The sequence below is a fragment of the Blennius ocellaris genome, assembly GCF_963422515.1.
Source record: "Blennius ocellaris genome assembly, chromosome: 14".
NCBI lineage: Eukaryota > Metazoa > Chordata > Actinopteri > Blenniiformes > Blenniidae > Blennius > Blennius ocellaris.
In genome coordinates this window covers 12,729,409-12,796,205 of record NC_137663.1, presented here as the reverse complement: position 1 = coordinate 12,796,205, position 66,797 = coordinate 12,729,409, and the positions used below count along the sequence as shown (strand labels likewise).

Sequence of the window (66,797 nt, the reverse complement as noted above, 5' to 3'; positions counted from 1 at the left end):
TAAAGGTTCCTCAATTTCCCCCTTCGCCTAGTGTCGGAATAAAGCGAGGCACTGTTTGACACATATTAAAACAGAAATAATGGTGATGATCTCATCCCGATGACATTTATGTTCACTGCACAGCAGAATGCAATTTAAATAGATTACCACTTTGGCACACCTTCTTTGAATTTGTTTCATCATTGACCATCTGGAAGGGAAATAGTTAAGACTGGCAAACAAGCAGAGGGACGGCACAGAGCCAGAGTCAGTTAGAGAGGCGTGCCATCCCCAAGGGGAGTCCAACTGCCAAGCACTAAGACAGCCTTGCTCGCTCTTAAACACACACACGCACACGCACACGCGCACACACACACACAAAGGAGATTGTTTTTGCGCCTGCATTAACTGACAACCACAGCCAACCAATCAAAGTCAACCAGCAGGTTAACTAAGTGTTTTCAAGAATGTGCGGGCAATGAATCAGGAGGAGGCTGGGGAGGGTCACATTACCACAATAATCATAACAAAACACACGTTCAAGAGAAGATTTACCTGTTTTTCTTTCCTTGGACCAATCCACTCAATCTTTTTTCACGAGTAGGTCAAACACTGACAACCATAGTCTTCATCTAACCCATGTTCTCTGCGTCTATTCTTCCCTCTGACAATTTGTACCTCACTCAGTCATGCAAATTATTCTCTTGATCATTCTGGAATTTATTTACACACAGCAAAAACATTAGATTATGTTTTTGTTGGGATTTTTTTTTTTTTTGTGCACAAATGAGTCTCGTCAGTGCCCTAAACACAGTTTCTCTCGTTAAAATACACCATTATCATTGGAGGGTCATTCCTATTCTTCTTGTTCTACAAAAATAAGACCTTTCATTCATCAAACTGTCTTTGACGGCACTTTATCCAGCTGAGTGCTGGAGCTGATCCCAGCAGGCAGGATACACCCCGAACAAGTATGAGTCACGAAGCAGATAATATACATAAATCGGACCGAACATACAATAAATCACCACAAGCACCACTTTCTACTCATTTTAAAATCAAGACATGCCTTGGTGGACTGGGACAAGTTAACACGCCCAAACAGACAATTTTACACAAAGGTCACAGCCTGTTTGTTGCCTCGGATGTTGGGCAAACAGCAACAATGTCATCCAAGGTCTCAGCGCCTAGCCAGCCACATTTTTTCTCTTCATTTTAGTCCATGTACTTTCTCGTCTTAACCCATCAGTCACCGTCTTGTCAGGCCTGACGGTGTGCTTGTTTTTGTCTTTCTTCGTGTGTCCCAGAAGCTGAATTGTGTCGCTGTTGGAGGATATTTGAAGCCTGGGCTGAGAGAAGGGTGACAAAGTGGTGCCACTCAGTCGCACATTCAGTCTTGAAATTAAAAAAAAGAAAGAAAATAATGTTCCACACAGACATAAATAATCTTGGTTGAAGGAAGACACAACAAATGTGACACAATCACATATAGCCTTTAATAATGTGATTATCCTCTCTATGCCCTCAACATATGTTTTGCAATCAATTGTCTGATGGTGTCATAGTTGTTATTATTATCAAGAACACATAAGAGAAATTAAATCTTTTCATTGTCATATGAAAAATGCACTGACATTTCAAACACTTCTCTCATTTTCATCATGTATTACAACAGGTTGGTTTTTTTTTTTATTTAAAAGGGATGTATCTATTTTACATACCCATTAATCCACACTGGAGTTGCATAGACCGCTGAGGCCTATCCCTGCTGACATCGTGTGAAATGTCTACAAAGTACAACACAGCAAGGTGGACAACACCCATATATACACTCGGTGACTCCTGTTTTCTATTTAAGAGTTAAGTGGCAACAAAACATACAGTACATCTTTTATGGACTATGGGAGTCTTAGTAGTCTAAGTCTTAGACAAATCCTTGGCAGGTATAGGGAGAGCATGAAAGATCTTGGCCCGGATTTAATTTCATATCTTCTTGCAGTGAGCAATAGTGTAAACCACCGTACCATCAGGCCATACATATGCAAATATTTTCCTGGTGCATGTGGATACTATTCTCAAATGCTGTGACTGTAAAGGTAGCACAACTGAAATTTGAAACACTCAAGTAGAACACAATTCCTCAAAACTGTACTTCAGTACAATATTCAAGTACTATTACTACCTGGTCTTTTGAACTCATTCTACATCTATTGATGCATTCCTAAGACTGGTTTTACAGCCACAGCAACTGATGTTTATTTTCACTGCATGCTTGTACTGGCGTCCTACTGACTCGTCACTTCCTTTCACTTGTATTTGCAGTGATTAGTTCCCCTCCTATCGTCCTATTGCAGTACTCAGGCAGGTTTTGTTCTTTAAGAATAGGATCTGGTTCAGCATAGAAATACACTGCGTTAAAAGACCTTGGTCTATCTGAAGCCGTGTGGTCATCATTAGCTGCTCAGTGCTGATCACACAAATCCCTTTAAAATCAAAACAATAAAGCATAAGTGATGGGGAAAGTAGTATCAGGTACAATTAAAATGTTATTTATAATGACATTATTTAGGTTTTGTTTGTCGGACATTGCCTGCCACCCTGAACAAGATAGATGGTTGGATGGATGGATGGATGAATGTGTGACAATGCATGTCAACAAAAACAATACCAACAAGAGCTGCTGTGACCTGCTGTATCGGCCATTGCAGTGGCGTACCCGTCAAATGTCCTTCACTTTTTGTTTTTTCTTGTCAACATCCAGCCTGAACAATGGCTCTGCAATGGTGCCCCCTTGAGCCGATAACAGAAACTGCTTCTACAGTTAATGACCTCTCTGCCTGGAGTCCTGCTCTCTTTATTGTTTCTTGTGTTTGTCGACACTATTGCTTTTTCTGTAATAAAACATACATGGGTATTTCCTCCCTGACTGCAGCTGAGGCTCAGAATAGATAAAACACTGGCTGAATTATTTCAGTATCTGGGATTCTCCAAAACAGGGATGAAAACACATTACCATGACCAATTCATTCACAGATATCTATAGAAGTGTACATGTAAACACGCAGTTTGGTTTGCCCATCGGCCTTTCTATATATGTCTTACGCAATGCCGTCTCTGGGGTGTGTAATGTGCATAGTAATGCATCGAAAAATAGCCTCAGAGCTCTAACGAATCTAACAGGAGCAAAACAACACTCCCTGAATAATTAGCACATCATAAAACAAACATGCACCAGACAAATAAATGGATCCTCGACTGCATCCTTCATTATAGCAACGCAGAACAACCAAGGCATGAAGAATCTGGACTGTGCTGCTACCGTAAAGGCAATTTTCAGTACAAAGAGCAGGCTCATAAAACAAGCACTCATCTCTATGGCAAAAGGCACCCGAGGCAGTGAGACAGGGAGTGTGATTGTGAGGGATGTGAGCATGTGCATAGGTACTGATGTCTCTGTATTAGAGAACTTGCGTGTTTCTGGCAGTAGCACCCTGTTATGCAAGGCAGTGGGAGTGAGGTGCCGAGTGGTATCTATGGAAACAATGATAGCGAGGGAAGACGGATAGCCGGCTGAGGTTCACCGGTCGAGAATGTAGGAGGTCAAAGACAGTTTGTGGTGCTTGTACAGCAACGTGTTTACAGTAAACTGACTGATCACTGTTCACTGACACAATTGTGATAGAAACTACCTAACAATAGTTTCCCACTTCCTGCCACTCAACTCCATATGGACTGCTTTTCTTTCTATACGAATTGTGTGTAGGATTAAAATCCTTTCCATGTTAATTCTGTCTCAGACTTTCTTTAGAAGAGTGCTGATGTAAATGTTTGATTTGCAAAGAAAATTAAATAAAAAAAGAGTTATGAGGCACCGTTGCAAAGAAAATGTCCAGCTGGTGTTCTTGGAGAGATTGCATGTTCTCCCCGTCTGTTGTTAACTGTTTATCTCTCTGTACTTGCAATGTGATGGACTGACGGCCTGTGCAGTGTGTACTGCCTTTGTCCTTATTCAGCTCGAATCACCTTCAGCATCAAACAGCCCTGAATCAGACCAAGGGGTACATAAGATGGCTGGGTAGATCACCAATGACAGACATGGTTAGGGTGAGGCGTAAAAAAGGGTCTGAACAGCTGGGACACTTTGGATTTGGAAATATTTTCACTTAAAAGGATTAGATTAGATGTACTAACCCCCCCACAATCTGCTAAAAACATGGAAGCTTGGGGTCTTATCAAATTAGACTTCACTTATATAGTGCATTTTGCCACTTTAGAGTTTCTGATCGGTCTCAACCATTAATATACACAATTAAGCATGGTGTGTCTAATGCTTATGCATTAAGTACATTTTGTTTGTCAAATCTATTGCATATAAATATAGTGTGCATATAAATTGTGTAAAAGCAAAGGAGCTACAGCAGACCAGTTGTCCGTTCATAGCTTTCCAATACAATTCCATGTACTTAATGCACATGTGATTAGAAAAGCGCATTACATCTAATCCTGAAGAAGAAGAAGAAAAAAAAAATCAACATAGGCCCACTATTTAAGCTAAATGCCCTCGTCTTGAGTCAACTCTGGTTCCAGTAAGTCTGCATATGCTTCATAGGCTGGTATAGATGCTTCAAAACAGAGAAAAAATGAGGCCAGTGACAAGGATTTGTGAATTGGGGGACATAAACGAAGGAGTCAGGGGAGAAGCACAGCGCAGTGACACACATGACAAGCTGTCTGTGTGTGTTACTTGTAGCGTAAGTCCAGACACAGAACAATAGAGTTAACTGGGTCGCCGTTGCTGAATGGCTGTGCCAAACAGCTGGAAAGATGAAGAGAGGGAGTGAGATTGAGTCATGTGTAAGGAGGGGCAAGAAGGGAAGGGATACAGGACTGGATATAAAATTCAAGCATGAACACAGAAGGGTGGGAAGCGAACTGAGCAAAGGAGAGAACCCCCACAGGAAATAAATACTTGCTCTTGCAACAAAATATCAATGAAATAATAATAAATAAAATAAAAAAACACGTTGGAATTACTATGTACTGCTTTGCCAGATGACAAGTAGTAAATGAGGTTCATAGGGTACTGCTGTTTTTCAGACTGGATATGTAAATAATACATGATTTCTCTCACCAAACAGGCGACTTGAGCATCTCAGCTGCAGAATAATAAAGTGCACTTCTACTCGGGCAGGATCGTGCACGCCACTGGACTATATCCTATTTAAACCTCACCATATAAAGGTTGTCTTTTAACCCACAGCCCATGGCCATGTCATAGAACTATTTGAACGAGGGATGATAGATTTTGTGAAAGACACAGAGAGGAAACTACACATGGAGACGTGCAGTTAAGTTACACTTCGAGACGTGATATTTTACACATGCCCCCCTCCTCAAAAGCGCATATATCGGGTAAATGAATAGCACATGAATGTAAGTCACCCAGCTGGCAGCTCACGAGCTTGTCTAGCATGCTCCCTCGCACCGCCATCACTCAGCGTGTATTTACAATCAGCGTCAACATAAAGACTGTTGCTGAGCCTCAACCTGCCTCATTGTTCGCCGTGCTGCCGAGGAAACGGGTGGAAAGCGTGTTTGGCCACACATTTTTCCTCCTTCTTCCGTGTGCCGGGAGCCCCACCATTATAACCAGCTAACTGGGTGGCTAACCAGCCAGTCTCAGCCTGTGTGGTAGTTACGATGTTAAATCCAGACGGGGCTCGGTGGTCTTTGTAGTCAACAACGGAATCAACCCAACGCCACCGCGCACGGCAATGGCGCGGCTTTCGACGGGACCGTACCTTCTCTACGTCGACCTCGCTGACCCCGCGATCATTTCCCGGCGCAAATTGTTTCAATTGTGTGATTTGTGGGCTTGTTTTTATCAATCCGCCGCCTCGTCTCTCTCCTCCAGGAGTCGTGCCGCCCCGGCTGACAGCAATACTGCTCGGGATGACAGGGCCCCGCCCCTAGCAACCAATCAGGTGTCGTGAAGCTGGAGACTGAGGCAAGGCTCGTCTCCTATTGGCCAAAAGGTCTGTCCGTCAACCTGTCGCTATGGGCGCACCTTGGTCCAAGGGCAGGACACCTGCTGGTGAAGGATGCTGAGCACCGCAGGTGCGACCAAACTCTAACAAACCCCCTTTTTTCTTCAACAGTCACGTGCACGACAAACAAATATATAGGTAACCTTGCTAAAGCTCGTGTTAGGTGTATGGAATTGGACACGTGGATAATGATCAAACCTAACCTGATCATTGATAAGTATAAAAGCTATGTGTGTGTGTGTGTGTGTGTGTGTGTGTGTGTGTGTGTGTGTGTGTGTGTGTGTGCGTGCGTGTGCGTGTGCGTGTGCGTGTGCGTGTGCGTGTGTGTGTGTCATCCTGACACAGTCCTGCAGGCGAACGTATTGCAGCCTGTCAGTCACTTCGACAACCATCCAGGTGAGAGAGTGAACCATTATGTACAGCAGCTTTACTGCAAAACGTTGTCCGGGTGAAGCGAGACAGTCCTAACAAACATTTTTAGCAAAATAGTTACACGTTTAAGCCTCAACCCTGAAGTACAGGTACACCTGTTAGTGGGTCAGATGTATAGAGCAGTAAGTCAACATGTTGGCTTTAGATAGACTGTACTTACAAAGGAACAAAAACTGAGCATGCACAAGAATTAAAGCATGTTTCACAGGAAACAAATTGCGATTGTCAGAAAACATAAGCACTTATCAGCAATCTCGAGTGTCCACTTTACATGTTTTTGGACAATGGGAGGAACTTTGAAACATTATTTCTTTTTTTTTAATTTACAAGAACAAAGTAAGACAATCACTACTAATGGCACTGTACAAGTAAAACATGGCATGTATTTTTGTTAGCATGCAGAAAATCCAGACTTTAATAATAGCAAACAGATTTACGTCAACAAAATGATAAAACATTAAAATGTCACTGTTCTATACAGTGGTACCATTCATGCAAGACAATCGGAATATCAAAGTTTGCATTAATATTTCATAGAAGTGGATGTAAGAAAGATAAAAGCAGAAGCATTTCACTTCTCTGAGTCTACTGGGTTGAACTATCTTTAGAAGAGAACTGATGACACTGCATATTTTATTTCTGGTATTCGCCAAGTCGAGCTGTGCACAGTGCTGTTTCATCATCGATCAAAACCAAAGGGAGGGACTAAATCTTTGTCCGGGTCTTTATTATTTCACTTAACTTTGGATGCACAACCTACCAATACCTACAGTGCAGGTATTGGTAGGTTGTGCATCCAAGGGTTAATTAATTCACATTGTTTTATTTTATCCAACCCATAACAGCCATAGTAGTATTTCTATACCTCTGCTCCATCTTCATGATTCTTATAATCAAACATGTTCAGTAGAATTCAACTGCTCACTCGTATATCACTCTTATACATAAACATGCTATACTATACTATACTATACTATACTGGACTCAAACAATATTTGTGTGTGTGGAATGAGCTTTCCCAGCAAAATCACACAAATTACTTTAACCACAAGTACTCAATTCCTACTGTGAGAGGGACTTAAAATGATTTATCTTTCTTGGGTAGTTTTAAACATTTAGTTTTACTCCTTACTATGATAAATCCAAAATTTGTATTTTTCAAAATTCCTCACCTCTCTCTTTCTTCTTGGATATTTCAAAATCAGTCTGGTGGGAACCTATACGCCCCGGGATACATGAGAGAAATGTGTTTTAACCAAACTATTTAAATGGATATTTCAATGGTCCAGGAAATTGGGATTGAGTCCAAACTTCACAGCACATTTTGGTTTTTGTTTAATGAACTCCTTCACTGCTGACATAGGTAGAAGTGTCAAATACTGGAGTTTCTTGGGTTACAGAGAGGATTACACGTCTGGAGTTCAACATGAGTGACTTATTTAGAGAAACAACCAAGAAATAATTCATGATTGACTTGTTTATTACAGCATGAGGTGATTCCATCAATTCTCATAATAAACTTTTGATTTATTTATTTTATTGTAGCCGGGACTCATTAGATTCAGTTGTTTCAGTTGACTAACCCTAACCTAAATACAATACTGTTAGCTAACAAAGTAGACTAATCTGATCACACATTTGATCACTAATTTGATCACACATCATAATCTGTCAATGAAAAATAAGTTCATAAATGGAGATAATACATACATGTACGTTGCTGGATAAAAATGACCTCCAGGGTGGTGAGACTGCTGACATCAGATGTTTAAGTGGGACGGTATTGACAGTCAAAGTTGCATCAGATGTGTGAGATGACATCAGATGTGTAAGTGGGACAGTCAGAATTGCTAAGAATTAAAGTTTCATAGAAGATTCCATAGGAACTGCTTGGGGTCATTTTTTACCCCACTTGTGGAAGAGTGGGGTAGTGATACAAAAACTGCAATTTCTTGTCACAAACATGTTTTATGAGGAATAGCTGGAATATGAATATATTACAACTTTTCATTTTAAAGATGTCGAAGAATAACAACCTGTGGGGTCATTTTTGACCCCACGTGTGCATCTAAGGGTTAAAAAGCCATCTTTAGAGGGTGACCTCTTTATTTACAGTCAATGTGAACAACTAATAAACACAAATGTCACCAACTTGACTTAAACACATTGATATACAGTACATGTTGTACACAGAGAGTGCTCTTCTGTACCAAGGTTTTAACAATAACAGACATATGTACATTTATACAGTTGAACAGAAATGAAACTCCTAATTTGACTGGGGGACTCCATGAAGGACAAAATATTCAATCATTAAAAACTTTTTTCCTTCCCTTTCACTCTACAACCTTCACTGAATTCAAACAACTGGATAGGATGAGTCATGAACTGAAGCCAAAATCACTCAATATACCAGACCAACACACTCTACAAAACCTGAAATCATTTTCCATGACTCCGACATTTAACATGAGAAATAGTTCACCCTCACCCATTCATCAAATTAAAGTTTTTTTTCCTCATAATATGTCATTTAACAATGATTTACATGCAGCATCCGAGTTTCTTTTTAAGAAAAATTAATATCTAGACAAGAGCAAAACAGTTTACAGAAAGAGAGTAAAGTAAAGGTTAAGGATTTTTTTTAGTTGTTGTTGGATGACAATTAAGTTCATCCAAAAAGGCACTTTCCATCCACACCAGATTGTATGTCTTGTAAAAATAATGCATGTCCGACTGTGGGAAGAATCTAATAAACATATTTTAATACTGTAAATTGTATTAAGTTAAGTTTAAGTTAAGTGTATGACTAAAAGAGGATGTTTGCATTTTGATCAGGAATGTGTTATTAAACCTGGAGAATAATATTACAAATATATGGAAGTGTGTTGCATTCACTAATTGAAAATTTTTTTTTTTTCAAAAAACAAGACGAGCCAATTTCTTTCTGAATTATATCCTTTTCAAATGTTACCAGCAGCTTGTTTACGTAGAGTAGCAGACTGTTGCTGATCCAGTTCAGGCTGTCTGTGGTTCCTCACCAATTAGAAAAGGGGGTTACCAGTTGCTAAAGTAAAGGTCAGATATGACACCAAAAAACATTTTCTATGTTTTGTGGAAAATGTTTATATTTAGGATAAACTGAAAATGTCTATTCTTTTCTATTCCACACAAATGGGTGCCCATTTTGTGCACATTCAATAAAAGGACAGCATTGATTTATATTTTGTCCAATAATTATAATTCCAATTCAACAAAAAAAAAAAAATAATTAAGTGCTTCAGGTTAAACAGTTTGGGACTGAAACTGTTTATCCTCCATCATGGTTCTCAGTTTATCATCTGTTCAGAGTGACTTATGAGAGAGTCACCGTTCAGTCTTCTTGTGAAGCCCTTTGTGGTCATCTTCAGGGTGTCGTCGCCCATCATCATGTCTCAATGCGTATTTTTACTTTTCAGGAAGTTCACCTGTACAAACATAAAGTGCATGGCATGCAACTGTAGCTCACGTGGCATATGGGATCCGGCACCCTTCATCGGGTTTAGTGGTTTGGACCCGACTTGCTTATGACTTGTTGAAGCAAGACACTTGACTGAAGTGCGTCAAGGTCTTGTCTTACATGTTTACAAAAGCAAGATGATCCAGTCCAGGGATTGTTGCTTTCCCGCCCACTTGTCTCGGTTTAACATGTTCATGCACTCACCATGATGAGAGTGAAAAGAGCAACAAGGGAGAGGACCACGACTCATTATGTACACGATGTACATAGTTTGCCAGTTACAAAACAATTTCTCAGGCATAGCGAGGGTCTGCACTGATCAGTGATGTCTGTTGGAGGTAGGCTGGCGGCTGGTAACAAGCAGCCCGCGACGTCTCCATGAAGATTGTGGAGGAAGTGAGGCTTTTGCTGTCTTTTTTCAAGGTGTGTCTTCGTTGCCAGCGGCACAGTAAACCTTCCACCTGCTCCCTGAAGAAGCTGGTGGTCAGGGTGTACAGGATGGGGTTCAACGCACTGTTGATGGGGAGGATGAAGATGACAACCCAGCTGGATATCGTACCTGGAGGAGCAAGAACAGGTTAAACAGTTGCCATTTTAAACATCTTGTATGTGATATTCCAATATATTCAACACAAATTAATGAGATGATTTAATATTAAACAATAGTTTAAATGTGATTGTGGAAACAATAAGTTAATAATCTCAAGATAGTATATTTGAATGACTTACCAGGGATCTCCACCTCCAACAGTGAGAGGATTTTAACAAGAAATATGGGGATCCAGCAGAGGGCGTCAGAGAACACTATGAAGAAAAACCTGTTGGCCACAGCGACATCTCTGTGCAGTCTGCTTCTCAGGTCTGTGGCATTGATGCCAGTTTTGTAAATGGAGTAGAACATGCTGGAGTAGCAGAGGACGATCACCAGGAATGCCACCAGGTTAAGACCTGAAGAACAACACAATGCCAATCACACAACATGAACGCAGCGATGGAGGAGACAATATCCTTTAGAGGCATCAATTCACCTCATCACTGAACAATAATATGCTGACATAATGAATTTCTGAATGCTGTGACACCGATATGCCAGCATTAGCGTTTGAGTGGCCCGTGACATGAGTGGACAACTGAACCAATTTCCAAAATGTTACCATCTGGGTAATTTTTTTTTAATGTATCACAAGCCAAAACCACAAAATATTTGTTTTTTAATCATGCATTATATGTGTAACCTTGATCGCATGTTAGAGTAGAAGCAAACCCACATAAAAGTGGAATAAGTGACAATAGTTTACACTTCTCTTAAATAATCCAATAGATTCTGATTAAAAGCAGCTCACTATCAGTGATGTAAATGCTGGTAACATTTCAGACAGCCAATTATGAATTAATTACTGGCTTCCTGTCTCTCTTAAGAGAGCGCAGAGTAATGCAAACCCAGACATTACACATGCCGATGAAAAACAGACGGTGGCTATCTTTTACACATTGTAAATCTAAAATTCTGAGTGATTTCCTATCCTGTTTGTTCACGTGTGCTGTGTAACAGTAAAAGATTGTACACATTTTAGCTCATGAAAATAGGGCAATAGAATACAAAATAAATCTGCACTCACTTGTATATGAAATACATCAAACTCGGCAAATGCCACTCTTCCATTATCTACTTTTCATTTTGTACATATAAAGTTTTGAATATATAAAAAAGCAAGATTTTAGGGGAAATAAAAAATCGTTTTCTCTTCAATTTACCCAGAAAAATCCCTGTGGTGTATCCTTTGGCTGTAGGTTTTTCTTGCCTGTCAGAATGCAGTGGAAAGCAAACTCCATTACGTCCATAGTAGTTCCCAAAGACCTCTTCATTCATTAGAGGTACAATTGCAATAATGAACCCCAGCAGCCAGATAGAAGCTAGCACCACCTTTCAAAAAGACAGAAACCATTAGGGAATTGGAAACAACTCTTCAAACCTGATTAAAAAAAAAGAAAAGGAAAGATCAAGTGAAACTATGACTCAATGAATATCAATTAGCTTGCATGAATTTAACATGAAACGATAACACAAGCTTCATTCGTTCAGCATCTACCTCTATCTCCATTATCTGATAAAAAGCTGGCAAAGCTTTCTCAGAACACACATAAAATAAAATTGCTTGAAAATGATTTGGCCTTGATGCAATCTCTTCAGTAATCCAAGAAGGAACAAAGATTTTGTTGAACAAATATATACCAGAACACAAAACGAAATGGCCATTGCATCTAAATTCACATCTCTGAAAACAGCAGTACAGAGTTCACAAGGCACATTACCAGGTTTCAAGGGTGAGTTTCATGTCAAGTGGAATCGGAATTGATTTTAGTCACCCACAAATGAAGCCCACATTGCAACTCCTCTGTGACCTCATGCGAGAAGCATTTTCCAAACATTTAAAAGGCCTCCAGGTTGTACTTCACCCTATAGTGTAATCTGTTTTGCAGTAATTACGAAATGTTCCTCAAGCAAAATGCCAACAAGTGTCAACGGAGTGGTACTGAATGATTAATTTAATGGTATTACAGTGGTGAGCAGAGTATTTTCACATTATAATGTTAAATAATCAAATGTAAAACTCAGAAATTGTCATTTAGGACACACTTTTTTTTGTTGTTGAAATAGTTTGGGGGAAAATTTTGGTTTTCTATTATTCAAGGTCTCACAATCAGATTCTGTTGTTATGCCAAGTTGTGACGGCTGAAATCTGAAAGAGCTGGTGTGCAGACTGAACTTTGAACGTGGTGATCACACCAGAGGGATGAGGATGCAGCCCTGCTCGACATTGTAGTTAACAAGTTTAAAGGTTGTGGAAGTTGTCAGAGAGCAATAGCAACTGGGAGAAAAATCAATGAGGTTGGAGAGCTGTGTAAAGAATCAGCCGAGGACAATGGAGACTGCATACAAGACTGCGTGTAACTAGGAAACATCTGAGCTCAGCAGTTGCTCTGCTTAGCCTTTGCACCTGAGCACTTAAGGCCACCAGTGTATCTTTGCATGCACCCGTACGTTCATGTCATTTTTCATCATTCCAAATTGTTAACAGCCTTTTACGTCATCGTCTTTCATTATATTTACTTCACAAAATAAAATGTGTCTTTATAGCAACAAGATCATCCATCAATCTCATTTATTGCTTCTTCAATTTTGTCAGCAAAGTCTTTTTTTTTTTTTTTTTTTTTTTTAATATGGGCCTCGTAAAAGGTTGTTTTATTTCTTCATTAGCAAGTGTGACTCACCCCTGTCTGCAGTTTGCCTGGTCGCAGATTGCTGAAGGGGAAGACAATGACCAGAAACTTCTCCAGAGTTAGGTAAGTCAGTAGGAGGACAGATACCTGGGGGGGAAGATTCAATGTAATTACAAGAACAGGTTGTTTTTGAGCTGAGAAAAAAAAGCAAAAAAATAAACATTAATTAAAAGAACACATTGCCAAGCAAACCCCCAAAAAATCTAATCTCTTTCCCTTCCTGACAGGCCTTAGTTATTATCTACATATATTTAAAAAAAAATATGATCAATAGGTGCAATTACAGCGGCTTGAAGCTTGCATCAAATAAACAGTCACATAAACAAACTGTTCTATAGTTGTTTGTTACAATAATGATCTGTATCAATGCAGTCTCAAAGGGGGATTAATTAGGGAGATGTATTGAAGCGCTACTATAAAAACCATCTGCAGTTTATTAAATGTACATTCATATCAACTAAACAGACAGTGTGCGTCCTTGAAATCTGATCCCTACACTCAGTGCAGCCCTTTCTTATAAATCCTCAGCCAAGTCAATGTTTTTAAAACACTTTTAAAGCCTTCATTGTTGAGATTTATGTTTTCACTCAAGTGGTATCACAAACAAAAAAAACAAAACAGTGATGGAGTCAGGTATCCTGTAACATCTATTTATAATGGTGTAAGGGTTCTCAGCCAGGAAAATCTTTACATTTCATTATATAAAGTCTTTCTGAACTGGAGAGTGAAAATTATAGTATATACCATAAACTCACATTTTAGTTGAACTCATAAAGTGCATCCCTAGTAGATGTCCTCACATATAAGCCTGTATTTTGTCCCTTGCAAACACATGGTCGTTTATTATCATGCAATTTATATAAGGTATTAAATGAGAGAAATAAAAAGTAAAATTTCGCTATTGGTTTATTGAAAATCAAAAGTGAAACTAAACTATGGGTCAAAAAAGCAAACAGTTAGGGACATTACACTCATACTGTTAAAACAATGTTAAAGTAAAACAAACAAACAAAAACACAGGAGCAGACATAAAGCCTGACATGGGATCTGAAGATATAAAAACAACAAGAAGCACCATTTGTACATTTTTGAATCCAGACCTCAAAGATATTACCAATGCAAAAGTGTTGGGAAAATGTTCTCAAAATGAGAAAAAATCCTACATATTTACATTTGCGATATAAAATGGAAAATATTCTTTATAACTGGCAGGTGTTGAATATAGCTTTCTCCCATGGTTGTGTTGGTAAGGCACATTGCTGCATATCATGCAATTTAAACAAGGCCTGAGGTCAAAGTTAGTGTTTACTTGCAATTTGCACAGTACCAAACATCAAATACAGATGGTCTACAACATTTCTGCTTGTTTTTTGGATACCCAGTTTGTTTCCTCAAAAAACAACAACAGAGGATTTATGTCTTGAAGGATCGTTGCATGCAGATGTTTACAGGAAGTCATCTTTTTAGTTTATTAAATGCCTGCAGCAGGTGGTTGTTGTAATTACCCAAAGTGGGACAGTGCACATATACACACGTCGGCAGAGGTACCTTCATTATTTAACAATGTATCTGTGACCTGAGGAGAGGATTTGGCAGGAGATGATATCATTCACTTCACAACCAAAAACCTGGCTGATGCTCAGTTTATAAATAACACCTCTGATAGTATTGCGCTCTATCACAGCTGTAGCTTTGATTTTTTAGCAAATCTCTCCTTTCATATTAAGAATGCACCAATATATATGCAATTACCATTTGTTTCTTGTAACAAATGAAAGACAACTGGTTTATTTGATGCACAGAACATGATGACGATAAATTAAGTTTACATGGACATTTACAAGTACTTTACCAATCCATCTTGAACTGTTGAGAAAATAAATGATTTAATCTGTGAGTTTAAGACAGATAAAGTTTGAATCAATCTGGGAAATATAAGTAGAACCTGGGACTTTATGTCTGTGTGTCTCAATGCGAATATCTTCTTGCATGATTACATTTTCAGATACCTCAGAGGAGAGCATGGCCAAAAATCCAATGGTGCGACACTCCACGCTCTCCATCCACAGCAGAGCATTGCGATTGTATTGACCCCGAAATTTCACATCGAACACTCCCACGAAAAACAAGTACACCCCCATGAGGCAGTCCGCACCTGGATGAGAAGAAACAGACGAGTCCATTAACACAGAGATTTGACCTGTGCAAATGAGTTAAATGAGTCCATCTGTCAGCTGTTGGCATTTCAAGTCTTATTGAGATACACGAACCAGAACGCTCTCTTTAGTTTGGAGCTGACAGAGGGAAACATATGCACACGTGGAGGCACATTTGTGTTTGGATGTTGCTGTGTGTACATGGGTGGACAAGGAAAAAGGGTCAGGAGTCCGTTTCCAAAACTTGTTTCTCATTTCCCTGTAGACAAAACACAAAACTCCCAATTCTTTCAAACATTCGAGTGACAGTGAGGTTTGTAAAAAATTCAAGAAAGGTTGAGTGAGGGAATAAAGCCAGGGCATTTGTACAAAATCCCGAGAGGAATCAAGAACTGGCACAGAGAAGAGCCAGTGAGTAAGAGTGGTGGAGTGTATTGTGATTAAAGCTGCAACCAGGAAGAACTGGTCTAATGTAATACGTATTATAATCTTCGGTGAAACTGAATTTGGGGTTTTCATTAGCTGTAAGCAATAACCCACAAGATTTAAAAACAGTAAACTCCTGAAATTCATCTCCTTGTGTGGAATTGATCTGAGATACATGAAGTTTCCCTTTTCCAACTGAATCACTGAAACAGTGAGTTCAATGTGGACCGCAGCATGTGCACTCACAGCAGAGGATTTTGATGCAGGCGGCATGAAGGTTGTTCTCGGCACGTATGAGAGACCTCATACCGATCACAAAGAGGTTCCCAAAGCAGGTAATGAAGGCCATGACCCACACAGACACACGCAGCACAATATTAGCCAGCAGGTCCTCGAAAGACGAGATGCCATCAGTGTTGGGCTTACAGGACCTGACATGAGGAGCATAAGAACAGTACTGGAACTTCTTGAAGTAGCTGTTTGGATGAGAAGAACAGAGAGATGAAACATGGCAGATAATATATTAAAGATACTCTTGTATGAGGATTATTTGCACGAAGCCGTACATACATGTGGGAGAGGTTCTTCATGGGCAGAAACATCTTCGTTTGTATGTCTGGAATCTCGATGCCCTCAAGCGCCCTATGGAAATAAACACGAATCACCTGTGAATGTGAGCAGTTTGTTCCTGGGTGTTTATCAAAAAGTGAAGATTTCTGCATGATAGAGATATTCTCGAAAGTCCTCAGAAAATCACAGGATCGCTGATTAAGACTCGACAACTTAGAATTCATTCAGGCTTGCATGTAAGCCAACAGTGATGCTCTCAGGTGTGGACTACACTTGTGAGAGTACGTGCACACTTACAGAGACTGGAGATGAGTCAGGTGGTTGAAGTGACTCGGGTGAATACGGAATAGGGGATTGTTGGAGATGTTTCTGCAAAACGAAATAGATGTGAGCAGAGATCAGTGAGGCCTGTTGGGATTAAGGGGACACGTGTTTAAATGCCAGAAAATCTGAACGTCTTTGTCTTTTTTACTTTAACAATAATACTTTAGAGTGATAGCTGAATCTGGACAAACTCAGACAAACTTGCAAATATAAGAGTCTCGACTGTTCAATCTGTCTTCAAATGCTACAAGCATTACTGAATGGCCACTGTGAGCCTCCCAGTTGTGTCAGGATTACTTGAATGGGGAAAACTATCTGGAGCTGATGTCAGCTGATGTGGAAATATTCAACACATAAATCTGCTGGACACTTGACATAAACTGGTTAATTACCCTCTCGAGATTTCCATAACTCTTTTTCTTCTGGCTGCAGTAAAATGGTTGTGCAAGATACTGAAAATGTGTCATTTATGAGCTACGAGTTGCTTGTTACAAAAATATGTCTAATGCTAATTTCTTCAATTAAAGAACGATACATCACTTGGGAAAACAATTGCCACTTTATTGTTTACTTTTGGCTTAATAATGGGTTATTGATTACTACAGATGCACCAGTGATATATATATATATATATATATCGAGAGAGAGAGAAACAATGTGAAGCTTTTATAGGTGCATAGCAGCAATACCCTGGTGCTGCTGTGACATTTTAGCTGGACTATCAGGACTGTGTGGGTCAGCCTAATGACTTGATCATCAATTTAATCCACCCAAGTCCACCCTTATCTGGATGTTTAAAAAAACCAAAAAAAAAACCACCCACATGGTGGCAGTTCTTTTTCAATGGTGAGTGAACATATTCAGGGCTGGTAGAGCATCACAGGTTCAGTAGATACACGCGGATGTTGTTTAAAGTTCGACCTCTTTCATGATGCCATCAGAAGGACGGAGGAAGTTTAGGACTCATGGCACTCTACCTCAAAATAAACAGCAGTTAAGTGAAAGAATAACAGATCATAGCAAGTACAACAGTGAGGCAGACGCTTCTCAGGCCTCCAACTGTTTTAATATGCAATAAAAGTAACAAGTACATTTGAAGTTTGCTGTGCAGTTAAGCAGTAGAGGTAGTAGAACTCTGTAGATCATATAGTATATCACATTTATTGGAGCAATGTCCAAACATACGAGCCAAGTACTATCTCTAAGATAGTCACAAAACTATTTGTTAGGATTTTTGTCAACCTGCAAAGCTGTTGTTTTGATTAAAATATTACCACTAAGACAAAAATACTTCCATTGTTACACTTGGAAAGAACCTGACGGCAGCAGTGGGAGTGGGGACAATATTTTCAACCCTGTGAATAGGAGCTTCTTTATCCCTGCAGGAGTTGAACACGACTCTGCTTAAGTTTTTTTTTCCACCTCAGATGTGCTGCAAAGTTTTGACAAAGCTGCGTGATTCATGGTAACAGAGAAAGTATAGACTAATAGCAGATTATTTCATCCCCGCAATTTGTTTCCCAGAAGTGTTGAGTGATGCGTTTCGATGGAGGCACAATAAAATCAAAATTTATACTGTCCATTAATGAGCCTGACATATCATCACTTACTCCTGTGAAATTACACAGTAGACTGAAGAGGACAACATTAAATAAACACTGAATCCATCAGCTGCTCTTTACTCTTCCCTGAAACATGAACAGACCACACAAACGCACAATGACAGACTGCATGGAGAACTTGTAGTCAAGCCAGTTGCACATTTAAATAAAACTAATGTGTCACGCTTGATTTGAAATGGAGCGAGGACTCAAAATCTGTGATGAAACGGCACAGCTCGTCAATGTCTGTAAATCTAATTTTCATAGAGGACTAACAACTTTGGCGATCATTAACCTCATAATTGCACCACAGATGAGGCAGCACTCTGACTGAGAGTATTATTGCTTTCACAGCTATATCTTCACCATTTATATTCTTTGATTTTATTGTATTTTTAAGTGACAAGCTCATACTCCTCTAACAAATATTTTTATTACATTGTATCTGAAAGTTATAGATATCATTAAGTTCCATTCTGTGCAGAGTTTACAAACTTTTCTTCTAAACCTACCTGGTTTCCATTGGCAAATTATTTTCAGCAGCACTTGCTTACATTCAGGCGCCTAATCCACTTCAGATTCAACCACAAACAAACAAACAAAATGCCTTCCTCTCCACTGAGAGGCACAATGCGATTTGGTGATCACCGACTGTGTCCCAACTCGTAATATTCTCAATTTCATCGTATTTTCCTATTAGTATCCTCACATCATGCAGCTCACTTTTCATCATGGCTGAAATGGGGCTGAATCGGTTACTCACAGTTTAAGTAGGGATTTCGAGAGGCTACTCAAGGCGTTTTTTGGCAGCTCCTTGATCCTGTTGCTCGACAGATTGCTGACAAGGATAAGAGGTGAAAAAAAAAACACACAAGCACAACAAAGATGTTAAAGAGGATGACCGATAAGTCAGAAGCTGTTAAACATATACATGAACACACACAGAAAGAAGCGGACTCAGGGGACTTTATAATCAAAGTGTAATGCTCATAATAGATCTGCTGCTCCTTTAAAAAAAAAAAATCAATCAAAATTGATTCAGGCTGTAAAGTTTAAAATCACTACTTCTTCATCTCTGGAGGATTTAAAGATTTGCACACAGACATTTGATTCTCCACGAAAACCAGTGAAGAATCTCAGTTGCTTTCAAATGATTCTATAAGTGAGCCGAGTGAGAATGGTCGAAACAAACTCCTACTCACAGTTCAGCCAACTTCCACAGAGACTGAAAGGTGTTCTCGGGTACTGTTTTGATCTGGTTGTCCATTAGCAATCTGCAGAGAACAAAGATCTACAGTCAGAAATCATGCAGGGTGGTAAAATGTGACGAGAATCTCAATTACTGCATTACCTGATCACAAGAAACCTTTTAAAACTGATTCAGTACCGACTTGACAGGTCTGAATAAAAATATAATAGTTTTTCGCAGAATAGAAAAGTCCAGTAGTCTTTCTTTGTATCTCGTCAGATTCACAGTAAAAAGCCCACTGGTGCTGCACAGCACCATTGGAGTCGACGACAGATGAATCACTCGCACATCATAAAATAACAGGGAAATAATCACTGCTCATTTTCTCCCTAGCTGGAGGTTAAACTGTGACCTTCTTGTCAAAACGGCTCCTCCAGTGTCCTGTTGACGGATACGTTTGTCAGCCAAATTGATAAGAAGCTCTTGTCAACATGACACAGAAACATGGCGAGGGTGAACTATGATTGATACGCTACACAAACTTCACACGATGAGAAATAACGGAATTTCGGAATTTCAAATAACGGATACATTTGCAATAGAAAATATATCTAAACCGTCATGTTCCATCCTCAATCAGTCAAGGAGACAAATCATATCTGTTTGGGATACATAAAAAACAGACAGGGATATTTAACAAGTGAAAGCGTGGCTGAATTCATAACCATATCTGGCTCAAACTATCTTCTGTTTGCTTCTGGACAAAGACTAAAATCAGAGTTTGTCGAGGTAATATCTCAAAATCAAATATCCCTTGACATGACAAATAGTTGAGATTCCACCAGATAACTTCAATCATTTGCTTTTCAAGCAAAATTGCCACTTTGTAAATGGACCTTATACAGAGTCATAAACATTCTCCTAAAAAAAAAAAAGACGCCTGTGTTCATCACACATTAGGAGGTGAACTCTTGGTGCCACCTAAGAAGACCTTCTGTTTATCCTTTCTGGAGCGATCATGTTTTCCTCTGTCTGATGACTGTAATTTCATTATAATGCATCGTGTTTTTCATTTGAGCGACTCAGGGATGTCACAACTGCCGCTTTAGAAGCTTTGTTTCCATCTGCCTCAAACAGTTTGTATCCCTATTTATGAGCACATCTCAGCTTACGTCTCTTTCTTTCAATATTTTATTTTGCATTTTAAAACCCTGAATGCACGTCTGAGTGCTTATCATGGACTAAAAGTAATGTTTCGGAACTCAACAAATCCCAGGCATGTTGTGTTGTTTTACTGCTTAATTGACTTGTCTCATTTTAGTTTTAATGCTCCAGTACTGAAGAATTTACAGTTTTAACAGACATTCAGTCTCCGAGTCTCCCACTTTTTGCCTGACAACTTTTAATGTTCCTGAGAAGTTTTTATATCTTGGCGAGTCAGCCCCAATTCTACACTCCCGGGAACAATAATAATATATTCTATTATTTCATAAAATTTTAGATTTGCTTTAAAAACTAAAATGTAAAGTAATCTACCATTAGTTCGTGTATTAGGTTTTTAATCTGAACTCATTTGGAGGAACTGTACAGGCAGTCTGCTGTGTCCTTGTTTGACCTATGTCATCAAGACATTATGAAACATGTTGATGAAATTCAAAACTAAAATAACGTATTATAAACAATCATCTTTCTGTTTGTGCAAAGGAGAGCAAATGAGACAGAAAAACTAGTGGTGGTGTCTTCTCCATCTCGATCTTTGATAAAACACAGCTCTGTCATGAGCACCTTTACACTCGGTGAACATTGATAACGTTTAAAAAAAACAAACCCAAGAAACACCCCATGTAATCTCTCTCCACACTATCGGCCCGACATCAGACTCAAACGTGGCCTCATGATGATTACTCATGTTCTCTTCTGGCTGGATTTGTGCTTGTTTTGTGTGAATTCCCAGTCATTTTGCTAAAAAGAGCATGTAAAGTCAGTTGTGTTGACTGTAATGTGTAATGTCTTCAGGAGTGCAGGTTTCATTTGTTAGTCTTGGACAATCGAAACTGCATGATGGAGCAGACTTGGTGAAAGGTGAAAGGATCGACTCTTATTTAAAACGCGACAACATCCAAACCAGATTGTGTCTGGAATCTTGAAGATTCACGGTTTATGGACTCACCATGGTCATTTCACGGGGCGACTGTGGCTCAGGTGGTAGAGTGGTCGTCTTTCGGAGTGAGAGGTCGGAGGTTCGATCCCAGTCTACACTGGTCTATGTGTCGAAGTGTCCTTGGGCAAGACACTGAACCCTAAATTGCTCCCAGTGGTCGACGAGCGCCTTGCATGGCAGCTCTGTCCCATTGGTGTGTGAATGTGAGCGTGAATGGGTGAATGACTGATATGTAAAGCGCTTTGGGACTGCACTCAGTGTGGTTAGAAGGCGCTATATAAATCTAGACCATTTACCATTTACCATTTCTTAATAGGAGTACTTGTGTTTAAAAAGTAGACTTATTGACGAAACAATGATGAAAGTGTTTTCAAAGTGTTGAACATACTGTAAGTACTCGGGAAGTCTAACGTGACTAAGGTCCTAAATGTGTATTATTCTTTTCCACCGAAGGAAATCTACCTAATTTGTATCTTATCTTAAGGCAAATCTAAAAACAGAAAGGAAACACTGCTTTTGAGTAATGAAAGTTGTTTTTATTTGTTGGACCGTTTTGCAGTCTTATTGTATTTTAAAGTGGGATACTCACAGAACTTCAAGTTTACTGCATGTCTCCAGGATTGAGTAGTTCAGAGTTTGAATCTTGTTTCCCTCAAGATCCCTGAAAGAACAGTGGAAGAAAATAAACCCATTACAGGGAACATGAAAGATGTACTTAAGGAAACTCAAAAACATCCCTCATTCATACATACACTGTGTCCATTCATCTATCCAATCGTTCATCAACATTCTTAAGACAATTTCCAATCAGAAATTAACCAAATGCTCTTATCTTTGAGTTGTGGGGAACAGGCTGGATGACCAGGTGAAAATTCATGCATTCAGCAACATGCATATTGAACACATCCGTCTTCACATGTTTGGACACTTTACATCCTGAAGAGTGAGTCGATCCGATATTTCAAAACTACTCTTAAATCTTTATTAAAAACAAGCTACGCGAGTTTAAGTGGATGGAGGACATGGACACACACTATTATGAGGTCAATACAAATGTAAAAACTAAACTAAAGCAGAGGACACTCCTCAGTGTGTCTCCCAAAGACACACACACACACACACACACACACACACACACACACACACACACACACACACACACACACACACACACACACACACACACACACACACACACACACACACACACACACACACACACACACACACACACACACACACACACACACACACACACACACACACACACACACACACACACACACACACACACACACACACACACGCTGTCAGAGCAGAACTCACAGCCAGTCCAAGGAAGGCATGTGCTCACAAAAGCTGGGATGAGGCAGCTGCTGCAGTGACGTGTGCACCATGGACCTGAGGAGACAAAGAAAGCATTTTACAGTGACATAACTTTTCAACCGTGATGATTCAGGATCAATACTACATCTCATCGTCCTTTTTACTCATCAGCGACTTACGATCTCAACGACACCCTTCTGTAAGCGCGGCTCGTCGACAGCTTCGTCATGAATGGAGAGCAGCGATGGCGAATAGATTTTTTGGTTTTTTTTATGAATTCATTCACATGCTCGAATCCCAGTCCTCATCATTCTCAGGATCATTTAATTCAATCACTGAAACAAAACTTCCTGCTGAATCTTGGTTTGTTTAGTTTTTGTCATCTGGGCATTCACACAACAACTGTTTCATTGGAAAATAACTGAAAATAATAATGTTCCCGAATGAGCACCTCATAAAATAGTGGATAGCTGCCAACTCTGCTCTGGACTCATGCCAAATAGGCCCAATTTAAGTAAAAACTAAAGAAATAAAGGCACTTGGTGTTAAATGATTGAAAGAATTGGGAGACTAAACATTAAGAACTTCATACGTCTATTATGCCTCCTGCAAATCATCCACTCACATATATTGGAAGGCCAGAATAATGTTAAAAGCAATAGGCATATTTAAACAGCTCCCAGTGTGGTTTATAGTTTACAGTCTGGGTAATTTCCAAGTGCTATTGATGTGCTGTTTGCACTTTGTTCCAGCAACTCATTTTAGAACTCCTACCCCAGCAGAATTTGTTTGGATTGGAAAATAGATTTCAGTGTCAAGGGTGCTTAGACTTTTCAATATCTGCTTAGCTGTCCCTGCCTGAACAAAGGGTTTACATTTCTTTGATTGATAACAATGATTGCCACAATAGAAACAGCATCTGAAGATCCCCTCTAATAATTCAAAAATAACCTTAGAATATTTATAAACTATGGCTAAAAATAAGGCATATATTTTAAATGGATATTTAATCTGCTGAATACACGTAATGAGTCAATTAGTAGTTTTAAACCAGAGGTGTCACACTGTGGCGGGGCTCTCTTTCAGTCCAAGGACTACTAATAATAATTACCACCACGCTCCATATGACAAGTCCAGATTTGCATTTATTTCCCTCAAAACAGTGCCGGTGCTCAGTATTTACAGTGCAAGAACAAAAATATATATTTACAGTACAAAAACAAAACCCAAACAAAACCTGATATCAGCTCCTCTCTTAGCTGCTGGTTTTCACGAGTTTCTTGTGACCTGTGCTCTCACAAGCACCTGCAGGGACAGACTCCCCCAGTACAGTTTCCCACCCTGCTTTTAAAGGGTAAGCCCCTCCCCCGGACATGGGATGACTTCTCTCAGCCAATCACATTCATGAAAAATACATGTTCAGCTCTTTTTTAAACGGATCCTCACTTTTTCTCCCAAAGCAAACAAAACATTTTCCCCAGCAAAATGGGAAATAATTATATTCAAAAAGAAAAATAAATAATTATTTCAAAGTACCTCATGGTCACATGACCAAACTTTCCGTGCGGGTGAGCTACAAAGTCTCGGAGTTAGCTCCGCCCCGTCTTGGCTCTCCACTGCCGTGAGGCGTCATGTCATGGTAAGCGATTCGTGTGTATGTATGAATGTGTGAATGTTTGTGTAGGTAAATCACAGCAGTCAGGTGTGCACCCCTGTCCGGCTATGCTAACGGTTGGAGAGAGAGGGCGATGAGCTAAGTGAATGACCTGATGTGCAGTACGGAGGGGAATGAGGAAGTGAGTGTGACGTGTATGTTTGGGTGTATGAGCGTGCGTGTGTGACAGTGTGCCGCTGCCCTGTTACTGCTCCGTCACATTATCCCCCTCCTCCGGGAGGTTGACGATGTGCGGCAACCTGGACAAATAGTCTGCCACCACATTGGCCTTTCCTGCTCGATGTCTGATTTCAAATTTGAACGGCTGCAGGGACAGATACCAGCGTGTGAGTCGACTGTTATGGTCCTTCATTGTGTGGATCCAAGTGAGGGCTCGGTGATCGGTCTCCAGGTCGAATTCTCGCCCAAGCAAATAGTACCTCAGGCTCTCCAATGCCCACTTAATAGCCAGGCCCTCTTTCTCCACAGCAGAATACCTGGACTCACGGGGCTGAAGCTTGCGGCTCAGGTACATGATCGGCCGTTCTTCTCCAGGATCTCCTTGGGCCAACACCGCTCCCAGTCCGACCTCTGATGCGTCCACCTGCACCACAAACTTCTTTTCAAAGTCTGGGCTCATGAGGACAGGGGATGAACAGAGAAGGGCTTTAAGGGCCCTGAAGGCTCTCTCACAGTCATCAGTCCAGGTGACAGGGTTTCTCTGGTCCTTACAGGTCAAAGCTGTGAGTGGTGTAGCGATACTCGCAAAGTGTGCCACAAATCTCCGATACCACCCAGCCAAGCCTAGGAACGAGCGGACTTCTTTCTTGGTGCGGGGTCGAGGGCAGTCCCGGATAGCTTCCACTTTATCCAATTGGGGCCTCACCTCTCCTCGTCCCAGCTGATAGCCCAAGTACCGTGCCTCCTGCCGTGCCCACTCACACTTTGCCGGATTGAGGGTCAATCCAGCCTCCTGAATTTTCCCAAGTACCAAGGTCAGGTGTTGTAGATGCTCCTCCCATGTGCTGCTGAAGATCACCACATCGTCCAGGTAAGCAGCACTACAGTGGTCACACCCCTGAAGCACTCGGTCCATCAGCCTCTGGAATGTGGCTGGGGCTCCATGCAGGCCAAAAGGCATCATGGTGAATTGAAACAATCCTGCTGGGGTCTGGAACGCTGTGTATTGTCTGCTTCCCTTTGCCAATGGCACCTGCCAGTACCCCTTACATAGGTCAAGTGTGGTGATGAATTTGGCTGCACCGATCTTCTCCAACAACTCCTCAATCCTTGGCATAGGGTAGGCGTCAAACTCTGAGACTGCATTGAGTTTTCTGAAGTCCATGCAGATCCGAAGTGACCCATCCTTTTTGAACACGATGACCACTGGGCTGCACCACTCAGAGTTCGAAGGCTCAATTACCCCGAGGTGAAGCATCTCCTCCACCTCCTGCTTCAGCCTCCCGACCAGCTGCTGTGGAACCCGGTACGGGCGCTGGCGGATGGGTTGGGTATCTTTCAGGCGTATGGCATGTTCAACGAAGGTGGTCTTACCAGGCTTGGCCGAGAACAATGATGGCACGTCTTTGAAGACTTGACGAAGCTGCACTTCCTGTTCCGGGTGAAGGTGGGCCAGCACAGGCCTCGCTGCCGCATCCCCAAAGGTCTGTGGTCCTGTCTCCAGCTCCTCATCGCTGTCCACCTCCTGGGCCAGAAGAACCACCTTTGGTTCCTGGATAGGACGTTCCTTCCACTCCTTCAGAAGGTTCACGTGGTACGTCTGCTTTGATTTCTTCCTCTCCGGGTGCGATACCTCATATGTGACCGGACCCATCTTGCGAATGATCACATATGGACCTTGCCACTTCGCGAGGAGTTTGTTGGTGGATGACGGAAGAAGAAGAAGCACCTTTTGTCCTGGCTGGAACTCACGACACCGGGCCTGTTGGTCATACCAGGTTTTCTGGGTTTTCTGGGCCTCCCGTAGGTTGACCGCTGCCTCCTCCCGGTACCTCGCCAGTCGCTCCCTCATCTCCAACACGAACTGCACCACACCTTTGTCCGTCTGCCGCGTGAATGGTGCCTCCCAACCTTTCTGTAGCAGGTCTAAGGGCCCTTGAACTTCCCAGCCATACAGAAGTTCAAACGGTGAGAATCCTGTCGAAGCCTGTGGTACCTCCCTGTAGGCAAAGAGCAGAAACGGCAACCAACGGTCCCAGTCCTTGCCCGTGTCATCCACAAATTTCTGCAACATGCGTTTTAGAGTCTGGTTGAACCTTTCAACGAGTCCATCTGTCTGCGGATGGTATGGTGTGGTCCGGATGGCAGAGACTCCCAACTGTTTATGAAACAGCTGCATGAGCCTCGAGGTGAAGTTCGTACCTTGGTCAGTTAGGATCTCGTCCGGAATTCCGACCCTGGAAAAGAGCTGTACCAGTGCTCGCAGGACAGCAGGGGCAGTGATTGTGCGCAAGGGAAACGCCTCTGGAAACCGGGTAGCATAATCACACACTACCAGGATGTATTGATGTCCTGTCGTGCTTCTCACCAGGGGACCAACAATGTCCATAGCAACCCTGCGGAATGGGGTAGAGATGATAGGCAGAGGTTGCAAGAAAGCTCGGTCGGACTTACGGGCAGGGCATGTTTTTTGGCATGTGGGGCATGTAGCACAAGATTGTTGGATATCTGTGTACATGGAAGGCCAATGAAAGCGTGAACTGACGCGTAGGTATGTCTTGTGGCGACCTAGGTGTCCAGACCAGGGTATGGTGTGTGCAAGATGCATGATAAGTGCTCTACAGCTAGCAGGCACTACCAGACGTTTGTGTTCATTACACACCGCATACAACACATCATTGTCAACAATAAACATTTCCTTCCCCACACAATTTTCCTTTGCCTCCCCAACAACCTTGGCAAACAAATGTTTTAACGACCCATCTTCCTTCTGAAGCACCGAAATATTTTCAGGCACTTTCCACAAAGGGTCTGTCTGTACAGTATCTGGCTCTACCAGCCTCAGCTGTTTCTCAAAGCGGCGCTGGCGACGGGACTTTCTTGGGCCCTTTGTTCCACCATCAAACAGACTATGGTCAAAGTCTGAGAACGGATGAACGGAAGGGTCAGTATCAGTGGACTCTGGAGTGTCCTGCTCACACAGACCACTGTTACGGTCTGGGAGGGGTTGGGCACCCACTTTAGTCATGGCACGAGTCAATACAGGACATGATACATCAACATCACTGTTCACATTCATCTTTTCCCCAAAGACAGTTTGCTTATTCTCCCCCAGCAAGTCCAGAAGAACAGGCAAGTCCACTCCCAGGAGAGCTGCAACCGGCAATCTCTCAACCACTCCAAAGTTCATCAGATAGGACTGGTCATCTATAGTCACTGATAGTTCCGCTGTAGGATATGGGTGCTTATCCCCATGCACACATGTCACTTCCTCGTGTTGGCTATAGTTAATAGAACCCACAGGGACCAGATCCTGTCTAATCAAAGACTTGTAACTCCCACTGTCCAAAAGTGCAGTTACCTTCTGTCCGTTTACAGTCATAGTTTTGTAGCAGTGTAACTGCTCACCATCATCTCCTGACTCAGGCCTGGGCGCATAACAGGCACCAGTCATTTTGGCCTTTCTTAACGGGCACACCGATGCTTTATGGCCCGGTTGCTGGCAGTAAAAGCAAACAAAGTCCTTACCAGATCCTCGTTGGTTTGGGGCAGAGTAAGAGTTACCTCGCGGCTCCTGGCTCACCGACTCCCTCCTGGCTGGCTGGTGCTGAGGTAGTGGTGGTGGTCTGGAAGCTGCACCAGAGGTTCGAAAAGCTGGTCCTCTCCTGGCGTTGAGGTACTGGAGAGCCAGTTTGGCAGCTGCGAGCCCATCTGCCGGTTCGTGCTCCTTCACCCAGGTCCTCACCTCCGGCGATAGCACGCGAAGAAGCTGCTCCAGGATGATGAGCTCACCAACTTCCTCCTTGGTGTGCTGCTCGGGACGAATCCAGCGTCGGTAGAGTCCCTTCAGGCGATGATAGGTCTCCGTGGGGTTCTCTCCTCCTGGCACCATCGTTGCCCGGAACTGCTGCCGATAGGTCTCTGGTGAGATGTCGAACTTTACCAGCAATGCTGCCTTCAAGTCTCTGTAGCAGTGCGCTCTCTCCTCATCCATCGCTGTGTAGGCCTCCAACGCCTTCCCCGACAGAAGCGGAACAAGCCGGCACGCCCACTCACTCTCTGGCCAGTTCCAGGTTTTGGCAATGCGTTCAAAACGCAGGAGATAATTTTCAATGTCCTCTCCTGTATTATACGGTGGTATTTTGGGGTCACTGTAGTACCTGTGGTCAGATCTTTGCTCCTCAGGTCTACTACTGCCATCTTGTGTTACAAAGGAGGCTGCTGCTGCTGACTGTCGCCAATGACTTGGCGATGGTGGGGGCAGGTTTCGCCTGGGACTGCTGGCTGTCGCTGTACTCGGTGTCACAGGTGACGCTTGGGCTGCTGACCCCGTGACACGTGAAGCTGGTTGGTCAGTCCCCGGAAGGCCAGCTCTTATGTAGCGCAGCTCTTGCAATAGTCCTTCCTCTCTTCTGGTTTGTGCATCCAGGAAGCCTCTCATCAGCGTCAACAGCTCAGGCTCGGGCTGCCTCACTGACGCTGTGGCGAACGTAGCTCCGCCTTCTCCCTCATCCTCCTCTGATGAAGGTGGGACGGTCTCCCATGCCGGGTCGCCAACTGCTCCAGCATCTTCTTGCTGCCCCCGTTTCTGTGATCGGAGTCCTGCACGCTGTTTTGGCTGATGCACCATTTTCTTTCGACTTGCCATATCCCACTTCTGACACCAACTGTGGCGGGGCTCTCTTTCAGTCCAAGGACTACTAATAATAATTACCACCACGCTCCATATGACAAGTCCAGATTTGCATTTATTTCCCTCAAAACAGTGCCGGTGCTCAGTATTTACAGTGCAAGAACAAAAATATATATTTACAGTACAAAAACAAAACCCAAACAAAACCTGATATCAGCTCCTCTCTTAGCTGCTGGTTTTCACGAGTTTCTTGTGACCTGTGCTCTCACAAGCACCTGCAGGGACAGACTCCCCCAGTACAGTTTCCCACCCTGCTTTTAAAGGGTAAGCCCCTCCCCCGGACATGGGATGACTTCTCTCAGCCAATCACATTCATGAAAAATACATGTTCAGCTCTTTTTTAAACGGATCCTCACTTTTTCTCCCAAAGCAAACAAAACATTTTCCCCAGCAAAATGGGAAATAATTATATTCAAAAAGAAAAATAAATAATTATTTCAAAGTACCTCATGGTCACATGACCAAACTTTCCGTGCGGGTGAGCTACAAAGTCTCGGAGTTAGCTCCGCCCCGTCTTGGCTCTCCACTGCCGTGAGGCGTCATGTCATGGTAAGCGATTCGTGTGTATGTATGAATGTGTGAATGTTTGTGTAGGTAAATCACAGCAGTCAGGTGTGCACCCCTGTCCGGCTATGCTAACGGTTGGAGAGAGAGGGCGATGAGCTAAGTGAATGACCTGATGTGCAGTACGGAGGGGAATGAGGAAGTGAGTGTGACGTGTATGTTTGGGTGTATGAGCGTGCGTGTGTGACAGTGTGCCGCTGCCCTGTTACTGCTCCGTCACACACACACATTTTAGTTTAGGGGCCACGTACAGCTCAACCTCATTTGTCGTAAAATTAAACATGTTTTTGTTGTGACACACAGTATACAGGATGAAAATGTCTATATTTTTGCCAAAACCAAACAATTACTATTGGAAATTACTACAATCTCAACATAAACCCAATTCTAGTGATACATTTTGGTAAAAAACTGAGTGAAATGTCCCAAAACAAAATCATAATCCAAAGTCCAAAAATCTATGTTTTCTTTGAAGTTTGTACAATTTGCTTGGTGGTTTGGAGCCTCTCTCAGGCTGGTTTTGGCCGACGGTACTTGCGTTCAACAACCATGTTCTAAACTTTTGTTGCTCAGCAAACAGCTTTGAGGAAGCCAACTTTGATTTTGACATTTTGAACGCTGCATTGAAAACAAGCACACCGATACGCTGGTGAACGAGAGAGCCAGAGAGAGCTATACACAGCTGCATCAGAGCCAAACACCGTCTGTTGAAAAGGAAACGCTCTTTAACAGTATTTTCATAAATGTTACTCCACCATCTGGTCACCTAGTTTGGGTTGGGATACAATTTACATGAACGTCCAACATTTGCCAACATTAATGACACAAAGTTCACAGTTTTGTTTTTGTTGCAAATGCAGTTAGTGCAACTTTATTTGTGAGGTTTGATTCTTATTTTATAGCTCATGAAGTTTAAGACATTTTCCATTAGGTGATGGTATCAGGTTTGTTTGTAAATTGTAAATTTGTCTAAAGTTTAGTCGCAGTCTAGTCTCTGTTTGTGGACACCTACATGGAGTCTTAAATTCAATGCTTGCTCACAACTGCACAAGAGGTAACTGTTTGCGCAGAAGGTATGAAACCAGCATTAAAAACCTTTGCTTTGATAAATGGCTGGTATCAAATTTAAGTCTGATTTATAGCTGATGTGGCGATCCACGAGAACAATCAGATACGGTCCTCTGACTCCCCCCCCAGGATAAGGTCACAGGACGTTAAAACTCGGGATCCATTTCCAGATCACGAACAATATCTGACATTACTGGTGGGAACAGTTCAGATAGATGTCAGGGAGGATTGCACAAGAAATCAGACATCGAAAAGTCCAGATGGAAAACAAAAATTGAGAAGTGGAGCCACGTCAAAACAACAGCTCCAACTCTGACCTACAAACACTCTTTTAAAGAGGTGGAAGATGAGATCACATTTATACGGTTGTTTTGGACATAAATATTTACTGTCGTCTATGTTGTGGACACAGAAACGAAGTCGAGTGTTGATGGTTTGTGGGCGGACACGTGTGAAGCAGATAACAGTTTAATGGGATGTTGGAAAAGTGTGGCACAAAGTCTAAAATCTCATTATTGCGCACAGGAAAATAGTGGCAGAGGACCCGAGCCTGAACAGGGCAGTTGGAAAGGAGAGGAGAAATGACGGTGACATTAAATGGAAAAAGGGGAAACCGGGTGTTACGTAACAATCAGCCCACTGATATGAAATGTATTACTATTTATTTGTGTAATTTTTGTTTCATTTATTTTCAGTCTTCTAAATCTGTCAGAGGTTTAAGTAGTTAATGGATTGGTTTTGTTTAAGCCTATAGTAAAACAAGAGGATTTTCAGTTTTATGGCCAGCATAAAACTTCAATGACTCCCTCAATGTTTGCCAATTATTCTAACCCAGACACATGGCTGAGCATAAAAGAAGTTCTAGGTCAGGTCTTTTAAGGCCAACTCAGTTGTAGTTGTTTTCTGTTTTTATTTGGGTTGCTTAGGCTCTTGGCCGGTTCCAGGTGCCTTCACTGTCTGCCCTGATGTCTCCTCCCACCCGCATTGTTTCCACAAGTGTCCAATGTTTTGCCCTCTGCCTGTTTATTTATGTCCATGTCTTACATGCCACCAGTCCCGTTTGTCGTGTTCTATCCAACTGACCCATTTTAAGCTTTCAAAAAAATGTTCCGAGGCATGTCTGAAATCTCGCTCTGACTTCCTCTTGATTTATACGAAGTGTCAGGATCTCCAGAACATCTTGGTCTGCCTCCTGAACAGGCATGTTTTGTAGAGAGCTGAGGATTACCTGCTCCAGCTACCTTTTCAAGGATCATTTTAGGGATATTTCAATATTCAATTGTGATGTTTAGCATCTCACCTCAATAGAGATATTTAAGATCAGGAAATAGATGGATAGTATTTAACTTTAGGAGTTGTGGAAACGTCAAAAATAGATGCTGGGCTTTTTATTTCACAACGATGGAGAACCCATCAAAGCAACCCTTTGTAAAGTCATAGTAAAAATATGAACAACTTACAGGTACATGAGAGAATGGAGCCCAATAAAGGTGTTCTGGGACAAACTGCTGAGTGGATTATGGTCCAACATCCTGGCATAACAGAGACACAAAACAAACAAACATTTTTACTACATTTATGGAGTGCTAAACATTTGGGGGAGTGTAAACTTGCTCCAAATCTTGCATTTTGGTATTACAAATTACATCCTGCTTTAATCTGTACATTGGTTGGAGCCGATCACATTTGATCATGAGCGAAGGCCAAGCAGTCTCATATGCATGTTTAGACTGCAGGAGGAAACCCCAACGTACAACTCAGATTCATACTCAGGACACCATCAGGGAAAGAGTGCCAACCACTACAATAGTGTGTTTCTGTGCTGATCAATTCCAAATCACTATTATTCCAATGAGAGAAAAAAAAAAAAACCAACAACCCAGAAATTTTTTTTTGTGGGTTCTCATATTGACTTTTCCTTTCGCTTGGGTGTCCAATGGTACAATGGTTTGAAGGAGGAAAAAAAAGAAAAGAAAAAGTACAACTTTCTCCAAAACATAATAACATCAGTGGTACTACTTTACAGCTGGTTTGCATCTTGTAGTCATTGCAAAGGGAGTCCAGAAAGCCAATCGTGTGTGTCACCGAAAAACATCAAGCTGAGTGCAGAAGACCTACAGCTGCAACCACAATATTACTCTTTAACTCTTAGAAGATTAAAAATTCAGTTGTGTTTCTTGGTACACTGGGTGCTGATGTTACTGCATGTGGAAATTTAGACTCACTGCACACATCTGAACATAATTTAAGAGTCGTTATGGGCAACTGTAAATGCAAATATTCCAGTCCCCCCCCCCCCCCCCCCCCACTAGTGTTAATCCTCTTGATTTTCAGCATCACGGGGGATTTGAGTTCCCCACAAATTGAATGTCCAGATGCTCCTTTAGAGAAACCAATGTACAAGTAAAACAGATCTTTGTGGGTAAAAATAGAAACCAGACGAAAACAGATCACATCTGTCACGCAGATGTACAGCAACTGTAAAAAGTGAAAGTATGAAGCTGAATGCGGCCTTGTTTGTTTTAATTCAACACATAATGTGTGAAGTGTTATACTATGTGTAATGTATGTGGTCTTACAGTTCTCGTTTTATTTATTTTTTTAAATGTTGGGGGTGGGGGGGCTTTTGGGGGTTAGACCTACCTTGTGGGCCACATAATTGTTTACATGCGGTATACATGCAATTAAGGGTTTGAGGTTACAATAAGGTTAAAGTTGGGAGCAATGCCAAACCGGGGATAGGGACTGTGTGTGTGTGTGTGTGTGTGTGTGTGTGTGTGTGTGTGTGTGTGTGTGTGTGTGTGTGTGTGTGTGTGTGTGTGTGTGTGTGTGTGTGTGTGTGTGTGTGTGTGTGTGTGTGTGTGTGTGTGTGTGTGTGTGTGTGTGTGTGTGTGTGTGTGTGTGTTACTCACAGCCATTCTAACTGATTCAGGTCCCTAAACACACCAGGACTGAGGGTTCTTATTAAATTGTTGCTGAGAAACCTGAGAAACAGGGAGAGGAGACGGAGAGGGAGGGAGAGAGAGGGAGAGGGAGAGAGGGAGAAATCAAAGAAACAGCAGAAAAAAAGAAAGTCACAAACAAACTGCGGATCTGAAATCGTTATCTGAATAACATCTGAGGATACAGTCTTGAATGCAATGATGTTGAGATAGTGTTTATCTCTCGTATAATTAATTTTTTTTCCATTGAGTAGGTTAAACCAATAAGAGACTTGCTTCATATCCTTTCTGCCCAGATGTGGTTAAATTTGGTTCCGAGGCTGACAAATGCCAACACTGAGAAAAACTCAGTTTGAATTCCTGTTGATCAAAAATACAACAAATGGCTACTACAAAAGTACTGGTGACCTGCAGTAATCTTTCCCTGTTTGGATCTTGGATTCCCACAGTGACACTAAAAAAAAAAAGTTAGAAATTAAAACACGAAAGAGTGAGACTGCATGCAATTTAGTAGTGACACTACGAGCCCCTTTGCATGTGTAAAAATTTATTTTCCCTCATTGTGAGACATTTCAAAAACCTGGGAAATAAATTCAGCTTGCCTTTTCATAAGATTGATGTAATGAAATGATCAAGCGGGATACTTACAGCTTCTTGAGACTGTACAGGCCGATGAAGGCATGCTCAGATATGAACTGCAGGCTGTTGTTTTGTAAAAACCTGCAGAAGGGAAAAAAAAAAAAAAAAAAGGAATTTGTCGGACACTGTATCGTGATTTCTTTGGTTGATCTTAACCATCTTCTCAGATCTTCATTGTCCATGAGTGAGCAAAAAAATGAAAGCTTTGGTGTTTTTGAGGTTTACTCAAACTGAGAGTAAATATTGTTCAGGAGTACTTTACACCTGATTTACACAGAAAGTTTGTCTTGTCTTGATACAGAAAATATCAATGTCAATTGATATATGTCTCATATATGCTCATAATTCTTGTATTTAGTCAGTTTAATTGAATGAGTTGGTCGTTCATATTCTCCTCACAACCTCAGTTGGACAGTGATGACCTGCACATATCGATGAATGAAATGATGGTAATTGAATTTCAATAGAACACGTCTAAATTTGTGAACACAGGTGCGAGAGGAAAACTCATTATGGTGGCATTTGGCAAATTCAGTGTGAGTAAAAAAGGTTGTGGGCCTTATTTTTGCACTAATATTCGCATGGCAGTGAAGTGGTGAAAGACACCAAATTAATCCCAAATAGAAAAGTGTTTCTGGCCCTGACACGGTCTTGAAATTTTTTTTGCCTTTATATCTTTTTGAAATGACAAAGCGAACTTTTTCAGTAGAGTTGTTACTTAGCAGTAATTCTGCATCATTTCACCTTGGAATATGTAGATCGTTATGTATTCCCATGCTATGTGTGACCTCGTTTGCATAACACTAGTGATCCATTACCGGGTTCAGTACTGATGTTAAGGTGAAGCGATATGAGCTGTGGAGTGTCACAGTGTTGTGTGTTTATGTCGTATGAAGTCTCTTGTCCAATGATATTCCTCTGTCAGACATAAATGTTTGTATAATATAAAGCCCATACTGTAAGTTCCAGTCTGCAGAGAATTCAAAAGAACAAAAAACAGTCTACAATTATTTTCATAAGATTTTTTTTTAAAAATCTGCCTGGAAATACCGACTGTCAAAATGAAGTCATGTCTTGAATAACACATTAACACAGCCAGCTACTCAATCAACTGTTACTTCACAATGAGCTGTTAGAAATAAAAGGAGAAACATGAACCCATTTCGACATGAACCAAAAAGTATGCAACCTTTCCTTTAGACCTGCAAAACACTTGCACGCTGTTCCCCCCCCCCACCTTTTTTTATTTTTTTATTTTTTTATTTTTATAACTTTAGATCAATGAAATGCACCACAATCTGCAGAAACTGGTGCATTTTCATTATACTGAAAAATCTCGAAGTGGTAGTAGAGAGCACCTGTTTAGGGGTGGAATCCACAATAGTATCAACACATCATTAATTTGTTTTTGTATAATTTGAAATGGGTTTACCAAAAATGTAATCAACATAAATATATATTCACAATCCTAATTTGATGAGGACTGAATCTGGTTTGGGGTTAGAATAATGAAAAAAAATATTATTACAAATGACTAATTCATAAATTATATCAACTGTCAACACTGAGTATATTATTGTTTCAGACTTGTTCTTTCATTTCCTGAGAATAATAAAATTATAGAAGCTGCTCAACTGCAGTATGAAAAAAAAAAATGAATCACAACCAAAAATACCCAATTGCCTTTACAGCAGTAATTTTCTCATAGAAGAAAACATTAAGCGGCTCCATTTCATTTTACTTCAACCTGTTCTCTATATATCGCGTGTGTCTGATTTCCTATTCTCCTAATCAGTTCTTTGTTTTCTTTGTCGTAAATTGTGAAGCAACGCAGAGGATTAGAAGGAAGCGGCAGGAAGGGGAAGGGCCAGGACATACATGTCTGGCAAAGGCTTCTTTATGCGAAACTATTCATGCTGTACTGTGAGCATGAATCTTCAACAGCAAACCAAAGTCTTGACATGGCTCTTTCAGCAGTGCAGCTATGATGCTTCCTTTGAAAGTCAGGATGATGGGAGCTGAATTCAGCTTGTTACAGTCGGCAGCGGCGATGTGCCTATTAATCTCACACCTTTAAATCCAATTTCAGATTGTGAGGAAGAAGCCAAATGTATTCACAGAGAAGGTATAAGCCTGGGATTTAACGACAGAACCACCCTGAAGATGAAGTCATAAGACGTGTGGATTAATTGTATTGCAGCGTGGGCATACTCACAGTCTCTCCAGTGCAGAGTATTCTGAGAACGTAAAATCAGTCAGTATTCGAATCTTGTTGCTCCTCAGTGACCTACGAGATGACCCATGGGGGGGGGGAGAGAGAGAGAGAGAGAGAGATGTAAAGCTTTGTTGGATTATCCTGATGATAGAGGACTGGTGTCATTGTCAGGCGTCTGCAGAGCTTGACAGTATTCATTTCAGTCAGGCCTATTCAAGCACAAAGAAATCTGAAACATATCGGTTCCTCAGCACCGGGATTGAGAAATGTGCAGGAGTAAAGCTTAGAATGCTAGAAATAATGGCACAAATCTTTCAAAAGACTTTTTCATTATCCTGGAATCTGACAAGATCAACTTCATTACAGGCAACTGACGCAACACTCATGGAAAAGGTTGCATCATTTCACACACAGGCTATCTGATTCACAAAGCCTAACACATGCATTCTTTCAAAACTGAATAAAACCTAATTTATTCGAATTCTCCAGATGACAGTAAGTGATGCAACAATGACCTGTTACACATGCAAAACGCTCCTGTTGGTTTTATCACCTAAACATGTTACTCCTGTGTTTTTTCATGCTTTTATTGAAGGGTTTAATAGTCATCCGTTTGTTCAACAAGCTCTATGCATTTCTGTTGATGTCTTTTGTTAACATTTGTGATTTACACTGTATATCCGGGGTGTTTTTATGTCCTCTTCCCTCATCTCTGATGTCTCGTGAGCCCCCTTTCTGATGCCCATTTAATGTTTCCATCCGCCTCTTGTCAAGTTCTGCCTCATAATGTCCTACTCAAGCACTCTGTATCTTTGGTGGTCTGTTTACCTCGCCTTGGTACTCAGCATTGTTGCCATGTGCTTTTCCTGTTTAGCTCCCAACGTTTTGGTCCCTGTGGTTCCCCCCCCCCCCCGTTTCCCTTTGAAAGAACTAAACTTTGCTTCGTTTGAACCTCGTTGAGCGTTTAGGTCCTCGGCAAACGGTCCCTGACAAGAGGTGCACAGAACAATATGATGCAATGGAAATCATTGGAAACATGACCAAAGATAAAGATGGCAAAGAACATTTAAAAAAAAAGAGGGAGAAGGAACATTGTTAGTGCAAAAACACTTATGGGAGTAGATCATCTCCTGTTCCTAAGTGAGGTTGTTTCAAACTGCAACCACATGGCCTTTTCACCGTCTTTATTTCTAAATGGGTAAAACTCCACAAACAGAGAAAAAAAGAATCCCATTAACGAGACCAATTTGACCATTAGAACAAACACAACCAGCTGAAAACCGAGTCAAAGCCTGCTAAATTGCTGACTAATGACGATATAATTTAATACGCATTACTTTAAAGCCATGACAGATTTGGAAGCTCCATTTGAAGATCAAATAAAAGTGTTTTATTATATGCGGGATGGAGAGCCAGACTTGGCTTTAGGCAAATTAAAGTTGACAGAAGAAGATGGGCTCTCCTCATTTTGGATGACAGAAAACATCGTATTTCAGATGTAGTTTAAACTATTTACGATCAACTGAAATCATTTTGTCAACTGATAATGTGAAGAAATAAAAACAAATGTACATTGTGGGATCAGGTAGCACACACTCATTACTGTACGCAAGTTGCCTTATGCAATTATTAAGTAAAATGATGCACATTATTTACCAATGTATTAGTTTATCAAGAGAGTTGAGACAAATGCTGGTTGGCACTTTGTGTTTATTGGCGATTTTAAAACGATAATACACTCTCATGCAGATTGTGCTCTCTCTTGTACGAGGAGAATACAGTCGTCATTGTTGGAACAATAAATGGATTGGGGATCATTTCATTTCATCCTGTAGTGGAGGAGGTACTTCAAGTGGGTTTTCTTGGCATAGAATGACTTTTTAGTATCTTTGTAGAGATTGTCAGGAGGCTCTCTATGGCAGACCAATAGAGATAAAACAGCAGGAGGCCATGGAGGCAAGCTCGCCTTAGCTTCAAGCTCCACAAACCGCTTCAAGCTCAAAAGAGGACCTGCAACATTTTTAACATGGTGTGCCACTTTGATATTCTCATCTTAGTGAGTGAGCCATAAAGACAATCAGCCAAAAACACAGAACAAAAGGAAAGTAAAGGGTAGAGAAATGTTAAAAAAAAAAAATTTTAAATCTCGGACTGAAACACTTTTCAAGGCAATTATCCTGCCTTGAAACGATTCATGCAATTATTCTCACAGGCATTTTCTCTCTGCACCTGAGAAAGATCCTTTCAGGTCTGAGATACTGATCACACCCATGCAGGAGACGCGTCGGACGACACAGTAGAGTATGTGTAGACACCTCGATATCCGGCTCCAGGACATTTTCTACTAATGAGGAAACGTAAGAGATCTTTGTGTCTACATCAAGTCTGTGTCTCTTACATGTATGTTTCTTCCTGTTTTATTTTGAAGTCAACTGTCTTGTCTACGTCTCTTTTCCTTCCTGTTCACGCTCCCTCTGTGTGTCTCATTGGTGTTGATGCTTCTCCCCTGTGTCTTCCCTTCCCTTGTGTATTTAATCTCCTTTTCCCTTTCCTCCTGTGGATTATCTGTGTTTTGGATCTCTGCCTGATTTATGACCGCTTGTCTCAGGACGTCCATACTGGTATTGCACGTCCTGATCTTAAATAAAATCTGTGAGCAACTCGATTTGAGGGTACGTCCAAAATGTTCCTCCTATCTCCTTATCTGTGGACTTTACCTGAACCCTGTGGATGACATCACAAGGTTAAGGTAAACAAGTCTGCATTTGGGTTCACCACAATCCGTGACAGGAAGGAGGTCTTTACACATTTAAAATATAAAAAAAGAGAAGGGAGGGGTGAAAGGTCAGTCATAACTTTACTGAACATGATCATCTTTCAAGGTAGATAAAAAAAAAAAAAGAAAAAAAAAGACATTTTCTCTAATGCAAAAGTATCAACCACTCTAGTACAAGAGAAAACTTAAATTCTGAAATTTAGATGCTGACACAAGTTTCAGCAGATCGTGGTAAATTGGCAATTATGAGGCAGCTGTTTGCAATTGAGGCCAAAATAAAATCGAATGACATGGAATTACTAAAGCCTTTCGATCATCTCGCATGCCGCATTCATGTAGACCATAAATTTCATATTATAAAAACTTCAGTGGATGGAACTATAACACATGCGCACACACACGCACAAACATTGTGCAAAGCCTATTATTATTGTTCAATATTATGAACACATGATGATGGCCAAATTCCTCTATGTTGTTGGCAATTTAAATTGCACATTAAGATAATAGCACAGTTTGGGTCAAAGATTTGAGGAGTGATAAATACTGAAAGTACAATTTATTCTATTGATGACACAATAGGGAAGTTAAAAATGTTAAAAACTGAATGACTGAATGATTTTAGCAAGCATGGGGAAATGTGTCAATTGAAAAGTAAAAAGTGCCTCAAACGTTATAGTTCCTTTCAAAATGCTGACATTTATGGAGTTCAGCAGGAAACGCAAGCAATTTGATCAGTCCACGGAGCGAGGTCTCAATCCAAGAGGGCCGGGTGGGAAAAGTCATCCTTACAGTTCATGAAATGGGGGAGTGGATTTGAGAACTTGTTTATGAAAATATACGTTCTACAGAATGACTTTTGCAGAGAAATGTCTGCAGTACTTTCTGCTTGATAATGGAGTTGGAGGGAGGTGCTGCTGCACGCGTCAGTGAGGTTTTACCTTTACAAAATGTCACAAAAAAGGACATTTGACTCAAAGTTATGCTCTGCAAAAAAAAAAAAAAAATCCTTTTCATTATGGGCACAATAAATAAGAGCATCTGGAGTAATGGCAGTCGGGTTGTGTGGGCAGAGACAGAGGCACCCTGCATGTCCATTAAGGGGCAAATACAGACAGACAGACCTCACATTCACACCTCCGGGTAATTTAGAGTGACGAATAAACCTCAACTTATGTTTTGAGACTGTGGGAGGAAACCAGAGGAGCAGGAGGAAATCCAATACACAGAGAGAACAGCCAGGACTCTTACTGGAGATTTTCTTCCAATGAGCCACTATTCCACTGTGTGGTCCCGTAAGCAGTTTTGTTTTATCTAAAAGCTTTTTAATGTCACATGATGATTATGTAAATACACTTTATCTCAGTGTTCAGTATCAATACAGTAAGTAGCGTAAAGAAACAGAAGTCTATACATATATCTTGCCAGAGAAATTTCACAACAGTTCCCCATGAGAAAACTATACTTATTTTGAAAACGGCGCCGTCTTTAAAGATATAGCCACAAGACAAAATCATTGGAACTGTCCTGTTTCAACTCTGCTTTAGTCTTTCACCAATAATACCGGTCAAAACTTTTAAAATACCTTGATCTTTCCAGTTATTTATTGAAATGTATCCAATTGAACTTCTTCTGAAATGAAAGCATAGAACAAATAATCCGTTTAATTTGAAAATTAAAACGTGGACTCGATTTATAAACCAAAAATGCATTTTCAGCTTAGGACTCGTTAAAGTAAATAGCTGAACACAATCGTGGCTTTCTCTCTACAATGGGAACCAAGCATTTTTCAGAAATTTGTGGCACGAGTAGGTTTCTTTGCTTTCACTCGTGTCCAGATCATCCCAAACCAGCTCGATGGGGTTTAAGTACAGACTTTCATGTCTTGATCAACCTCTATTGGTGCAGAACAGCTTTAAGTGTTCAACTCATTTCTCGTTCCCTGAAAAAGGCCCTTTTGTAAAAGTCTGAAATGTACACCACTTTTCACAATTGACCATCTGCAGCAATTGCCATCAATAACTGGGGGAAAAAGGTGTTTTAAAACTTTTAAACAGTAATGTTTTTTTTGTTGTTTTTTTTTTTAACATCACTTTGATGGTTTTGATCAATCGCCATTGATTATTCTCTTGAGGACATTGGAATTATTGAAGTGGATTTTCCAGGATGAAGGTCTCCATGGAGACAATGAATAAACATGACATGATTTCTGACTTCTCCGCAAAATCATTAGCCCAGAGGGGCTGTTCTTTCACACAGGAAGCAGGTTGGCTGGCAAAGATCCAGCAAAGTTTATATTTTCATTATGAATTGTACTATATCAAAAACACACCCACTTGCGCACGCACACAGAAATAAACTTAAGAAATGTTCAGTTGTGAGATACTCGTGTTAAGTAGCAAAAAGAAGTAATAAGTCGATTGTGGAAAAAGTGTTGAGTCATGCGACAGTAGAAATTCTAAGAGAAGGCAGATATTTTTTTGACACCTCTGTGGTCATTATTCATTTATTCAATATCCTAACAAGATTCAGTTTCAGCTGGGACAGAAGCTGTTCTGGGTTTTTTTTTTGTTCAAACAACCACATCTTCCAGGAGAGTAACGACAACCATCCCATAACACTGGTAATCTTTCCAATCTTAAAACTGATGTTAAGTTATTGCCTCTTAACAGCTGGAAAATCAAGCAACAGAATATTACTTTAAGTTCCTAGAAGGGATGTGAGTCTTTCCCGCATGACTAACATATGATCTTCCAATCAAATATGTATTTGTATTATACATATTTCTTCATCTTGGCAAGGAATGATGATCATCCAAGCTGACATTAAGTGAAACGAACACATCTGGCGTGTCATCAGTCCAAAATCACTCTCACACTTTTATCCATTCGTCCATCTTCTCTACCCGTTATCCAGACTGACTGGGACACTGTGTACTGGTCTCCAGCCCATCAGAAGTTTCACACAAAGACCACACAATCACTTCGACGTACACATTTACAACCAACGGCAGTAAAAGTTGGCCAATTAATCTAACCTTTCATGCATGTGTTTGCAGTACGAGAAAAAAAAAATTCATACACACAGAACATTTTATAAACCCATGAAATGAGCACTTGCGTTCCCCCTTTTCTGCTTTCATGGTAAATATCACCCTGAATATCTGAACTGTTCGTCTTATACTAACAGCATATTCAAGGCAATGTATTATTTTGTGACTTTTTTTGATGGACATAGCTTCATAGGACTATATTTAAATGTTGGCGTCTCTCGAGCTTGAAGTTTTCCATCTCTTGATAGTTTAAAGGTCTCCATCCCTCCGAAGCTCATCATTATCTGTCACTGTGAATCAAAGTCCCCATTTTATTATTTCAGCTCAGCCACAATAATGAAAAGTGTGAATTCTTTGGGCCCATCTGTGGAGAATTTGAATTTTGTCGCCGAGTGTTTATGGGGTTTCACTTTTCCGCTATCGAAAACATGCATTTGACCGTATTTGGTGTGACTGTGATGGGTGCAGTTATCTGTTCTTGTGTGTTTGCCAGGTGATCTGACGACATGTTTATGCTTGTACCCTGCCTCTACTCTTGGATGGTCCAGTGCAACCGATTGGGGAGGAGATTATTAGGCTGATAAACAAATGCGTGAACAAACGAGTCAAGCAGAAACATTAATCGACTGTAAGCGTTCGTCACGTCATTTGACTTGGCATAATTCATCTCCGTTTACGGATGTGTGAGGACACTTACAGAAAGGTAACGTTTGGAGAGAGCAGAGGAACATCCTGCAGGTTGACGTCGACACACTCCACATCAGTCTCTATGCAGTCACAACTCTCTGGATACTCCTGCAAGACTGCACACACACACACACACACAGTTATGGATTTTTCTCTATGAGCCTTGCTTTACAAGCTCATCACAGAGTGCAAATGAGACAGAACACAAAGTTGTTTTTATTTCGATAAGTTTTATGGTTTATTGCAAATCATTGTGATTTCTGGATTAAACGAGCTTGAACGTGACAACGCATTTGTAAGATAAACTTAATTGTTGCCCAGTAAAATGCAGACATTTAATCAACTGGAGTTCATAACCTATATGGTCTGACTTGACAAATCAGCACTCAGATTGATGTTGACATTAAGTTTCACCTGAGTGCCACAGTGTTGTGCAATCCACGCAGCTCTTGTTATTCTGATACAGACAAATACTGCATGTAAAAACATCCGATATGATAAAGCCTGAACTCAAATGCATTCAATCTTTGTGTTCCAGCTGATAACAAGTTGAGTAGAAACAAATGCAAATAGATAAGAAAAGACAAGAAAAGTCTGGGCATTTTTTCGAAAAACTTTTCTTATCACTTGTTTTAATATTCGGACAGATATGCTAATGACTGTGCCTCTGTTGATGGTCACCTTCCAGGTGTCCTTGGGCAAGAAGGTATATAAAACTCCAAACGATAAAATGATAAAGACATACACTTACGACACTCATTCAGGAAGAATTGGTCAAACGAGTTGACGTTTTGAAGCGTTTGACCAAACAGGTCCGCCCACCCGATGTTGTCCCCTGCAAAACCAAACAGGGTGAAAATGATCATTTATACGCTGAAGATGGAAACAATCCAGAAACACCCACACAGGAGGTGCTGTACCTCCATCATGCAACGTGGCAGACGTGATAAATAACCACGACTCCAGAAGCCGCATCTTGATTTGGTTAAGGTTTTGGACACGGGTGGAGGGCTACGTTAATTACTTTTGAATGTGATGTTCAGGTTTAATGCAATCATTAGCTTAAATTAGGCTCTCGCCTCACAGTAGGAATGACTGTGTAAAAACTTCCATTTGAATGATTCTGGCGCTGGACCTCCTGACAGTAAACGATAAAACTCCCAAAAACTCAAATAAAAAAAATTTAAAAATAGAATAATTTTAACTGAAATGTGTCAAGGGGGAAAAGTTGGAATGGGTAGAAAAACTCCAGTCAATCAATCTAACAAATTGGAATAATTGCGAGCCGACAGTTAAATGGAAGCAGATGGTGGCCGTGAAACGGAGAACATAGCCGAACACAACTATATATAAAAAAAAGGGGGGGGATCTGGCCTGGAAATGATCCACAATAAGATATGAGATTTAAAAACAGAAATGAAATATGCTCTTTGTGCATTTGCAGAAACACTGAGGAAATGCCGTGAGAAAAGACATTTTAGAGAAGACGAACCAACGGCTCGCTAAAATTGACACGGCAGCTTCCGAGCAGCATTGAAAAGCTGAAACGGCTCTCTTTCCTCATATGACCAAAAAACAAACAAACAAACAGCACTTCTGGAAAAGTTTACTCAATTGAAATCCAGATCGAGGGGAAATAATCTCAGAATTTATGGCGCTCCAGCAGGAGAAGAGGACGACTCAGCAGCCAAACTGGTGCAAGAGACACCCAGAACCGACCTCCTACCCTGGAATTCAGCACCAAACGAGTGAAAAGAGAGGTGGTGGTGGTGGGGGACACAATGGTGAAATAAAATACTGGAATTCGATCACGTCGCTGCATCAGAAAATGTTCAAAACAGAAAAATATCTTGAAGGAGAACAGAATCCGGATCCAGACGCCATTCATCAGGAACCTGAATCAAGAGGAACTGGAGGAAACCCAGGAGGGTTCCTGGGGGAACGACACAACCGCAGCTGGAGCCAAGGAAGAGTTTCAAGAATTCACAAGTTAAAAAAATAAAAAGAGGGAAACCATCTGGGAGGTTCTTGTATGCCGTGTGTTTTTAGTTACCTGAATGATTACTCACAGTCCCTGTGTCATTTCTCAGTTTTTACTAGATCCACCAAATGGGACCACATTGTCTGAGACCTCAACGATCCTCCACTTTTTGGAATTTTTTAATTTTTTTTTTGCATATCATTTTCTTCTGTTACATGCCACCGTTTTGGCAGCCTTGGTGATGTTTTCTTTTGTCTCTCTTAGTAAGCGAATCAGTATGACAATGTGACCGTCGTGTCCTGAAATGTGAACAGCTTAAACAATCCAATTAAAAAGAGGAAAGTTAATGGCATGAATGAGAAAAGAAAACGTTCAAGGGATACACTTATAAGAAACACATTTATTTTTAGCAAGCACAGGATAAACAAACACATTTTTTGTTTTAATGGCTCCTTTACTTAATTGTGAGGAAGGCTCAAAAAGAGGAGTCACCATAACTCGGTCACTTACTACTTTAATTAATTAAAAATTGACAAAGAGGAAAGGTATTACAGTGTTATTGTAATGTCTATGTGCCATTTCTAGAACAATGGTTTGAAATCATAGACTTTGAAACTGAAGGGATTTTAATATGCACAGGGGCCTTTGGTGAGATTATGAATACTAAACTGGAAATGGGCAATAACAAGGGAAATGAGACCCATCTGTCAGAACCTCAGCACCTCTGTTATCGAATGGGGATGTTTGATGCTTGAAGGGAGCTCCATCTGTTAGAGAGGGACGACACTATTCTGCCCCAACAGAAAAGATCGTTCTTTTGATGAACACAATAGACTGATAAAAGGCAGAATAGAAGGTCTGACAACTGACTTGTCAGTTGAAAATAAATACACAGGGAAATTAAATGGGTTTGCTAAATAACCATAAAATACAGGAGAATGTTTAAAAAAAAAAAAAAAAAAGATATTCAATGTTGAATTGAGGAAAATAGACAATGCAGTGGATTCTAATTTACTCTGGGACACATTTAACTTTGTCTGTTTAAGATTTGTAATGAGAAGGAGTTTAATAGCAAGGGCAGCAGACCAAAAAAAGACAGTAGAGGAAAAATAACAGAGACAAAATTATTTAGAACAAATAATCAGTCCCAGATTAGTGATATCCTAAATCAAAAGGTTAAGAAAAAAACAAAAATTCACTAAACTTCAATGAACCACACTACAAAGTGACTCAATATGTGGCGAAACAATTTAAAGTCCAGCAAACATGAAGGAATCCACAAAAAAACTATTATTTACAACTGAAGGATTAGAAAAGGTTATCAAAATGTATGTCTCCAAGCAACAGCAAAAGAAGAGTGAGAAATCAAAGAACTCTTGGATTTGCCAAGTATTTGGAAGAACAGAATAGAAAAAAGTATTTCCAACATGACAATCAGTCGATTATGATCAAAATCAAATGCCAGATATTGACGGATTCTCTGGTGAGTCGTGTAAAAATATTCACAGAGATAAAAACTGTTCAAACAGATTCTGGCAAAGGACAAACTGACCCATTATAGAAAAAAGCTGTGATTTCAGTTACTATAGACAGGAAGGGAAACATAAAAGGGCTTTGGACTCAAACTATTGGTTCTTCAGATATATTCAAATTGTAGACGTGGATTATAAAACTTTTACCTCAGAAATCTCAAAAAGTTTCTAAAATGTTATGTTAGACGTGATGGGCGAAGACGAGTCAGGTTTTGTAACAGAGATAAGATGATGTAAGCGGAATACGACACATCACAGATTCACACTGGGACTTTGAGCAGTATACCCATGACTGTCGATGCACGTTTAAATGTGTCAGTTGAAGAATTCTGTACGTGGTTCTGGAGCAACGAGGAAGAATCCCTCCAATGAGGATTAAAAATGAACGAATATCTGACTGATTTATCTTACAATGAAAGACTCAAGGGTGTTGCAGTTGCCCTACCTTGTCCACAATGTTAATCTCAGATCTCGGATTATAAATTAAACATAGAAAATGCAACACTTACTTCTTTTAATTACTCTCCAAGCCAAGAAAGTCAGGAGCAGTACAACATCAAATGGAATGTCAAAAGGTAGTAAATTCTCGAGGGGGTCATACTGGCTAAAAATCTCAATTAAATATTTGAATTGAATCATAATCAGGTCAATAATAATGTAAAGCCCTATCAGGAGGTGGCAGTCTACAATGGGGATTCTGAGACATGAACTGAAGCACTAAAATAAATGTTTTACAGACACTGCTTTTAATTTATTCCACAAATGATCCCTGATAAACAATTCCAACACTGGGACATTCTATCTAGATTTAGCTGGAAGGGAAACGAGGGTCAGATGTTCGACACTTCAATTACCAAAGCCAGGGGAAGGGGAAGTTGTCCTTGCCTAATGTGGTCTGTACTCGTTACCCTCAATATCAAGCAAGATGGAAAGTCATCGAGGCCAAGACATTAGGGAACATGGATCAATAAAGCAAAAATGACTTTGTCAAACAAACACAGACTATCTGGGGCAAAATGGTATACGAATCAGATCATCAGTTCAAACCACAGATTGCTGATGAAAACACAGATTTTCATAAATAACATGGAAATGACACGGGAAGCAAAAACGGGAGCGAGGATGATTGACATTTATTTTGGAGGGCACCGCGCTCATTCACACGTTCAGAGACGTGGGGAGTACATGGGTAGAATGTTTGGATCGTTACAACACACATTACAAACACACTTTTCCAACCACAGGGGCAGTTGTGGATCCAGGGCGGAGACTTAAAATGCTAATCACCACCATATATTATAATCACTGCCACATGTTCCGGTCATGCCCAACAATCCGAACTGAAACGATACATCTCAATGTGGAAAATGTGGTTGTTATGTAATGTTGTGGTTTGCAAAAGGAAGTGAAAGTTTGGTGTTTGTGCAAAATATTCTGAATTGCCTCTCAAAAAAAAAAAAAAAAAAAACCAACAATCCCAGAGAAGAAAATTAGTTCAATAGAGCAGATGACCTTTTGTCATAAGGATTTACTGCTTACTTCCATTTAGTAGTGGAAGCTAACAGGATGTCTAGAAACACTGGAGTCAATAGAGGAGCCCCACAATTCCGCAAGTTTCTTTGTCTCCTTTCACGTTTTGTCTCTTGTGCATTTTTCCTTAAGGCACGGCAAATTTATTTAAAGAATGTCCCTCTGGCTTTAATAAATATTTCAATTGTATTCTAATCGATTTCTATCACAGTTTAGACAAAGGGGAATTGAAATGCTTTATAAGGAAAAGAAAAGAAATACAATGAAACAAAGCAAATAAGACATCCTTGGCGGATGTAATACAATAGGTTAAATCTATAATTTAATGGATAGCTGCAGCAAATAATGTTTTAAGGCCTGATTTAGAGGAAGTGAATGTGTCAGCGGGAAGTTTGTTCCAAGGTGAGGAGCGTAGGGACTAAAAGCTGCTTCACCTCGTTTCTTCTGACACGTAGTAAATCTCTTCCCGAAAACCTCGGGGGTCTGGATGTTTCTTATTCTACAAGTAGATACGAGATGCATTTTGTCCTGACAAGACAAAATGACCAGAAGATTTTAAAGTGGATCTTTGACACCCGGGCAGGCAGTGCAGATTGAAGCTCAGGTGTAATGCGCTCCACCATCTATGTTTTGGATGAGCTGCAGAACATGTTTTCTTTTTAGAGAAACCTTTAAACACACTGTTACAATATAATCCAGCCTGCTGGAATTTTGTTCATCGTCTGAATGTCGCTGTTGAATCTCAGGTCATGAGTCCATGATCACACCCAGATTTCTGGCTTGATTTGTTGTCTTGAGTGACATCAAGTCAAGATGAGCGCTGACTTTTTAACCTTTCCTTCTTGGGGCCAAGAACAATTACCTCTGTTTTTTTCCTGTGTTTTGTTGTAAAAAAGCTCTGACATATTGATTTATTTTGGTCATTTACTCAGCAGGTATTAAAGGGCTGCAGACTTAGTAAAGCGCAAACTATGGATTTCAACAAACTGCAAATAATTCACACGCAATATCTTATTCACGAGAGGAAAATACACAGAATTGTATGCATTTTGAGTATTGTGAGCAGCTTTACGGTACCGATCCTCTCTTGATATCTCCGACTGCAATAGTACATGTACACACATTAGACTTACATAAATATGTCACCGCACTTGGTATTGAATGCCTAAGTGTTACTTGAATGGGTGAAATTAAATCCTACATGACCAACCTTCTAAAAGAGGCCTTTTATCATCGGATCTGAATAAATCTGCAATTATGCGGCTTTATAAAGGACATATTTTTCAGTAGAAAGTCGGGGCCCCGTGGAGCCGTCAACCTCGTGTTTGAAAGTACACCCACACCTTCGACTTCAATACCGACCTCGGCACAACTCAGGAAACTACAAAAATATAGAAAAATGATCAGAAAGAGTCTTGAAGAGTCGCTGGTGTTGATGAGATTAAATGGAGCCCTTTGTTGATTACTTGAAGGGATTTTTTTTCCCAATTTCAGTTTTTCAGAAAATGCTTTTTATGCTGCGTGAACCTTTCAAGTACGGCGACAGGAGCGTTTCAATGATGGAACTGCAATTCATGAAAAGTTAAATATGGCCAATATGAAGCCGTATTTACCCATTAAATGTGCTCCAATACGTTCAACCTCCGTTTTAATCTGTTTCTCACCCAGCTGATGCACAAGCCTTTCTAAATTGTTTATAAGTGCATCATTTTGGCTGCGCACCACTATGGTCCCCTCTGTGCTCCTGTCATCGTTTCGGTTATTTATTTATTTTTGATCACGTCTTCCACTATCTGACAGCTAATTAGCGCCTCGACAAAGGAGGTGCACCAATACATCAGTCAGATTCTTCTAATTAGCCATTTGAGCTTGTCTTTCGGTTTTCACTTCCAATTTAGCCGTTTCGAGACCTGTGTGTCCCCATCTGGATCAAAGTGGAATTATAGAAAACTATTCTACCAACAGTGTCTAAATGATTGGATAAACATACTAATATTTAAATCAAAAAAATTTTTCAGGAAGAAATCATTTTGAATGCAGGGTAGCGCTAAATATATACAGTTGTATGGAAATACGCCAGTTTGGGAACCGGCTGAAAAAACATGGACAAATTAAAAGCTATGGAATAAGCCATGAAGTAGAACTGAGTGTGATATGTAGGACACTTAGCAGCAATAAATACAGAATGACTTTTCTTCGTGATTGACAATAAAAGTGAAATCATTATATTTTAATGTGAAAGACAGGAAGTAGATTTCAACACTGCAGCTTAAATGCGCAGAGTGAGTTTTTACAAGAAAATGCAAAAGTTTTGTTGCCTTTTGGGTGTCCATTTACATGAGAATGGTGCTTGGAGCCACTGAATACATGTTTTTGACAACTGCGAAACTTTTCTGAAAATGCAAAATTGATGTGTTTTTCACTCAAAACGTTGCCATGTGAATCTGACTCCGATGCAAAAGACTAATATTCAGCAGCCCAGGTGGAAACACTCTTAAAGAGTTGTGCCTGATCCACAACGCGTCTCTTTGATTGCCCTCACTGTCGAGATGCAAAGATCCGTCTCCTTAAAGCATGTTGGCACATAGAGCTACTATATTATTGGGAGTAACAGGGCCTGGAGGACAAAAATAAATCATGAACATGATCTGAAAAGTAGTCTAAGTCCACACCGAAATCAACAGCTGTGGGCAGAATATTGACTCCCCATGAAGGAAAACACAGCTTAAAGGAAGGTTGCTGATGGAGCAAATGTAGACGCGAACAACACTGCCAATTTTGCCACCAAACGTAGGACTGCATGCTGGGAAAGTTTATTTCATCCCACACAAGTACCTTTATGAAATTATACCACAAATCAAACTGGGATTTGAAAGTCCAACATTTCCAAGATCCACGCCTGCAGCGTTTAAGTTAGTGAAGATGTTCAGAAAGCCAACATTGAATCACAACAAGACTCGGGTGGGAAGATGAAGCTGTGCATATTACCAAGTGGCCTAAAGCCAGAATTTAGTTTGGCTTCCTGTTGCTACACCAGCAGCAATGCACAGCACGGCTGCGAGAACTCCCTGATGGGAGAAGGGAAGGGAAACACAGCACAAAAAGGGTTTGTGATCGCTGGAATAAAGGTGCAATCAGTCACACGGGCGAATTTGTGGTCAGTCTGATAAGAAAAATACGTCTTTACAATGCAGGGAATAATGTTTCAAAAAACTTTTTAGGGAGCCGGACTGCATTAGGTAGAAAGATAAACTCTTTAACCCCACTGATGGGGAAAAAAAATGTATTAAAAAATTAATGAATTTGCATTTTGTACTCAAAAAAAGAATGCTGATGAATGGCCTGTGGTTGTTTCATTCAAAAGACATTCTGTGAGGTTTTATTGTGAACGAACAGGGTGCAGAAACTGTTGTGCTTAGTTTACCGACTCATTATCTTTTGGTTGCCAGGTTTGTTGGTGAAAAGTTTTCACATATAATGCGGTGACAATGAAATTGACTTCATGTCAAAACTGGGACGGAAGAGAAATTTCAATTGAGCTCAAGATTGATTGTTTTGGCTTCATAGCTCTTTGCCTGTTGGTGAATAAATAACTTTAGGAGATTTGTTTTTTGCATAATTATTTATGTGCATAATTAAAAAAAAAAAAAGAATCATCCTCACCTCAAGAGGTTAATGGAAAACATGAAAATAGACGCTGGGTTTAAACAACAAGTTTAAACTATGTATTCATTATATAAAATAACCTTTGTTTCTTTTTTCCTGATCGGTTCCTTTGCAGGGACGTGTTTCTTTTCTGACGGACACATTTCATTACGTCATGTGGAAACATTTTTTTAGATTTCTACTTTCACTTTGGAGTTTTGTCTGGGATTTTAATGCGCCAAAGAGCTCATTCAGTTTTGCTTGCAAAGCATTCCCAAGCAAAGCTGGTGGCAGACCGGACGTTTAGCGCCCTGTCGAGAGTTCCTCCTTGTTTAGAGAAAAATCACAATACCTCGAACGATGTTTTTGAATGTGGGAAGAAATTTTACTGACGGACAACTATGCACGTACAGGAAGAACACATAACTGCCACACAAAGTAAAACCACAGCTATTCCTGCTGTGAGGTAAGAATTCTAACAACTACACCATCATTCCAGCACATTAATACGTCACTGTGATGTCCAACCAGTATTTTGAAATGTGCATATTTGCATGCGATTCCATCTTGTGGAGAAAGATTTTGATGTTTAAATGGATCTTGACTGTGTCGGCAGGTCACTAATGTGTAATCTCGTGTAGTTATATACCCACGAGTGGATAAAGATCAGGTTTTGATAGAGGTTACAATTATATATTTGACCTATTAAACTGTTTGTCAGGTCACGATTTATAACAAACACCTACTGTTCATACACTGTTCTTTCTTTCTTTGTTTTTGCCGCCATTGTTCAATAAAACAAAGTGGAAGTCGTTCAAATCCATCGGTGAAAATACATTTGAAAAGTTATGTTTTGGTCTCGTGTTTGTTTGTTTTGAGATGTTCATTATTCATGAGCATGAATTCAAATATTTTTTCTCTTGTGGAATGTACAACAATATACATGGAAAAAAATGTTTTTGTTGAAGGTAGTGTTTGTAGGCACTTACCACAGCGCATCTCGTCGGCTCCATTAGGACAATCTCTGTGTCCGTTACACTGCAAAACCTGAGGAAGGCACTCGCTCATGTTTCCACATGGAAACTGACCCAAAGGGCAAACCGTCCCAAGTTCCACTCTGCTGGCCGCCAGAGCTGAGGGAGAGAGAGCGAGAGAGAGAGAGGTATCGTTTTTCAATTGATTAACTTTCTGATTATAAAAAGACAAAAGCTGGCAGCATTTCAAAAACACAAATGTTCAAGAAATTCCAGCAAGGATGATTTTTGTTTGATCATTAAATTGTCATTTTCATACAAACAGAAAACTACACAAAAAAAACAAACAAAAACCCTGTATCTCACATGCACAAGAACGGTACTCATTGTAAAATAAAATAAATTAATATGCTAATAAATGCCTTCAAAAATGTGGGGGTAATTGGCTGTGCACCGTCTCAAAACCACCACTTCCAATAATAGAGAGCCTAAGACAGGGCCTGTGGCGCCACACAGCATGAATCGATAGAACTGAGCTGAAGTTTTGAGAGGAAAAGAAAGTACAGAAGTCACTATACTTTCTATACTTTGTTTTGTTTTGTTTTTCTGGCGCTGTGGCTATAAGCTGCATGTTCCTCCTGGTGATTTAGACATGACCTTATGATTGCTTCCACACATGAGGCGTAATGAAAGTAACCTTTTGGATTGGGACTGGAAACAGAATTTCACGCATTTTTTTTGTGTTTGTTTGATTAATCACCTGTGAATGATACAATTTTGTACTCCAACTAATGTGATAAAAAAAAAAAAAACAACCAAACAAACAATGAAAACAAATATTACATCTCTGGTTCAGGTGAGCCTTGGTTGTTAAAATCAGCTCAGAAGATCAATGGTTATTGTTGAATCTCCTTATGAGTCCGTCATTCCCTAAGTTATGACTTAAGTGACTCTGTACTTCCTGAAGATAATTTAGAATTTCTATAATTTTACCTCAATATTATTCTATGTCATAATGTGCATTTAATCACAATAAAATATGTTTTCTTTAAAGCTTTTTCCTAATTAGGGTTAGAGGTATCAGATAACGTCAACCAAAAGCTTTGTTTTCTGGTTCTTCTACTGTTGTCTGAGCTAAGAATACCTGCTTTCCATTTTACCTCAGGAAACTTTGATAAAATATTCATAAAAGAGCATCATCATCATCCTAAAACCCATCTTAAAAATGAAAAGTGAGTTGTCAACATATATTTTCATTAAGGGGTACTTTTAATTGGACCAATTAATATCATGGCATCTGAACATTGGCCGTCAAGCCTTCATTTATTGCCGTCACTGATTGTGCTGAAATGCATTGTGTAGAAAAGCAGTCGGCGTGATTCTGCACATTGATGATGACTGTACAATATCTGCCCGAGCCAGATCTCCATATAGAGCTCTCCGCAATCGAGGAACATTACTCATAAAATCATTCCAACAGCAACGTGTAGAATCAATTAACATAACAATGATTTAGTGTTTTGTTTTCTTGCTGCTGTGTTCTGTCTTGTTTTACATCAGTGGGTTTATGTTTATCGTTTTTATAAACTACAGAATAAATCTTACTCTCTGCATCTCGGCTCTTGGCAGGACGTTTACAAGATTACAGTAGAGGGTTTTATTTATTTATTTATTTATTTCGAGGGGGTTGCACCTTCATAGAAAAGAATGTCAACGTTCAACACTGAACACTCATTACGAACTTTGACACAAGAAGTGAGAAGGCCATGGGTTGAAAACACCGGTCTGGCTTTTCCATGTGGAGTTCGCATGTTCTCCCTGTGTGCAGCATCGATTCTTGAGTTCATGTTGTTGATGCCACATTCTGACCCAACCCAATGTGAAAGGAATCAAGATTCATCAGCCTGACAAATGTGTTTCCAATCTTCTATTGTCCAATCTTTAGTGAGCCTGAATTTCAGCAGCTCATCTCGAACGTGTAGCCATGCTAAAATACACGAGAAGCTGCTATGTGATTGGCTGATAAGCAGTTTCTTTGAATAGGTAGTTGTAAAGGTAAATCTGGTGAAACATGGTTGTATTGGAGGTATTTTGAGAATAAATCATGTTTTTTTTTTGTTTTTTTTAAGTAGGGAAAAGCAAAACGTGGCATTTCATTGTAACACATTTTCATAATGGAAGGAAAAATATCTATATGTAGCCGTTTGTTGGCACATTTGCCAGAGGTCGATATATTCCTTCATCCCTTCCAGCAAATCCTACAAGACTTCAGCAACTTCAAAGTCAGTATCATGTGACCAAACCTTTGTCACTGTGTCTCCACTTCAAACAGTCCTCCACTGACCATTTGAAAGGGGGTAAAAGTTACTTTTCGTTGGTCACAGGAGGTTTTTGAATGAAACTTTTTCTTGAAGGGGACATGCTTTCACTTACTATAAAGCTTTTGCTTCAGCGATGCCCAAGTACATGTTTTTTATTTAATGCTTTCCACATTCACATGGAGTGATGACCAGCTGTCGGGACTAATGAAGCTTGGGCGAGATCACACATTCAAAAAGCGATCTGTCGACATTTGTCCTGGTATACAACGGCATTCAGCATTAAAACAGTCCATGGGGGTAGTCGCTATGGCTTTGCACCGAGTGTACCGAGGCTTCCACTTGGAAAGTTTCCCTTGTCCAATGAGAAATACTAAAACAAATAAACTGTCACTTCTGCCTTTGCTGGAGGCGCAGTTCAGAACTAATCTGTCCAGCTGCTATGTAATGCAATCAAACAATGTCACCTTCTCCCCTGTTTACTGGTGAACACTGGCATATGCAATTATAAACCAGAACAAGTTTGATAAAACTCTGACATTCAGTTTGAGCGTTTGATATTGAATTTTCACACTGCACCAAGTACGCAGCCTGAAAGTTTGGCTTAAAACTGTCTTGCCGGCTTTATCCAAGACAAGAAAGCTTTTCCCAGCTGAGATTAGGTAAAGGCGAGGTGCCCCCCCAGGGTAAATTGCCAGTCAATTACAGGCCATCTGCCATTTACACCTGGAGGCAACTTAAAAGTCACCAATTTACCCCGTGTCTGGGTTGCAGGAGAAAAGCCACACAAGGAAAAGCTGCAAAAAAAAAAGAAAGAAAAAAAAGGCACATGCCCAGGAATTAACCCAGGTTTTCTTGCTGTGAGAAAAAACAATTATCTCCATTATCCTCAGTCAACATGTGTTGGAACGAATCAGTTATTACCAACTGATCCCAGCAAACAAAACCTTGGTGAAAGCAACGAGACTGTGATTCTCCCGTTGTAAAAAGGGATTAGGGGTTTTATTTTGCGGGAGCTGCCGTCCACATAAAAAGCATCATCGACACCGAATGTGGAGTTTGACTGTGACCAACAAACAGGATCTGGTAATTCTATACTTTGCTGCCTGAGAGCTAATCGCCAAAACGGAATGAATTATTGATTTCACAGGTAATGACAGGATCATGGTCATGTGATTGAAATCACTTTGAATTAATGTTTGAGGATAAAAAAAAAAAAAAAATCTAATGCATGTTGAGTCAAGGTCGAGACATTAAAACAATACATTTTATTAGATGAGCGATAGAACTCATAGATCCTTGACCTCATCATTGCGCTTTATTGGTACCCATACTGTAAGGAGATTTGTTCTGCAGTTGCAGGAGAAGGTGTCTAACAATTCATATGGACATTTAAAACACTGCACAGTAAAAAATGCAGAGCAGATATCGACAGGTACTGAAGAGGATTAAAAGCAAATAAAAGCACCAAAATAAAAACCTGCGAAACGCACAATACAAAGAAAACCAATTAAATATTAAGACCTAAAAGTAAAAGTGCACTAAAGACGTATTGGAAAGAGAAACACCAAAGACTCGACCAAAAGCTTGAGTGAATACTGTGTTAATGCAGTTCTTCTGTGAAAGTGACAACACTGACACTCCGACACTGCAGTGCACCAAATCAGGCCTTCGTCTTCCTCCAAACAAATTCAAGTGCAGTTCAATTAACAATTGCTAGACAACATAAACCAACCCAAACTTCTGAACAGACGTGGGTGAAAAATACGGTCCTCTTCCGGCAGATTGAGTTTCTCGGTGTTAGCGTGTGCAACAAAGACCCCTGATATTTTATACATGTCCCAGCTGCCCGTGAGCTCCCAGCAGACAGAAATATGACCATAACAATGCAGCATTGCCTTGGAAAGTATGAAAGTTATGCTGCTGAGAATAAATCCTGACAGCTGCATACCTTTGATTACATTTTCTGGTGGAATGTTTGAAATGTCAAAGAACCTTTGCATAAACTTCGTTGGCCCTTTGAAAATTGTGCGAACACTTTCCCAATTTCATCAGATTATATTATTGGCTTCTGCTCCGTTATATCTGTTTCTTACACCAAGTGAAGAAACTTAGTGTAAGAAAAAAGCAACTTTATTTTCTACATGCTGCATTAAATAGATGGAGGCTATCGGGTAACAAAGTAGAAATGAGAAATCTAATGACCTGTGCACAGAAAAAAAAAACTATTTACATAATGAGATAGCTTTTTCTTCAGAACACAACTGTGTTTTATCTATTTACAGCACGACGAAGCGACGTTTGTACAACTTTCCATCCATCCATCTTCCACACTGCTTTATATTGTTCAGACCTCCAGAGCCGATCCAATAAAAACTAAAAGGCGGAGGCAGATTACAACCAGGATAAGTGACCAGTCCAAACACACAGACGTGAAGGGATTCTTAGATCTGTGGGTCATTTCGGGTCACTGGTTAGGACGCTCTTGGACCACGAGAGGAAAACCCAGACATGCACAGTGAGAGCATGAAAACTCCACAGAGAGACACCCTGCTCACACTTGTACTCATGACATCCTCCCTACAAGGCGCGAGAACGTCAACAACTTCACCACCGGTAAGTGTGCAACAGACGGCAAAAACGGCAACACTTGTGATTACCGATTTGCAAACATCAGTCAAATAAATGCAATTAAATATTTACGAGAGCTGAGCGACACAACGCGTGGCACTGATTTATTTCACGATGAAAGACTGAAAACAAGCCTCAGTTTCAAAGAAAACTCGTTACGGTGCTTTTGATGTGCTTGTTTTAGCTCATATGGGACGATGCCCAACTGATGCAGTATGACATGATGCAAAGAGCATCATGTATTTTAAAAAGTGGCTACTGAAGCTTTTCTTTTTCACGTACAGGTGTATTTCAGCAGATGAACTGACTTTTTTTTCTTTTTTAAATCTATCCATGCTAAAATATTACAATGTGTGAAAAAACGGGTCCTCCTCTGCACTCCAGAAAACATTTGTTGCTTTACCAGTTTGAGTGACGCTTAAGCCACTCCCATCAGGTTACTCCTGCATTATTCCCTGAAAACCCATTAGGGCAGATTTCTTTGACCATTGGATTTATACCAATTAATAAGTGTCCAGCAGTGCCCCTTCCTCCACCGAGACAATTATGGGAAAGAATTAGAATCAATTTGAAAAGAGCGTTTTTTTTGGTTTGGCCCAATAATCTTCTGTGAGGCTGCAGGAATTCACACAATGAGGCTGCAGCCCCGAAGCGTTACCGACTGGCCTCTTGCCAGCCCCGCCTGATGCGGTCGATGACATCTCCGTCACACACGAGAGCTCGCTGCAGGTCTATTTATACACCGAGAAGCACTTGCTTTTTGAAATCTTGAAAGTTGGATGCTTTTAGACAGACTGAATAAAGCATTCACATCAAATATTAGAGCAGATTGTCCAGCATGTGTTGGTCAAGTTAAAGGTATTTGTCTGTGAAGTTTGCATCATAATCTCCCGGGGTGTGGTGTTTCCTTGAGGTACTCTGGTTGTCTCCTACAGTCCAAAAACATGGTTTTGGTTAATTCATGTCTCTAAATAATGGCTTGTAGGTGTGAATGTGAGTAGCGACAGTGTGTTTGTCCTGATGGACCAGTGACCCGACCTGCCTTCAGTCATGGTCACTTGTTAACTGCTCCCCTACCCTGAGACATCGCATTGGGTAAAGCATGATAGAAGATGGATGGATGGGTTCAACTCCATCTCCGCCTGTTAAAGTGTCCTCGTGCAAGACTTTGAAACTTGAATTCCTCAAACTTACGACTGAGTATGTTACACAGCATCTCTGCCTCCACTGGGGAATGTGATTATATGAAGGGAGCTGATAATGGTAATTATGTGACAAAATGCTATGCAAGTGATTTTCATTCATAATGTAGTTAATTTGCCTTTTTAGTTTTTATGAATATAGCAGGATGTTCTAAACGCCAAGCTCACCACCCACCTGGGTGAATGAGTCACCAAAACTAATTATCAACAACATAATTGAATCCCACTAAAGACTTCCATATATTTATCTATGCATCTTCTAAATTTGCTTTATTCTCATTGCTGGAGCTTTTGGCACCTGGGATAAATAATGGAGGCAATATATATATATATACATATATAAAACACATTAAAAAACCTATTCACAGCAATTAAACAGTCCAATTGCAGTAGGAAAAGAAAGTTATCCTGCCTATTGGGTGTACACATCGGTACACGATGCAACAGTAATAAAATAAACAGGGAAAACAGACGATGGTTCCAATAAGAGAGTCACTCAATCCTACAAGTCAGTCACCACTTACTAGGAGAGAAAGAGAGAAAGAAAAAAGAAAAAAAACCTCACATGATCACAGATAGAACTTGCAAACCTGCTGTGAGGCAAATGTGTACGACCCCAAGGACCATTTAAACAGCACATCTTAATTATTTCCACTGTCTTCTTTGTTGCTAAACCTCTGTGGTCTCATAAGAAGAAATGTTTTGTAAGTGAGCTAACTTTGTTTTCTCCCAAAACTGCAACAAATTGGATCTGACAAAAGGAAAGGCTCATCCCTGTGTTATCTGCTCCCATCGACCTGAGACTCGGAACAAATGAGCTCAATCCTTTGGTTCAGAAAGTCTTATACCAACTGACCCTTATTAAACTGCGGCTCTGAAATGAGTCCATTTTTTTTATTATAAATAAATCAATTTCTCTGACTGAAGAGAGATGCAGATGATGTAGAAGGGGCTTACTGCAGTGGGACTCTATTGTTGGCTGGTACGTGCTTGTGAATATTGCAAGAAAACAGACCAGCAACACTGGACAAAATCAAGATAATTTTCTTAGATGCCAAGGAATAATTTGCATTCGAAATCCAAGTTCATGGCCAATGTGTCACTAAAACATTAGATTTAAATACTGTAGAAAATCTCCACATACTGAACAACAATGTAGAAAATAACACTCCCAACACGAGTGCCATCTGCGGCAAACCATGGTGTTCTTATTGATAAAGGAAATACACCAAAATCTCATTCAATCCAAACGTTCCTGGCACAATGGAAGAACTTAGGATGAGTCACAGAATAAGAGGTGGCTGAGGAAATGTGAGCAGGTTATTAATGTGAATGAATAAAAGACGTGCAACAGTGAACTTTTCGATATTCGCCATGTCCACCCCCCACTGGTACATCTTCAGTAATGAGCAATGGAGATGTAAGATAGACTAATGTGATATTTATTATGTATTAATCATTACTAAATACTCACACCTGCATGTCTTGCCAATCGCATGCAGCAATGGTAAAACATCTTTATAGCAGAATAATTTCACGCAAAACACCTGGATGTCACGATTATCTTTTGGCATGCGTTTACGCATTAATCCTTACAAATATACCTTTACACGGCAACTTAATTCATCACAATGCATCATTCACGGCGTGTTATGGGATAAGCAACATAAGGAGTTTGTTAGATTATCGCCCAGTGTATAGTGCAACATTGCACAGTTGAGGCTTTTACACGGCGGATCAACGAAGTTCATTCATAAAAAAACAAAAAACAAAAACAAAAACTCAAAAAAACACCATCTTGAAAAAGTTGCACGAGCTGCGTATGGAAGAATGATTAGGTTTCCAGCACTGCAGCGCAGTAACATCACTTGGGAAATAAAATAAATGCCTCATTACGCACAGAAATGGCACAAAAAGCTAAAATCAATCACATGTTTTATGATTAAAACTGAATAATTTAAGAAAAAAGAATGTTTTGGGTTTTTTTTTAAATGTTGGTTTACCTTTGATCTGAGAGTGAGCCAAGTGGAAGAGCAAAAAGACGACAGGTACGTCCATTCCTCAGACTCGCAAGTTTTCCTGCTCCCCCTCTGGCCCCGCCCCCCCCCCCACACCCCCCACAAAACAAACAGACGACCGGAAATCCTACTGAGTGGATAAATCAGCACAAGTCCCGGTCCGTCCAATGCCTTCACAACATTGTCGAAATGTTGCTTCGAGATGTCCGAGATAACCGAGACAAAAACGCGTCGGTTGAATGAGGTGATTGGCTCCGGTGCGCACAGACGGCGACATCACTGCACAGCAAACTCACACTGGACTCCTTAGTCAAGTCACAGTGTCTCTCCTCTCTCTCTCTCTCTCTCTCTCTCTCTCTCTCTCTCTCTCTCTCTCTCTCTCTCTCTCTCTCTCTCTCTCTCTCTCTCTCTCTCTCTCTCTCTCTCTCCTCTCTCTCTCTCCTCTCTCTCTCTCTCTCTCTCTCTCTCTCTCTCTCTCTCTCTCTCTCTCATCCACTCTTTTTATTATTTCCATCAGAGGAGGCATCGCCTCTCTCCGCCCCTCTCACATAATTTCAAAGTTTCAAACCTTTCTGATCATGACTTCTGATTTAAAGAGAGGGGGGGGGGGGGGGGAAAACTGACATTTACAAGCCCCACAGATAAACAGTAAATACTTTATTTTTGTCTTCATTGTGGTTTTTGAGGAAGCCATGATTAAAACAAAGACAAAAAAAGGCAAGTCATTTAGAAGGAAATGTTTCAGATAAAATAATCATATGAATGAAATTCAGATCAACTGAAATGACGAAAGCTGTTATAATAGGACCAACTATCAACAAAAGCCATTCCTTGCATTTTTATTCCTTTATCTTGCAGTGGGAAAATACCGGACGTCCATCCAATCCATCTATTGAATAAAGTGACTTTAATTGAACACAATATGGCCAGACATTGTTGTCCTCTGCTTGTGTCTATGATGTATTTTCTTTTTTAATATATTTTGTCTTTTTGCCAGTGGTTGTTTCAAGGAGTTTTCCATCGTGATGTTTTATTTCGTAATAAATGAAATCAACCTTTTAAGTACGTTTTTAAGCCTCCCTGCATCATTTGCTCTGAGTTTGACTGAGTTTTAAAACGGTTGGGACAAGTTATTTGAAGCGGCTGTGTTTTGTGGGCCGTTATTTAGGACCAGCTGGCAGACAGGAATTTCTATACTGAATTATTGTTTGGCTCTTAGTAAATAAGGGCGTTACTTTGGGAATAAGCAAGGCCCTGGTTTAATGGATTTGTAGACTTGAGTTAGCAAAGCTCTGCCCTGCATGCAGTGGTTACCTTGTGTGTGTTTTTGTACTCTTGTTTTGTGTAGATTTCTCCCATTTTCAAAAGTCTTGGCTTATTGTTGGACCTCACAACCCACTGCCAGGTCCTGCATGGCTGTTCAAAGAAATATTTTCCCTTTGGGGCATAAAATCACCTTTATGTCTTCTCACAGTTAATTTAGAGCAGTGCTTCTCAAATGGTGGGGCGCGCCCCCCTGGGGGGGCGTGGTGGGGTGTCAGGGGGGGCGCGAGGCGGGCGCGACTTTCAGTATTAATGTCTTTATTCATGCTTGAACAATAAAAAAAAGGGCCTCCAGCCACTAGGTGGCAGCAGTGCTCAAACTAATCAACAGGCTGCCTGTTCAACACCAGTAGAGTAGAAGAAGTACTACCCCAACACCGGTGTACAGAACTGGCGGAGGAGGAGGAGAGGTGGAGAAGTTTCTGACAGGAGTGAAAAGAAAAAAAGGATGAGGCGTCAGAGGAAAAGAAAACAGGTGAGAGTTAACATAAACCTAGTAAGAGCAGGAGATATGACGATGCTACATCGCCCTTAGGTTTACCGTGAACACGTCGGAAACGAGGAAACACCCGTTTGTGTTTTATGCCTAAAAACTCTGGCAGCGGAGCATGAAACCAAATAAATGAAGACGGCACCTGGAGACCATACACCCGTTATGTCAGTAAGCCACTGGAGTTTTTTCATCGTAAAGTCCATGAGTATCGCCAACAAGCCGGTCATTTTGTCAGCGCGGCATCAGTAAACAAAAAAGCCTGTTAGCCTCTTACAAAGTTGCCCACCACATCGCAAGGTGCAAAAAACCCTCACACCATAGCAGATTTATTTTGATAATCAGGCGATTGTATGCAGAATGCTGGTGCCAGCAACTGATACAGTGGTTTATACAGATAAATAAATACATATTATCAAGTTCTCAATGGTAGTACAATTCGGTGGGGGGTGGGGCGCTGAAAAAAATTCTGTCCTCTAGGGGGGGCGTGACAGAAAATAATTGAGAACCACTGATTTAGAGTGACATTAAATGGCTTGAATATGTGCAGATGTGTGAGTGTGATCTATCAGTTCTTGTTCTGTATTGCCAATTCAATTAATCATTTCAGACAGCTGGTTAATTTTTATTTTTTTTTGTTACTTTTCATAACATGATGGATCCATTGTTTGAAGGTGGAGGAATTCTAGGCAGTCCTACAAGGCCCTGTGTAATCAGAAAACACCAGTCACACCAGGGACTGTGTTTTTATTGTTCTGCCAAACCAAACAAGTATGTGTTTTGTTTTTACCTTTTTCCATATTTATTTTTGTGTAACAGAACTAAGTGAAATTAAAATGCGACTGGGACACAGAAGCACCTGCTGTTGGCTCTTCTGGCCTCACAGGATTTAACCGAGATATCTGACGCAGCGGATAAATTCTTTATTTCTGTAAAAGCCTCTTTGTTTTGTGTAGCAATAAAAGACCTTGAGTTTTACGGCACAAACGGGTTGTCAGACATATTGTATTTTCATTGTTGGCGACTTTCTTAACGAGGCGAGATAAGATTGTTTTCTTTGAAAATGTTACATTAAACCTATGTATAGCAAACACTGCAGGTTTTATCTTTTTTTTTTGCAAAATAATGGGATGTCTCATTTACTATAGAAAATTGGATGTTTTGGTGAAATTGTGGAAAAGGAGTCGGGGCACCTGTGTATAATTTGCACAAGGCTCACTGGGAAAATTTAATAGCATTGCAGTGTTGCTGAACATTGTTTCATCAGCGGTGCCATCAAGTACAAAACAATCTATTCATTCGTTCATTACCCTCGTGTACTGTCCAGAAATAAACTGGAAAACGCTGCAGAGCCTCCAAAAATCTTTATCGCCTTCATTTTCCCTCAGCTTCCAAATATTTGTCGCAGAGCCACTCTGATTCTTCATTTCATCCAGGCGATGTCACTGAGGACGAAGAGATGTCACACAATGTCATTCTACCGCTGATTTGCTCCTGTGTCGACACCGAAGGTAGTAATAAAGAACAGAAAGGGAAAAGACAGCATCTGTCGCCCCAAAAACCCTGCAGCCCGCTGCTGAATGAAGCTGCCTTTCTGTCTAAAACCACACAGCAGGAAGTCTTGGCTCAGCCCCTTGTTTTCAAACACAACGTTGTAAACGCCTCAGGAAGCTGCTGCAGAATATCTGTTGGGAAGGTGACTTTGCATGAAAGGAAAAAGTTACTTTTTTTTTTATTTTTACTGTTGACACAAAAATCCTGCTGAAGTATATAAATTTCCACTTAAATTGGTCTTTTTTTTTTTTTTCAACCATGCACACAGAGAAAAGTACGACGTAAACACTGACGCCCACTCAGTAGCTGCTGTGCGAAAGAAATGTGTCTCCACATGTGATCCAGATGATGTTGTGGTATATTTACACTTTATTGGAGAAGCACTGTTAAATTAAAAAGGCTGAAGAGCACAACCAGCACCTGGCTCCCTTTATTGTTAACGTTGGCCTACTCACGCGTGTGAAGAGTATTTACGACAGCCACAGTGTTCATGTGCGGTACCAGCATTTCAAAGAGGTTCGCTTTTCCCTATTTACACACGAGATGGAACTTTTTTTTTTTTTTTTTTTAAGTTGCACTTTGGAAGACATTTTCACAAAGTCACTTGTCATGTAAACAGACACCTGAAGCCCAACGGCCGTTTTCCATTTTCACTTGAAAACGTAGTCTGACTTTGCCAAGTAAACGTTTCCTCACTGCTCTCATGCAGATCTGAAAATACTCAGAGTGATACAAAACAGCATTCGGCTATTGTCAGTCAGCTGTCAGGATCAATGAAAGAATATTAAAGAAAAGCACAATTTTATGTTGAAATAGTCATTTTTGGATTGATTTTTGTACTGGAAAAAAAAAAAAAAGCAGCCAAACTTTCTGACCAGCATTGGCATAATGGACTGACTCAAAGTCTGTTAAACAAAAAGATATATGTGTTGAGAGTGAAGTAAGTTGAAACTATCTCTGATCTGAGATAATTGTGTTGATCCAGGTTCATATGAGGTGCAAAAATAAAGCCTCTTCTGAAAATGTGAGGATCATTTCTAAGCTGTTCATTTCTGGGGTCGACTTAATGGAGCAAGAGCAACAGCTTTTATAGTGGAAGTCTTTCCTGATGATTCCCTCTGTGGGATTTTGTTTAAGCAAACGAGATAAATAATTGTGAACTGCACAAGGTCGTTCAACGTGTGTAACGATGATACATATTTATTTGTCTTTCTGTGGTTTGGTCCATTTTGCTGCCTGTGGCTCAGATGAAGTGTGTATGGCAGTCGTTGGGAGTGTGAAAGCAAGTAAAGCACTTTGTAGAGAAGTTTGTCGAGGTATTCATTACTTTCCAAAAGAATAAAACACATCATCACGTTTGGCCAGACAGCGTTTTGTTTCCTTTGTGTCACTGCTGGATCATCTGTGTGAAAGCAGCAGCTGTATGCACAGAAAAAGCCACATACCACAGGTTGTTCCTATACGGTAAGTTAAAATGTTTTATTTGAATTTATTTATTTTCCTCATTTGTGTCATTTCCACAGACATTTCACCCTCACGGTACAACGCAGAGGTTATTTCTACACCAATTCAAAACAAATTCATTGTAAACTAAAGTTCAACTTTCCCTATAAAACTGTGTGGGAGTTGTCGTTCTTTTGAGACCTTTTATTCATTTAGCATCTCAGGAAAAAAAAGTATTTATATGAGGTTGAAGAAAACGACCCAAAAAAACCAAACTGGAACTAGTGGCGACTCAGAGCACATCAATCCTCTACAAGAAACTCAGACACCAAACAGTGCTGACGGCCAACGAAGTGAATAACTTTGATTTTATTACGAGGTACATTAATACGTCTGGGGAAAATGAAGACATTTAAAATGACTATGATGTAAAGGTCATTAACAGGCATTTACCACAGATCCTGGTGTGTTCTTTCAAAGCAAATTTATTAATGCTTTAAAAAAAAAAAACCTTCCAGGGGTGTGATTAGTTATACAGTGAGTGAAACTCTTTGCCTTTTAAAATACGATTTCATCATCATAATGGATTGAATTTCACTGATCTCACTCTTCTGGGTTCAGAGGGCTTCACACGTGTTCTTGTTTCCATTTAATTTAATTTGAAGCCGTTATTTTTCACTTCAATTAAGGTGTA

The 66,797-nt window shown here is 40.4% G+C and overlaps 1 protein-coding gene across 1 annotated transcript; it reads right to left on the bottom strand.

The window, feature by feature from the left end:
* Positions 1–10,236: 10,236 nt before the first annotated feature.
* rxfp2a (relaxin family peptide receptor 2a) lies at positions 10,237–61,355 on the bottom strand. Its single transcript, XM_080509544.1, has 20 exons — positions 61,279–61,355; positions 53,140–53,283; positions 44,214–44,297; positions 43,473–43,578; positions 36,948–37,019; positions 34,742–34,813; positions 34,064–34,135; positions 32,612–32,683; positions 22,993–23,067; positions 22,256–22,327; positions 19,519–19,590; positions 19,080–19,154; positions 16,689–16,760; positions 16,392–16,463; positions 16,068–16,297; positions 15,249–15,394; positions 13,231–13,326; positions 11,713–11,881; positions 10,687–10,905; positions 10,237–10,516 (listed from the first exon to the last, which is right to left on the bottom strand). Exons 1-20 carry the CDS (start codon positions 61,331–61,333, stop codon positions 10,251–10,253), a joined length of 2,241 nt encoding a protein of 746 aa, XP_080365670.1. The 5' UTR covers positions 61,334–61,355; the 3' UTR covers positions 10,237–10,250.
* Positions 61,356–66,797: the final 5,442 nt, after the last annotated feature.

What these genes read in the sequence shown, in the direction of transcription:
- rxfp2a (XM_080509544.1), bottom strand. Translation starts at nt 61,333, where the DNA reads ATGGACGTACCTGTCGTCTTTTTGCTCTTCCACTTGGCTCACTCTCAG. An exon ending in TACTCTGCACTGGAGAGACT is followed by an intron (nt 34,814 to 36,947) that starts GTGAGTATGCCC and finishes TCCCTTCTGCAG; the next exon opens with GTTTTTACAAAACAACAGCC. An exon ending in TGCAGTAAACTTGAAGTTCT is followed by an intron (nt 19,591 to 22,255) that starts GTGAGTATCCCA and finishes TGTTCTCTGCAG; the next exon opens with ATTGCTAATGGACAACCAGA.